This window comes from Heterodontus francisci, chromosome 28, assembly GCF_036365525.1.
Source record: "Heterodontus francisci isolate sHetFra1 chromosome 28, sHetFra1.hap1, whole genome shotgun sequence".
NCBI classification, from domain to species: Eukaryota; Metazoa; Chordata; class Chondrichthyes; order Heterodontiformes; family Heterodontidae; genus Heterodontus; species Heterodontus francisci.
The window spans coordinates 63,296,595-63,368,683 of record NC_090398.1 but is presented as its reverse complement, the minus strand read 5'-3'; the positions used below and the strand labels follow the sequence as shown (position 1 = coordinate 63,368,683).

The following is a 72,089-nucleotide window of genomic DNA, read 5'->3' as shown; positions in this document are numbered from 1 at the left end:
AGCTGCATCATGGCAGAGAGATCAGTGACAACCTCCGTGGAGAGGTGCAGTCTGTGGAGACACTGTCACTCGGACATCTGTAGGTAGTTGAACCTTGTCTGACGTGTTCCTCTGCCTCCTTCTCCAGCCTCCTGTTCGAGGCTGGCCTTCCTGTGGGCACCCAAGCTGCTGTGGTGTCCCTGCTGGTGCCTGCCCTTCCCTCCCTCCCTCTCTACTCATCCTCAATGGGAGCCTCGAATCCAGGGTGAATGAGGCCCATGACAGGTTGCCCCTCCCTGAGTGCAAGGCCTTCACAGTAAACAACACCCAGCCACATTTACCTCACTCTTTACCCACTCACATTTACCCTCATTGAGGTGGCACTGCCTCAATGGCACCCTGGTGTAGCTCCCCCTGCAGAGCTGGCACATTGGCCCCCACTCCTGACAGTGATTCCGGATGCCCTTTCCCCCTCCACCCTTGCTGCCAAGTTACGCTACCTCACCCGACAGCTTCCCAGTGAAGCCAACACTCAGCTCCCACCTCCCAGTCACCTCCTTTAACCAGGCGAGGCTCTGAAGCCCCGTGGTTCCCGTGTGCTATTCGTTCAATTGGATCCAGTGAATAAAATTGCTGACAATTGGACTCATAAATACTTGAAATGCCTTCTTGCCGTGTGGATGTGCGAGGTCTGCCCTCCATGTCAGCCGCCGACAGAAAAATCCATTCCAATGTATTCCATTCCAATTGGCTGTTCTCAATAAAGTGTCAGGAATGAAGGTCAGAGGAACAGACCAGGCTGGAAACACAGAAAGAGCGAGGAGAAGCTGGTGTGAAAAACAAAGATTAAACAACAGGCTTGTTCAGTTGGTTTGGGTCTGGTGTTTAGAATACCCGGAATCTGGGTTCACTTCCCTTCCAACTCAGCGAATTGTATCAACATTATGTTCATAAAACCATAGACTGATACCCAAAGAAGGAGACCATTTGGTCCATTGTGTCAGTGCTGTCTCTTTGGTTGTGCTATCCAATTAGTCCTGCTGCTTAGCTTTTTCCTGTAATCCGTACATTTTTCCTTCCAGTATTTATCCCAATTGCTTTTCAAAGTTACTACTGAATCTGCTTTCAAGTCCTGATCAGACAGTGCATTCCAGATCACAACACATCACTCTATAAAAAATCATTCCTCATTTCGCCTCTGGTTCTTTTCTCAATCACCTGATAAATACATCCTCTGGTTACTGACCCTTTTGCCACTGGAAACAATTTCTCCTTATTTAACTTATTGAAAACCTTCTTGATGATGTCACATACTAGACTGCCAGTAAAACTGAAGCCCATGGAATAAAAGGGACAATGACAGCATGGGTATGAAGTTTACAGACTGATAGGAACATAGAAGCAGGAGTAGGCCATTCAGCCCATTGAGACCCCCCCGCCATTCAATATGATGATGATTGATCATCCACTTCAATGCCTTTTTCCCACATTATCTCCATATCCCCTATGTCATTTGTATTTAGAAATCTGTCAATCACTGCTTTAAACATACTCAATGACTGAGCTTCCACAGCTCTCTGGGGTAGAGAATTCCAAAGATTCACAACTCTCTGAGTAAAGAAATTTCTCCTGGTCTCTGTCCTACGTGGCTTTCCCCTTCTGTTGAAATTGTGTCCCCTGGTTCTAGACTCCTCAACCGGAGGAAAAACTTCATCTACCCTGTCTATCCCTTTAAATATTTTGTAAGTTTCAATGAGATCACCTCTCATTCTTTGAAACTCTAGAGAATACAGGCCCAGTTTCCCCAATCTCTCTTCATAGGACAGTCCTGCCATCCCGGGAACAAGTCTGGTGAACCTTCATTGCACTCCCTCTATGGCAATGATATCCTTCCTAAGGTAAGGGGACCAAAATTGCACACAGTATTCCAAACTGCAGACCAACCAAGGTTATATACAATTGAAGCAAGACTTCACTACTCCTGTACTCAAATCCTCTTGTGATAGAGGCTAACATATCATTAGCCTTCCTAATTGCTTGCTGCACCTGCATGTTAGCTTTCAGTCACTTATTGACAAGGACACCCAGGCCCCTTTGTACATCTACACTTTCTAATCTCTTACCATTTAAGAAATAATCTGCACATCTGTTCCTCCTACCAAAGTGGATAACCTCACATTTTTACACATTATATTACATGTGCCACTTTCTTGTACACTCACTAAGTCTGTCCAAATCCGCATGAAGCCGCTTTGCATCTTCCTCACAACACACATTCCCACCTAGTTATGTGTCATCTGCGAACTTGGAAATACTACATTTGGTCCCCACATCCAAATCATGTGAACAGCTGGGTCACAGTGTAGTGGTGAACAGTTGTATTTCTGTCTGGAGGAAGGTTTACAGTGGATTCCCCATGGTTCCTCATAACTTCAGACTGGAAAAGCTGGGGTTGTTCTCCTTGGAGCAGAGCAAGTTCAGAACAACTTTGACAGAGTTAGAATCAAGGAATCAAATGGTTACAGGACAGAAGGAGACCATTCAGTCCATCATGTCCATGACAGCTCTTTGCAAGAGCAAATCAGCTAATTCCACTCCTCTGCCCTTTCATTGTAACCCTGCAAATTTTCTCTATTCAGGTGTTTATCCAATTCCCTTTTGAAAACCACGATTGAATCTGCCTCCAGCACTCTCAGGCAGTGTAATCCAGATCCGAACCACTCACTCTGTCCCACACCCCTGGTACCATTGCAGAAAATCTCTTCTGTTCATTTCATCCCTCATAAATAATTGAAATGAAATGTTTATTAGGAAATGCACAATATAAAAAAGAGAGAGAAATAAATGCTGAGAAAAATAGAAGTCAATGTTTGGAAGGTAAAAAGAGCAAAAGATGTAACTTTTATTCTGGTTGAGTGAGAGGAATATATCACACTTTGGGGCTTTTTAAGAGGATTTACTGATAAACCTGCGATTTGAGAGGAAGCTGGTTCATGGTTTACAGAACAAATTCAGTCCCTGGGGTGGAGGCAACAGCTGCACCATCCAATAACAGACAGGACGGAGACACTGTCTCAGGCCTGGTGAGCTCAGTCGATGAAAGCATGAAACTCTGAATCTCAAGTTTTTGAGTTTGAGCCCCACGATGGGTGTTTTTTATTTCCTTTTTAGGCTGATTTTACAGGCATTCTCCAGCTCTGAATTCCTCGGCAGAGAGTTCAAGGAGTGTTTGAAATGAAATTCAACAGCAGTATGAGAAAGTCTCTCCTTGATTCAGGACTCTTACCTCTCTGCAGCAACTCGCTGCTGAAGATTGAACTTTATCTCATTTCATTTTCAGCTCATGGTCAGTGTGAATCAGTGAGACTTCTGGCTGTCTCCCACTTCACAATCCATCAGTGCTGAGAAATCAATGGGGAATATTACTCACATGTTACAATGTTTTATAAATACTTGAATGTATTTCACACTGTGTCTAACAGTGTGAATCTCCCCTGGTATATCAGCTCACCAATACTTCAACAGAACATTCACATAATGTGAGCTCTGACATCTGTTCAGATCACATTCCCAAGACCTGGAAAGTGGGATTGGGCTGGATCGCTCTTTTTCAGCTGGCACAGACACGATTGCTAAATGGTCTCATTCTGTGCCATAAATTTTCTCCATTTTCTATGTTCTATGAAGTGAGGTGTGATTGGGAGGGACAATTCCACCAGGGTTATATTTTCTACCAAAACAATCACACAAGGGATACTTCACGTTTTCATTCATTCATTCATGCGATGTGGGCATCGCTGGCTAGGCCAGCATTTATTGCCCATGAGAAAGTGGTGGTGAGCTGCCTTCTTGAACCATTACAGTCCATGTGGGGTAGGTACACCCACAGTGCTGTGAGAAAGGGAGTTCCAGGATTTTGACCCAGCGACAGTGAAGGAACGGCGATATAGTTCCAAGTCAGGATGGTGTGTGGCTTGGAGGGGAACGTGCATGTGGTGCTATCCCCTGCATTTGCTGCCCTTACCCTTCTAGGTGGTAAAGGTCACTGGTTTGGAAGGTGCTGTCTAAGGAGTCGTGGTGCATTGCTGCAGTGCATCTTGTAGACGGTACACACTCTGCAACTGTGCGTCGATGGTGGAGGGAGTGAATGTTTGCAGATGGGGTGCCAATCATGCGGGCTGCTTTGGCCTGGCGATGTTGAGATTCTTGAGTTGGAATTGCACCCATCCAGGCAAGTGGAGAGTATTCCATCACACTCTTGACTTGTGCCTTGTGGATGGTGGACAGGCTTTGGGGAGTCAAGAGTCATGGATGAGTGAGAGGAACATATCACACTTTGGGGCTTTTGTAAGAGGATTTATTGATAAACCTGGGATTTGAGAGGAAGCTGCTTCATGGTTTACAGAACAAATTCAGCCCCTGGGGTGGAGCCAAAAGCTGCACTGTAATTACTCACCTCAGGATTCCAAGCCTCTGACCTGCTCTTGTAGCTACGTTATTTGTATGGCTCCCCATGGTAACCCCTATAATGTTGATAGTGCTGGATTCAGTGATTGTAATGCTATTGAATGTCAAGGGGAGATAGTTAGATTCTCTCTTGTTGGAGATATTCATTGCCTGGCACTTGTGTGGTGCGAATGTTACTTGCCACTTATCATCCCAAGTCTGTGTGACTGAAATAGCTCAGTTGGGAGAGTGTTAGACTGAAGATCCCTGGTTCAATCTGGGGTTTTGGCAGTTCTCCTTTATTCTGCATCGCCATTTGGTTTTGACTCTTGAGCTGCACAATTTACACTGAAATTATTTACCCAACTCTGAAGGTTGGATTGGAATAGAGAGATATCAAGGATGGGAAATATTTACATTGTCTGCTGTAGCTTATTCTCTATCTCCCTGTGTCCTTTTCCCCAGTTTTTCACTCTCTCGGGGCAGGGTGAACATTTGATTTGCTGCATATGTTGCAAACTGAAGCCTTTTCCACATCTCTGTTCGGTCAGACTCACTCTGTCTGTTTTTGCTGCTCGTGACCATTAACGAGAACAGGCCACGAGTTCAATGTTTATCAGCAAATGGAAGATAATTGGAAAGAATTCTGTGTTACTCCAGACCAGTGACAAAGATACAATGGATGTTATTCAAAATAAGTTTCCTCTGACATTTTATGTAAACTTGTTTGTATCTAAAAGTTGGATTTTAACTGTAACAAAAATGTGTCAAATTATTGACTGACCATGTGACAGCGCACATGGGGATCAAATCCACAGCCTTGTTGTTATCAACACTGCGTCCTAACCAACAGAACTAAGTGGCCTATAGACAGAGCCAGGTATGGGTTTGAGCCGCACGCTGGGCGGTTTGTGTTTTATTTCTCACACTGGGTGACAGAGCAATTGTACAAACAATGGACACATCACATCCCTGAAACATTGTTCTGATATAAAACAGTGTGAAATAAGAACTGAGCATGGAAATGGAACGGAAACAGAAATCAGGACTTTAATCTATTAAAGTTGATCTTGAAATTCAACCATTCACTGAACATTCCAACAGATTGAACTCTTTTCTGATATAAAATCCAGGAACTTGAGCTGCTGTAAAACGTAACTGAGCCTAATGTGATTTGAACACGCAATCTTTTGAACTAGAGTCAGACGCGCTACCGTTGTGCCACAAGCTCACAATTAAAGCAAAGGGTTCCATTCCTGGCAGATGTACTTCTTGTTTAAATTCAGTGATTGAAATTAATTCAATCCTCATCTGACCTCCACTCTGTAAAGGCCTGCCACCCGACCTGAACCCGACGGGACCCGACGACCTGTGTCGTGTTCGGGTCATGTCGGGTCGCTCTTCCGGGTCTGGCTTTTGGACTTGGGTAGGGTCAGGCCAGGTTCAGGTCAGGCTGGGTCCAGGTTGGACTGAGTTCGGGTGTGACACACACAGTAAGTATTACATTTAACTCTGCTGGGAAGTTGAGTTTAATAAGTGTCAAAAGTTGAAAAGCCAACCAAAGCCGGGAGTCCGGGTCATTAAGGAGGGAAACTCTGAGTCTGCTCAGTGAGCAAGTGAGCATCTCTATGATGTCATTGCGCTCATGCTGCAGCTTCCTGCAGATTCGTAATTGGGAGGTAGATAAAGTGAACATTCCGGTGGTCGGGTAAGGCGCGGGTCGGTTCGGGCGCGGGAATAAATGGAGATACTCGGGCCGGGTCGGGCTTGGGTCCAATGTGGTTCTGTCGGGTTCGGGTTGGGTATTTTTTCCTGACCTGAGCCGGCCTTTACCGCTCTGTCAGTTCAGTGCCTTATTTAAACTATTACTTGGAGTTCTGTTTTACAGGGTCTCGGCTGTTTAAGTGTTTCCCAGGCCCACTATTCTGATTAATCAGACATTTTGCTGCTAACTGCTGCTGCTACAATTGAAATGTAAAAAGAATTTCAAGTGACCTGCAACCAATGGACAAATACATTTCAGAAAGATAAAGCTCATTCACCAATCCACAAATGTGTTTTTCAGCTTATATTTATAAACAACTCCTCTCCACTATGAGAACTATACAATCACTACAGTTATTTGAAAGTTAGTATAAGATGTTCCAGTTCATCAATTTTAAAACTGCAGCAGGTATTTTCCAGAAAACTTCTCTGTTGGAACCTCAGTCCCATTTAGATTGAAAGTGGACAATTAATGTATTCACTTGTTCATTGTGGACAGGTGTCTGACTTAGAATAAATCTCATTAACCTTCAATGAGGTGGCAGTATTTCTGTGCTCCCATTTTACACAGTCTGTCCTGTTCATGCACCATGTTTTTATTCTCCACTCCCATTCTCCACAGGATACAGATTGCAAGCATCATCAATCTAGCTGTTGAAAAGCATTGGAAGATTCTGGTCACACAGGTATTGAAACATTCATTATCTTCCATTTTACAATTTGGTTGCTTTAAACACAGTACGATGTGCAATCATCTGAAAAGAGATTCTCTTCAAAATCCAATACAAATTGAATTGCAAACCTGACAGACAAACACAGGAGAACAAATGACGAGTGAACACAAACCTCATGGTGCTCATTTTCAGATTTATTGCAGTCATCCGACAAAACAAGTGAAAGAATATTACAGTGAAATGATTTGGAAAGTAGGTGTGACTTTTGTTGGTGCCTTTCTTTGCTCTGTTGGTGAAACTTTCTTGCACCTGACTCCTGTTCATGTCTCTGTTTCCTCTATTGAATGAGGAAGGAGGTATTTGATCAGAAATCAACTGGATTGTGTACCTTTGAGAGGGGATTTCTGCACCATCAGGGCTGGAAACAGGAGTGAGTGAAAGACAATGTGTGGAGTTTGATTTTGTACAGAGGGAGAGCAAATCTAACAGGGCTGTGAGATATTGGCCTGGATTTTACAGCCCCAATAGCGGTGAATTCTGAGACTTTCACTGCTATTGAGGGTCTGAACAGCACTGCAACTGCTGGTACAGGCACACACTAACACCAGCATCTGGAAGTTGTGGTGGTGAGAAATGTGCTTAGAAGGAGCCTCTGATCATAATCGCACCAGCCAACTCTTTAAAGTGACAAGGACCTGTAGTTCAGCAATTTGGGCTCATTGCCCTCAATGTACCCTGATTTTTACCTGGGTTGGATTAAAGCCGGTACCAACAGGCTCAGGGCCGCTCGGGAAGGACTTTTCTGTTGACACAACAGCTCCACTATTCCAGGAAGACACCGGCAGCAGCAGGGGTCAACTTTCAGAGGGAGTTCAGACATTTTAAATGTTGTATTTTATTTCTTAATTGTATGTAAGTTTTTAGCATGGCCTGATCAGAGTTCTTAAATTTACATCTGACTTTTTATTAACAAGATTGAAGTGCTTTTAAAAGATCTCTAAATGTATATGACATTTTATCAAGATTTACTTGGCTTCTTTGTAAAGACTCGAGTAAGATTGAAGTGACTTTTAAAAACTACATCTTATCCTTTAAAATCCTGTTTGTGGTGGTGTCTGAAGCAAAGGCCAGAAATACAAAATTGTCATTAATAAAAGAAATGAGGAATTCATGAAAAATGTAGTAACGTAGTGAATGGTTAGAATGTGGATAGAATAGAAAGTGAGATTGGATGGACAGAAGCAGTCTGAAAGGATGGCTGAAACAAAAGGGGAGTGCCCTGAAACGTTAACTGTGTTTCTCTCAGCACAGATGCTGCCAGAGCTGCTGAACATTTCCAGCACTTTCTGTTTTTATTTCAGCATTTGCAGGATGTTGCTTTGATCTGAAAAAAAAAATGGATGATTGGCTGGGGGGTTCCAGTGAAATTCCACAGCAGCAAAAGAAACCTGACTGGTCAGTGGCTCGTTGGTCTAGGGGTATGATTCCCGCTTAGGGAATGTGGTTGATTGACATGTAAGAAATCCAAGGTTCTAATCCCAGATGAGCCCTGGCCTGCTGGCATTTTTAGATTAAGGTTATCTATTGGTTTCAGCCTTGCAGAAGGTGGAATTGACTTCCATCCGGAGCTGGCTTGAGGACCAGACAACTGGATTCAAAGAGCTTGTTGACAAAATTGGAATTAACTGGATGCACAGATAGCCAAGTGGGAATATAAAGTTGTTGCAGTAATTGAGACCTGACTCCAAAAACAACAGGACTGGGTTCTGGAATGGAATGGAATTCTTCAGTGTTTCTGTTGTTTGGCTTGCATTGACTCATCGATTTTCTTGTTTTTCACTTTGTCGATGCCTTTGAATAATTGTGGATCCTTCTTCAGGGTGTCTTCTTTCACCAGGTAGTTCTGACCTCTGATGATGTTGATTGTAATCAGCTTCAATTCGCTGATAGTTTTGGAAGTGAGCAGATTTCCTTTGCTTGAGTCGACAACATGGAACACAGTCTGACATGTGGACCCATGGGAGGATTTGAATGCCATCCCTGCGTTGGAGTTGCATCCATCCAATAAGAGACCGAGTAGAAGTGACAGTTCTGTGAGTCGAATATGAGACTTTTAATGGCAGGGTTGTGAGTTTGAGTGCCATTCTGTTTTTCCCTTTTTTAAGGCTTCATGAGCAGAGAGTACAGGGAGTGTTTGAAATGAGCAAGTCTCGCTTTGATTCAGGACTCTTACCTCTCAGCAGCATCTCACTATGAAAGATTGAATTTGATCTCGTTTCATTCTCAGCTCGGGGTCTGTGCGGCTCAGTGGCACTTCTGGCAGTCTCCCGCTTCACAATCCATCAGTACTGAGAAAGCAATGGGGAATATTACTCACATGTTGTGTTCTTTAATTTTTTGGAAAACTTGAATGTATGTATTTTCTTCCACAACAAGGACACCAAACTGTTGTTAATGTAGGGCTGAAATAGCTCAGTTGGAAGAGCATTAGACTGAAGATCTAAAAGTCCATGGTTCAATCCCAGGTTTCAACAATTTTACTTCCTTATGCGTCCCTTGCCTTGGTTCTGATTTTCCACTTGCACAATTTACTTTGAGATTATTTCCCAAGCACCAGTGGACTGAATTTGAGAAACAACACAGAGTCATTTGCAACTTGGAAGGTGGTCATTTGGCCTATCACGTCCATGCTAGCTCTCCCCGGAGCAATCTAGTCAGTTCCACTCACCAGCTCGATCCCTTTCCTCCTGCAAGTTTCTTTCCTTCAAGTATCCATCCAATTTCCTTTTCAAATCATTGATTGTCTCTGCTTCCACCACACTCGTGGGCCAAGACATTACCACACACAACATAAAAAATTCCACCTCATCAAGGATGGGAAATACTTACATCTTCTATATTTGCTTATTCTCTATTTCTATGAGAATAGACTGCCAGTCAACATGAAAGGAAACCCAAAAATCTTCGAGCAGCATGTAAATGATAAGTGGGTAGTAAGAGTTTGAGTCGGGCCTATTAGGGACAAAAAGGATAATATAAGCTTCGAGGTGCAGGGCAATGTTAATCTACTTAATGAGTACTTTGCATCAGTGATCACTAAGGAAGTGGAATTTGACAAAATATCAGTTGAAGTGAAGAAAGTAGAGGCAATGAAGAGAGTACAAATTAGGAGAGGGAGGTAGTAAAAAGGCTGGCTGTGCTTAGGGAAGATAAATCACCTGGTCCAGATGGCTCACATCCCAGGTTGCGAAAGAAAATGCGGATGCAGATAACGGAAGGGCTTGCTATAATCTTCCAATCTTCCCAGGATACGAGGGAGGTGCCAGAGGATTAAACAGTGGCAAATGTGACACCCTTATTCAAGAAAGGGTGTAAGGACAGTCCAGGTAACTACAGGCTAGTTAGATTAACAGCAGCGGTGGGTAAGGTTTTAGAAAGAATAATCAGGGTAAAAAATCAACAGTCACTTGGAGAGGTTCGAGTTAATTAAGGAGAGTGAGCATGGATTTATAAATGGGAGTTCATGCTTGACTGATCTAACTGCATTTTTTGATAAACTAACAGAGCAGTTTGATGAAGGGAATGCAGTGGATGTTGTTTATATGGATTTTAAGGAAGCGTTTGACAAGGTACCACATAAAAGGGCGGTTAACAAAATTGAGGTTCGTGGGATAGGAGGGTCAGTGTCCAATTGGATAGAAAATTGGTTTAAGGACAGAAAACAGCGAGTCTTATTAAATGGTTCTTTGTCAGACTGGAGGATAGTCGACAGTGGTGTTCCCCAAGGGTCAGTGCTAGAACCACTGCTTTTTTTGCTCAAGGTAAGTGACTTGGATCTTGGAATACAGAGTAGAATCTCAAAATATGCCGATGACACCAAACCTGGAGGAGCGGCAAACAGTGAAGATGATGTGAACTGCCTGCAACAGGACAGTGATAGGCTAGCAGAATGGGCAGACAGGTGGCAGATGGAATTTAATAGTGACAAGTGTGAGGTGATGTATTTTGGCATAAGGAATAGGGAGAGGCAATATATACTTAATGGCACAGTTCAAAAGAGTGTTCTGGAATAGAGGGACTTGGGGTTCATGTGCATCAATCTTTGAAGGAGGCAAGTCATATTGCGAGAGTGGTTCGCAAAGCATATGGGATCTTGGGCTTTATAAATAGAGGCATTGAGTACAAAAGCAGGGAAGTTATGCTGAACCATTATAAAACTCTGGTTAGGCCCCAATTGGAGTGTTGCTTCCATTTCTGCTCAGCAGACTTTAGAAAGAATGTGAGGGTCCTTGAGAGGACGCAGAGGCGATTTACCAGAATGGATCCAGGGATGGGGGATTTTAGTTACAAGGTTAGGTTGGAAAAGCTAGGATTATTCTGCCTTTCTCAAAGGAGATTGAGTGGAGAATTGATAGAGGTGTATAACACCTCTAGAGAACAGGCCATCCTGGACTGGGTATTGTGTAATGAGAAAGGATTAGTTAACAATCTTGTTGTGTGGGGTCCCTTGGGGAAGTACGCCCATAATATGATACAATTCTTCATTAAGATGGAGAGTGAGAGAGTTGATTCCGAGACTCGGGTCCTGAATCTAAACAAAGAAAACTATGAAGGTATGAGGCGGGAGTTGGCGATGATAGATTGGGGAACGTTACTTAAAGGGTTGACAGTGGATAGGCAATGGCTAGCATTTAAAGAGCGCATGGATGAATTACAACAATTGTTCATTCCTGTCTGTGCAAAAGTAAAACAGGAAGGGTGGCTCAACTGTGGCTTACAAAAGAAATTAAGGAAAGTATTAGATCCAAGGAGGAGAAATATAAAATGGTCAGAACAAGCAGCAAACCTGAAGATTGTGAGCAGTTTGGAATTTAGCAGAGGAGGACAAAAGGATTGATTAAGAAGGGGGAAATAGAGTATGAGAGTAAGCTAGCAGAGAACATAAAAACTGAATGTAAAAGCTTCTATAGATATGTGTAGAGAAAAAGATTAGTGAAGACAAATGTGGGTCCCTTACAGTCAGAAACGGGGGAATTTATAATGGGGAACAAAGAAATGGCAGACCAATTAAATACATACTTTGGTTCTGTCTTCACAATGGACGATACAAATTACCTGCCAGAAATGTTGGGGAACATAGGGTCAAATGAGAAGGAGGAACTGTATGAAATCTGTATTAGTAGGGAATGTTTGGGAAATTGATGGGATTGAAGGCCGATAAATCCCCAAGGCCAGATAATCTACATCCCAGAGTACTTAAGGAGGTCGCCCTTGAAATAGCAGATGCATTTCTGGTCTTTTTTCAAAATTCTGTAGACTCTGGAACAGTTCCAATGGATTGGACGGTAGTTAATGTAACTCCACTATTTAAAAAAAGAGGCAGAAAGAAAACAGCGAATTATATACCGGTTAGCCTGACATCAGTCGTGGGGAAAATGCTGGAGTCCAGTATAAAAGATGTAATAGCAGAGTGCAATAATAACTCGTCTCCACTCCTAGTATTTCTAAATCCCACACATTCACTATAATGTGAACAATTATTTCCTGTTGTGTCTCTCTCAGATTTGTAAACTTCACTGTATTGGAGTGAGGTGACATCTACTGGCGGGAAGCAAGAACTGCAATCAAGCAGCAGAAACTCCACAGTCTGTCAGGGTTAAAGAAACATTGCAATGTGAGGATACAGCGAAGTGGTTTGATTGGGTAGATGGAGACATGATTCCACTTGTGGTGGTGTCTGAAGCAAAGGCCAGAAATACAAAATTGTCATTAATAAAAGAAATGAGGAATTCATGAAAAATGTAGTGACATAGTGAATGGTTAGAATGTGGATAGAATAGAAAGTGAGATTGGATGGACAGAAGCAGTCTGAAAGGATGGCTGAAACAAAAGGTGAGTGCCCTGAAACGTTAACTGTGTTTCTCTCAGCACAGATGCTGCCAGAGCTGCTGAACATTTCCAGCACTTTCTGTTTTTATTTCAGCATTTGCAGGATGTTGATTTGATCTGAAAAAAAATGGATGATTGGCTGGGAGGTTCCAGTGAAATTCCACAGCAGCTAATAAAGCCTGACCTGTCCGTGGCTCGTTGGTCTAGGGGTATGATTCTCGCTTTGGGAGTATGGTTAATTAACATGAGAGAGATCCCGGGTTCAAGTCCCAGACGAGCCCTGGTCCACTGGCATTTTTAGATTAAGGTTATCTATTGGTTTCAGCCTTGCAGAAGGCGGAATTGACTTCCATGGGGAACTGCCTTGAGGACAAGACAACTGGATTAAAAGAGCTTGTTGACAAAATTGTAATTAACTAAATGGACAGATAGCCAAGTGGGAATATAAAGTTGTTGCTGGAATTGTGACCTGACTCCAAAAACAACAGGACTGGGTTCTGGACTGGAATGGAATGGAATTCTTCAGTGTTTCTGTTGTTTGGCTTGCATTGACTCATCGATTTTCTTGTTTTTCACTTTGTCGATGCCTTTGAATAATTGTGGATCCTTCTTCAGGGTGTCTTCTTTCACTAGGTAGTTCTGACCTCCGATGATGTTGATTGTTATCAGCTTCAATTCGCTGATAGTTTTGGAAGTGAGCAGATTTCCTTTGCTTGAGTCTACAACATGGAACTCAGTCTGACATGTGGACCCATGGGAGGATTTGAATGCCACCCCTGCATTGGAGTTGCATCCATCCAATAAGATACCGAGTAGAAGTGACAGTTCTGTCAGTCGAATATGAGACTTTTAATGGCAGGGTTGTGAGTTTGAGTGCCATTCTGTTTTTCCCTTTTGTAAGGCTTCATGAGCAGAGAGTACAGGGAGTGTTTGAAATGAGCAAGTCTCGCTTTGATTCAGGACTCTTACCTCTCAGCAGCATCTCACTATGAAAGATTGAATTTGATCTCATTTCATTCTCAGCTCGGGGTCTGTGCGGATCAGTGGCACTTCTGGCTGTCTCCCGCTTCACAATCCATCAGTACTGAGAAAGCAATGGGGAATATTACTCACATGTTGTGTTCTTTAATTTTTTGGAAAACTTGAATGAATGTATTTTCTTCCAAAACAAGGACACCAAGCTGCTGTTAATGTAGGGCTGAAATAGCTCAGTTGGGAGAGCGTTAGACTAAAGGTCCCTGGTTCAATCCCGGGTTTCAGCAATTTTGCTTCCTTATGCGTCCCTTGCCTTGGTTCTGATTTTCCGGTTGCGCAATTTACTGTGAAATTATTTACCAAGCACAAGTGGATTGAATTTGAGAAACAACACAGAGTCATTTACAGCACAGAAGGTGGTCGTTTGGCCTATCACGTCCATGCTGGCTCTCCCCGGAGCAATCTAGTCAGTTCCACTCACCAGCTCGATCCCTTTCCTCCTGCAAGTTTCTTTTCTTCAAGTATCCATCCAATTTCCTTTTCAAATCATTGATTGTCTCTGCTTCCACCACACTGGTGGGCCAAGACATTACCACCCACCGCATAAAAAATTCCACCTCATCAAGGATGGGAAATACTTATATCTTCTATATTTGCTTATTCTCTCTTTCTATGAGAATAGACTGACAGTCAACATGAAAGGAAACCCAAAACTCTTCGAGCAGCATGTAAATGATAAGTGGGTAGTAAGAGGTTGAGTCGGGACTATGAGGGACAAAAAGGATAATATAAGCTTAGAGGTGCAGGGCAATGTTAATCTACTTAATGAGTACTTTGTATCAGTGATCACTGAGGAAGTGGAATTTGACAAAATATCAGTTGAAGTGAAGAAAGTAGAGGCAATGGAGAGAGTACAAATTAGGAGAGGGAGGTACTAAAAAGGCTGGCTGTGCTTAGGGAAGATAAATCACCTGGTCCGGATGGCTCACATCCCAGGTTGCGAAAGGAAATGCGGATGCAGATAACGGAAGGGCTTGCTATAATCTTCCAATCTTCCCTGGATACGGGGGAGGTGCCAGAGGATTAAACAGTGGCAAATGCGACACCCTTATTCAAGAAAGGGTGTAAGGACAGTCCGGGTAACTACAGGCTAGTTAGATTAACAGCAGCGGTGGGTAAGGTTTTAGAAAGAATAATCAGGGTAAAAAATCAACAGTCACTTGGAGAGGTTCGAGTTAATTAAGGAGAGTGAGCATGGATTTATAAATGGGAGTTCATGCTTGACTAATCTAACTGCATTTTTTGATAAACTAACAGAGCAGGTTGATGAAGGGAATGCAGTGGATGTTGTTTATATGGATTTTAAGGAAGCGTTTGACAAGGTACCACATAAAAGGGCGGTTAACAAAATTGAGGTTCGTGGAAGCGGAGGGTCAGTGTCCAATTGGATAGAAAATTGGTTTAAGGACAGAAAACAGCGAGTCTTATGAAATGGTTCTTTGTCAGACTGGAGGATAGTCGACAGTGGTGTTCCCCAAGGGTCAGTGCTAGAACCACTGCTTTTTTTGCTCAAGGTAAGTGACTTGGATCTTGGAATACAGAGTAGAATCTCAAAATATGCCGATGACACCAAACCTGGAGGAGCGGCAAACAGTGAAGATGATATGAACTGCCTGCAACAGGACAGTGATAGGCTAGCAGAATGGGCAGACAGGTGGCAGATGGAATTTAATAGTGACAAGTGTGAGGTGATGTAAAGGAATAGGGAGAGGCAATATATACTTAATGGCACAGTTCAAAAGAGTGTTCTGGAATAGAGGGACTTGGGGTTCATGTGCATCAATCTTTGAAGGAGGCAAGTCATATTGCGAGAGTGGTTCGCAAAGCATATGGGATCTTGGGCTTTATAAATAGAGGCATTGAGTACAAAAGCAGGGAAGTTATGCTGAACCATTATAAAACTCTGGTTAGGCCCCAATTGGAGTGTTGCTTCCATTTCTGCTCAGCAGACTTTAGAAAGAATGTGAGGGTCCTTGAGAGGACGCAGAGGCGATTTACCAGAACGGATCCAGGGATGGGGGATTTTAGTTACAAGGTTAGGTTGGAAAAGCTAGGACTATTCTGCCTTTCTCAAAGGAGATTGAGTGGAGAATTGATAGAGGTGTATAACACCTCTAGAGAACAGGCCATCCTGGACTGGGTATTGTGTAATGAGAAAGGATTAGTTAACAATCTTGTTGTGTGGGGTCCCTTGGGGAAGTACGCCCATAATATGATACAATTCTTCATTAAGATGGAGAGTGAGAGAGTTGATTCCGAGACTCGGGTCCTGAATCTAAACAAAGAAAACTATGAAGGTATGAGGCGGGAGTTGGCTATGATAGATTGGGGAACGTTACTTAAAGGGTTGACAGTGGATAGGCAATGGCCTAAAGAGCGCATGGATGAATTACAACAATTGTTCATTCCTGTCTGTGCAAAAGTAAAACAGGAAGGGTGGCTCAACTGTGGCTTACAAAAGAAATTAAGGAAAGTATTAGATCCAAGGAGGAGAAATATAAAATGGCCAGAACAAGCAGCAAACCTGAAGATTGTGAGCAGTTTGGAATTTAGCAGAGGAGGACAAAAGGATTGATTAAGAAGGGGGAAACAGAGTATGAGAGTAAGCTAGCAGAGAACATAAAAACTGAATGTAAAAGCTTCTATAGGTATGTGTAGAGAAAAAGATTAGTGAAGACAAATGTGGGCCCCTTACAGTCAGAAACGGGGGAATTTATAATGGGGAACAAAGAAATGGCAGACCAATTAAATACATACTTTGGATCTGTCTTCACAAAGGAGGATACAAATTATCTCCCAGAAATGTTGGGGAACATAGGGTCTAGTGAGAAGGAGGAACTGTATGAAATCAGTATTAGTAGGGAATGTTTGGGAAATTGATGGGATTGAAGGCCGATAAATCCCCAGGGCCTGATAATCTACATCCCAGAGTACTTAAGGAGGTGGCCCTTGAAATAGCAGATGCATTTCTGGTCTTTTTTCAAAATTCTGTAGACTCTGGAACAGTTCAAATGGATTGGACGGTAGTTAATGTAACTCCACTATTTCAAAAAAGAGGCAGAAAGAAAACAGCGAATTATATACCGGTTAGCCTGACATCAGTCGTGGGGAAAATGCTGGAGTCCATTATAAAAGATGTAATAGCAGAGTGCAATAATAACTCGTCTCCACTCCGAGTATTTCTAAATCCCACACATTCACGATAATGTGACCAATTATTTCCTGTTGAGTCTCGCTCAGATTTGGAAACTTCACTGTATTGGAGTGAGGTGACATCTACTGGCGGGAAGCAAGAACTGCAATCAAGCAGCAGAAACTCCACAGTCTGTCAGGGTTAAAGAAACATTGCAATGTGAGGAAACAGCGAAGTGGTTTGATTGGGTAGATGGAGACATGATTCCACTTGTGGTGGTGTCTGAAGCAAAGGCCAGAAATACAAAATTGTCATTAATAAAAGAAATGAGGAATTCATGAAAAATGTAGTAACGTAGTGAATGGTTAGAATGTGGATAGAATAGAAAGTGAGATTGGATGGACAGAAGCAGTCTGAAAGGATGGCTGAAACAAAAGGTGAGTGCCCTGAAACGTTAACTGTGTTTCTCTCAGCACAGATGCTGCCAGAGCTGCTGAACATTTCCAGCACTTTCTGTTTTTATTTCAGCATTTGCAGGATGTTGATTTGATCTGAAATAAAATGGATGATTGGCTGGGAGGTTCCAGTGAAATTCCACAGCAGCTAATAAAGCGTAACCGGTCAGTGGCTCGTTGGTCTAGGGGTATGATTCTCGCTTTGGGAGTATGGTTAATTAACATGAGAAAGATCCCGGGTTCAAGTCCCAGACGAGCTCTGGTCCACTGGCATTTTTAGATTAAGGTTATCTATTGGTTTCAGCCTTGCAGAAGGCGGAATTGACTTCCATGGGGAGCTGCCTTGAGGCCAAAACAACTGGATTCAAGGAGATTGTTGACAAAATTGTAATTAACTAAATGGACAGATAGCCAAGTGGGAACATAAAGTTGTTGCTGGAATTGTGACCTGACTCCAAAAACAACTGGACTGGAATGGAATGGAATTCTTCAGTGTTTCTGTTGTTTGGCTTGCATTGAGTCATCGATTTTCTTGTTTTTCACTTTGTCGATGCCTTTGAATAATTGTGGATCCTTCTTCAGGGTGTCTTCTTTCACCAGGTAGTTCTGACCTCCGATGATGTTGATTGTAATCAGCTTCAATTCGCTGATAGTTTTGGAAGTGAGCAGATTTCCTTTGCTTGAGTCTACAACATGGAACTCAGTCTGACATGTGGACCCATGGGAGGATTTGAATGCCACCCCTGCATTGGAGTTGCATCCATCCAATAAGATACCGAGTAGAAGTGACAGTTCTGTCAGTCGAATATGAGACTTTTAATGGCAGGGTTGTGAGTTTGAGTGCCATTCTGTTTTTCCCTTTTGTAAGGCTTCATGAGCAGAGAGTACAGGGAGTGTTTGAAATGAGCAAGTCTCGCTTTGATTCAGGACTCTTACCTCTCAGCAGCATCTCACTATGAAAGATTGAATTTGATCTCATTTCATTCTCAGCACGGGGTCTGTGCGGATCAGTGGCACTTCTGGCTGTCTCCCGCTTCACAATCCATCAGTACTGAGAAAGCAATGGGGAATATTACTCACATGTTGTGTTCTTTAATTTTTTGGAAAACTTGAATGTATGTATTTTCTTCCAAAACAAGGACACCAAGCTGCTGTTAATGTAGGGCTGAAATAGCTCAGTTGGAAGAGCATTAGACTGAAGATCTAAAAGTCCATGGTTCAATCCCAGGTTTCAACAATTTTACTTCCTTATGCGTCCCTTGCCTTGGTTCTGATTTTCCACTTGCACAATTTACTTTGAGATTATTTCCCAAGCACCAGTGGACTGAATTTGAGAAACAACACAGAGTCATTTGCAACTTGGAAGGTGGTCATTTGGCCTATCACGTCCATGCTAGCTCTCCCCGGAGCAATCTAGTCAGTTCCACTCACCAGCTCGATCCCTTTCCTCCTGCAAGTTTCTTTCCTTCAAGTATCCATCCAATTTCCTTTTCAAATCATTGATTGTCTCTGCTTCCACCACACTCGTGGGCCAAGACATTACCACACACAACATAAAAAATTCCACCTCATCAAGGATGGGAAATACTTACATCTTCTATATTTGCTTATTCTCTATTTCTATGAGAATAGACTGCCAGTCAACATGAAAGGAAACCCAAAAATCTTCGAGCAGCATGTAAATGATAAGTGGGTAGTAAGAGTTTGAGTCGGGCCTATTAGGGACAAAAAGGATAATATAAGCTTCGAGGTGCAGGGCAATGTTAATCTACTTAATGAGTACTTTGCATCAGTGATCACTAAGGAAGTGGAATTTGACAAAATATCAGTTGAAGTGAAGAAAGTAGAGGCAATGAAGAGAGTACAAATTAGGAGAGGGAGGTAGTAAAAAGGCTGGCTGTGCTTAGGGAAGATAAATCACCTGGTCCAGATGGCTCACATCCCAGGTTGCGAAAGAAAATGCGGATGCAGATAACGGAAGGGCTTGCTATAATCTTCCAATCTTCCCAGGATACGGGGGAGGTGCCAGAGGATTAAACAGTGGCAAATGTGACACCCTTATTCAAGAAAGGGTGTAAGGACAGTCCGGGTAACTACAGGCTAGTTAGATTAACAGCAGCGGTGGGTAAGGTTTTAGAAAGAATAATCAGGGTAAAAAATCAACAGTCACTTGGAGAGGTTCGAGTTAATTAAGGAGAGTGAGCATGGATTTATAAATGGGAGTTCATGCTTGACTGATCTAACTGCATTTTTTGATAAACTAACAGAGCAGTTTGATGAAGGGAATGCAGTGGATGTTGTTTATATGGATTTTAAGGAAGCGTTTGACAAGGTACCACATAAAAGGGCGGTTAACAAAATTGAGGTTCGTGGGATAGGAGGGTCAGTGTCCAATTGGATAGAAAATTGGTTTAAGGACAGAAAACAGCGAGTCTTATTAAATGGTTCTTTGTCAGACTGGAGGATAGTCGACAGTGGTGTTCCCCAAGGGTCAGTGCTAGAACCACTGCTTTTTTTGCTCAAGGTAAGTGACTTGGATCTTGGAATACAGAGTAGAATCTCAAAATATGCCGATGACACCAAACCTGGAGGAGCGGCAAACAGTGAAGATGATGTGAACTGCCTGCAACAGGACAGTGATAGGCTAGCAGAATGGGCAGACAGGTGGCAGATGGAATTTAATAGTGACAAGTGTGAGGTGATGTATTTTGGCATAAGGAATAGGGAGAGGCAATATATACTTAATGGCACAGTTCAAAAGAGTGTTCTGGAATAGAGGGACTTGGGGTTCATGTGCATCAATCTTTGAAGGAGGCAAGTCATATTGCGAGAGTGGTTCGCAAAGCATATGGGATCTTGGGCTTTATAAATAGAGGCATTGAGTACAAAAGCAGGGAAGTTATGCTGAACCATTATAAAACTCTGGTTAGGCCCCAATTGGAGTGTTGCTTCCATTTCTGCTCAGCAGACTTTAGAAAGAATGTGAGGGTCCTTGAGAGGACGCAGAGGCGATTTACCAGAATGGATCCAGGGATGGGGGATTTTAGTTACAAGGTTAGGTTGGAAAAGCTAGGATTATTCTGCCTTTCTCAAAGGAGATTGAGTGGAGAATTGATAGAGGTGTATAACACCTCTAGAGAACAGGCCATCCTGGACTGGGTATTGTGTAATGAGAAAGGATTAGTTAACAATCTTGTTGTGTGGGGTCCCTTGGGGAAGTACGCCCATAATATGATACAATTCTTCATTAAGATGGAGAGTGAGAGAGTTGATTCCGAGACTCGGGTCCTGAATCTAAACAAAGAAAACTATGAAGGTATGAGGCGGGAGTTGGCGATGATAGATTGGGGAACGTTACTTAAAGGGTTGACAGTGGATAGGCAATGGCTAGCATTTAAAGAGCGCATGGATGAATTACAACAATTGTTCATTCCTGTCTGTGCAAAAGTAAAACAGGAAGGGTGGCTCAACTGTGGCTTACAAAAGAAATTAAGGAAAGTATTAGATCCAAGGAGGAGAAATATAAAATGGCCAGAACAAGCAGCAAACCTGAAGATTGTGAGCAGTTTGGAATTTAGCAGAGGAGGACAAAAGGATTGATTAAGAAGGGGGAAATAGAGTATGAGAGTAAGCTAGCAGAGAACATAAAAACTGAATGTAAAAGCTTCTATAGATATGTGTAGAGAAAAAGATTAGTGAAGACAAATGTGGGTCCCTTACAGTCAGAAACGGGGGAATTTATAATGGGGAACAAAGAAATGGCAGACCAATTAAATACATACTTTGGTTCTGTCTTCACAATGGACGATACAAATTACCTGCCAGAAATGTTGGGGAACATAGGGTCAAATGAGAAGGAGGAACTGTATGAAATCTGTATTAGTAGGGAATGTTTGGGAAATTGATGGGATTGAAGGCCGATAAATCCCCAAGGCCAGATAATCTACATCCCAGAGTACTTAAGGAGGTCGCCCTTGAAATAGCAGATGCATTTCTGGTCTTTTTTCAAAATTCTGTAGACTCTGGAACAGTTCCAATGGATTGGACGGTAGTTAATGTAACTCCACTATTTAAAAAAAGAGGCAGAAAGAAAACAGCGAATTATATACCGGTTAGCCTGACATCAGTCGTGGGGAAAATGCTGGAGTCCAGTATAAAAGATGTAATAGCAGAGTGCAATAATAACTCGTCTCCACTCCTAGTATTTCTAAATCCCACACATTCACTATAATGTGAACAATTATTTCCTGTTGTGTCTCTCTCAGATTTGTAAACTTCACTGTATTGGAGTGAGGTGACATCTACTGGCGGGAAGCAAGAACTGCAATCAAGCAGCAGAAACTCCACAGTCTGTCAGGGTTAAAGAAACATTGCAATGTGAGGATACAGCGAAGTGGTTTGATTGGGTAGATGGAGACATGATTCCACTTGTGGTGGTGTCTGAAGCAAAGGCCAGAAATACAAAATTGTCATTAATAAAAGAAATGAGGAATTCATGAAAAATGTAGTGACATAGTGAATGGTTAGAATGTGGATAGAATAGAAAGTGAGATTGGATGGACAGAAGCAGTCTGAAAGGATGGCTGAAACAAAAGGTGAGTGCCCTGAAACGTTAACTGTGTTTCTCTCAGCACAGATGCTGCCAGAGCTGCTGAACATTTCCAGCACTTTCTGTTTTTATTTCAGCATTTGCAGGATGTTGATTTGATCTGAAAAAAAATGGATGATTGGCTGGGAGGTTCCAGTGAAATTCCACAGCAGCTAATAAAGCCTGACCTGTCCGTGGCTCGTTGGTCTAGGGGTATGATTCTCGCTTTGGGAGTATGGTTAATTAACATGAGAGAGATCCCGGGTTCAAGTCCCAGACGAGCCCTGGTCCACTGGCATTTTTAGATTAAGGTTATCTATTGGTTTCAGCCTTGCAGAAGGCGGAATTGACTTCCATGGGGAACTGCCTTGAGGACAAGACAACTGGATTAAAAGAGCTTGTTGACAAAATTGTAATTAACTAAATGGACAGATAGCCAAGTGGGAATATAAAGTTGTTGCTGGAATTGTGACCTGACTCCAAAAACAACAGGACTGGGTTCTGGACTGGAATGGAATGGAATTCTTCAGTGTTTCTGTTGTTTGGCTTGCATTGAGTCATCGATTTTCTTGTTTTTCACTTTGTCGATGCCTTTGAATAATTGTGGATCCTTCTTCAGAGTGTCTTCTTTCACTAGGTAGTTCTGACCTCCGATGATGTTGATTGTTATCAGCTTCAATTCGCTGATAGTTTTGGAAGTGAGCAGATTTCCTTTGCTTGAGTCTACAACATGGAACTCAGTCTGACATGTGGACCCATGGGAGGATTTGAATGCCACCCCTGCATTGGAGTTGCATCCATCCAATAAGATACCGAGTAGAAGTGACAGTTCTGTCAGTCGAATATGAGACTTTTAATGGCAGGGTTGTGAGTTTGAGTGCCATTCTGTTTTTCCCTTTTGTAAGGCTTCATGAGCAGAGAGTACAGGGAGTGTTTGAAATGAGCAAGTCTCGCTTTGATTCAGGACTCTTACCTCTCAGCAGCATCTCACTATGAAAGATTGAATTTGATCTCATTTAATTCTCAGCTCGGGGTCTGTGCGGATCAGTGGCACTTCTGGCTGTCTCCCGCTTCACAATCCATCAGTACTGAGAAAGCAATGGGGAATATTACTCACATGTTGTGTTCTTTAATTTTTTGGAAAACTTGAATTGTATTTTCTTCCAAAACAAGGACACCAAGCTGCTGTTAATGTAGGGCTGAAATAGCTCAGTTGGGAGAGCGTTAGACTAAAGGTCCCTGGTTCAATCCCGGGTTTCAGCAATTTTGCTTCCTTATGCGTCCCTTGCCTTGGTTCTGATTTTCCGGTTGCGCAATTTACTGTGAAATTATTTACCAAGCACAAGTGGATTGAATTTGAGAAACAACACAGAGTCATTTACAGCACAGAAGGTGGTCGTTTGGCCTATCACGTCCATGCTGGCTCTCCCCGGAGCAATCTAGTCAGTTCCACTCACCAGCTCGATCCCTTTCCTCCTGCAAGTTTCTTTTCTTCAAGTATCCATCCAATTTCCTTTTCAAATCATTGATTGTCTCTGCTTCCACCACACTCGTGGGCCAAGACATTACCACCCACCGCATAAAAAATTCCACCTCATCAAGGATGGGAAATACTTATATCTTCTATATTTGCTTATTCTCTCTTTCTATGAGAATAGACTGACAGTCAACATGAAAGGAAACCCAAAACTCTTCGAGCAGCATGTAAATGATAAGTGGGTAGTAAGAGGTTGAGTCGGGACTATGAGGGACAAAAAGGATAATATAAGCTTAGAGGTGCAGGGCAATGTTAATCTACTTAATGAGTACTTTGTATCAGTGATCACTAAGGAAGTGGAATTTGACAAAATATCAGTTGAAGTGAAGAAAGTAGAGGCAATGGAGAGAGTACAAATTAGGAGAGGGAGGTACTAAAAAGGCTGGCTGTGCTTAGGGAAGATAAATCACCTGGTCCGGATGGCTCACATCCCAGGTTGCGAAAGGAAATGCGGATGCAGATAACGGAAGGGCTTGCTATAATCTTCCAATCTTCCCTGGATACGGGGGAGGTGCCAGAGGATTAAACAGTGGCAAATGCGACACCCTTATTCAAGAAAGGGTGTAAGGACAGTCCGGGTAACTACAGGCTAGTTAGATTAACAGCAGCGGTGGGTAAGGTTTTAGAAAGAATAATCAGGGTAAAAAATCAACAGTCACTTGGAGAGGTTAGAGTTAATTAAGGAGAGTGAGCATGGATTTATAAATGGGAGTTCATGCTTGACTAATCTAACTGCATTTTTTGATAAACTAACAGAGCAGGTTGATGAAGGGAATGCAGTGGATGTTGTTTATATGGATTTTAAGGAAGCGTTTGACAAGGTACCACATAAAAGGGCGGTTAACAAAATTGAGGTTCGTGGAAGAGGAGGGTCAGTGTCCAATTGGATAGAAAATTGGTTTAAGGACAGAAAACAGCGAGTCTTATGAAATGGTTCTTTGTCAGACTGGAGGATAGTCGACAGTGGTGTTCCCCAAGGGTCAGTGCTAGAACCACTGCTTTTTTTGCTCAAGGTAAGTGACTTGGATCTTGGAATACAGAGTAGAATCTCAAAATATGCCGATGACACCAAACCTGGAGGAGCGGCAAACAGTGAAGATGATATGAACTGCCTGCAACAGGACAGTGATAGGCTAGCAGAATGGGCAGACAGGTGGCAGATGGAATTTAATAGTGACAAGTGTGAGGTGATGTAAAGGAATAGGGAGAGGCAATATATACTTAATGGCACAGTTCAAAAGAGTGTTCTGGAATAGAGGGACTTGGGGTTCATGTGCATCAATCTTTGAAGGAGGCAAGTCATATTGCGAGAGTGGTTCGCAAAGCATATGGGATCTTGGGCTTTATAAATAGAGGCATTGAGTACAAAAGCAGGAAAGTTATGCTGAACCATTATAAAACTCTGGTTAGGCCCCAATTGGAGTGTTGCTTCCATTTCTGCTCAGCAGACTTTAGAAAGAATGTGAGGGTCCTTGAGAGGACGCAGAGGCGATTTACCAGAACGGATCCAGGGATGGGGGATTTTAGTTACAAGGTTAGGTTGGAAAAGCTAGGATTATTCTGCCTTTCTCAAAGGAGATTGAGTGGAGAATTGATAGAGGTGTATAACACCTCTAGAGAACAGGCCATCCTGGACTGGGTATTGTGTAATGAGAAAGGATTAGTTAACAATCTTGTTGTGTGGGGTCCCTTGGGGAAGTACGCCCATAATATGATACAATTCTTCATTAAGATGGAGAGTGAGAGAGTTGATTCCGAGACTCGGGTCCTGAATCTAAACAAAGAAAACTATGAAGGTATGAGGCGGGAGTTGGCTATGATAGATTGGGGAACGTTACTTAAAGGGTTGACAGTGGATAGGCAATGGCCTAAAGAGCGCATGGATGAATTACAACAATTGTTCATTCCTGTCTGTGCAAAAGTAAAACAGGAAGGGTGGCTCAACTGTGGCTTACAAAAGAAATTAAGGAAAGTATTAGATCCAAGGAGGAGAAATATAAAATGGCCAGAACAAGCAGCAAACCTGAAGATTGTGAGCAGTTTGGAATTTAGCAGAGGAGGACAAAAGGATTGATTAAGAAGGGGGAAATAGAGTATGAGAGTAAGCTAGCAGAGAACATAAAAACTGACTGTAAAAGCTTCTATAGATATGTGTAGAGAAAAAGATTAGTGAAGACAAATGTGGGCCCCTTACAGTCAGAAACGGGGGAATTTATAATGGGGAACAAAGAAATGGCAGACCAATTAAATACATACTTTGGATCTGTCTTCACAAAGGAGGATACAAATTATCTCCCAGAAATGTTGGGGAACATAGGGTCTAGTGAGAAGGAGGAACTGTATGAAATCAGTATTAGTAGGGAATGTTTGGGAAATTGATGGGATTGAAGGCCGATAAATCCCCAGGGCCTGATAATCTACATCCCAGAGTACTTAAGGAGGTGGCCCTTGAAATCGCAGATGCATTTCTGGTCTTTTTTCAAAATTCTGTAGACTCTGGAACAGTTCAAATGGATTGGACGGTAGTTAATGTAACTCCACTATTTCAAAAAAGAGGCAGAAAGAAAACAGCGAATTATATACCGGTTAGCCTGACATCAGTCGTGGGGAAAATGCTGGAGTCCATTATAAAAGATGTAATAGCAGAGTGCAATAATAACTCGTCTCCACTCCGAGTATTTCTAAATCCCACACATTCACGATAATGTGAACAATTATTTCCTGTTGAGTCTCGCTCAGATTTGGAAACTTCACTGTATTGGAGTGAGGTGACATCTACTGGCGGGAAGCAAGAACTGCAATCAAGCAGCAGAAACTCCACAGTCTGTCAGGGTTAAAGAAACATTGCAATGTGAGGAAACAGCGAAGTGGTTTGATTGGGTAGATGGAGACATGATTCCACTTGTGGTGGTGTCTGAAGCAAAGGCCAGAAATACAAAATTGTCATTAATAAAAGAAATGAGGAATTCATGAAAAATGTAGTAACGTAGTGAATGGTTAGAATGTGGATAGAATAGAAAGTGAGATTGGATGGACAGAAGCAGTCTGAAAGGATGGCTGAAACAAAAGGTGAGTGCCCTGAAACGTTAACTGTGTTTCTCTCAGCACAGATGCTGCCAGAGCTGCTGAACATTTCCAGCACTTTCTGTTTTTATTTCAGCATTTGCAGGATGTTGATTTGATCTGAAATAAAATGGATGATTGGCTGGGAGGTTCCAGTGAAATTCCACAGCAGCTAATAAAGCGTAACCGGTCAGTGGCTCGTTGGTCTAGGGGTATGATTCTCGCTTTGGGAGTATGGTTAATTAACATGAGAAAGATCCCGGGTTCAAGTCCCAGACGAGCCCTGGTCCACTGGCATTTTTAGATTAAGGTTATCTATTGGTTTCAGCCTTGCAGAAGGCGGAATTGACTTCCATGGGGAGCTGCCTTGAGGACAAAACAACTGGATTCAAGGAGATTGTTGACAAAATTGTAATTAACTAAATGGACAGATAGCCAAGTGGGAACATAAAGTTGTTGCTGGAATTGTGACCTGACTCCAAAAACAACTGGACTGGAATGGAATGGAATTCTTCAGTGTTTCTGTTGTTTGACTTGCATTGAGTCATCGATTTTCTTGTTTTTCACTTTGTCGATGCCTTTGAATAATTGTGGATCCTTCTTCAGGGTGTCTTCTTTCACCAGGTAGTTCTGACCTCCGATGATGTTGATTGTAATCAGCTTCAATTCGCTGATAGTTTTGGAAGTGAGCAGATTTCCTTTGCTTGAGTCTACAACATGGAACTCAGTCTGACATGTGGACCCATGGGAGGATTTGAATGCCACCCCTGCATTGGAGTTGCATCCATCCAATAAGATACCGAGTAGAAGTGACAGTTCTGTCAGTCGAATATGAGACTTTTAATGGCAGGGTTGTGAGTTTGAGTGCCATTCTGTTTTTCCCTTTTGTAAGGCTTCATGAGCAGAGAGTACAGGGAGTGTTTGAAATGAGCAAGTCTCGCTTTGATTCAGGACTCTTACCTCTCAGCAGCATCTCACTATGAAAGATTGAATTTGATCTCATTTCATTCTCAGCACGGGGTCTGTGCGGATCAGTGGCACTTCTGGCTGTCTCCCGCTTCACAATCCATCAGTACTGAGAAAGCAATGGGGAATATTACTCACATGTTGTGTTCTTTAATTTTTTGGAAAACTTGAATGTATGTATTTTCTTCCAAAACAAGGACACCAAGCTGCTGTTAATGTAGGGCTGAAATAGCTCAGTTGGGAGAGCGTTAGACTAAAGGCCCCTGGTTCAATCCCGGGTTTCAGCAATTTTGCTTCCTTATGCGTCCCTTGCCTTGGTTCTGATTTTCCGGTTGCGCAATTTACTGTGAAATTATTTACCAAGCACAAGTGGATTGAATTTGAGAAACAACACAGAGTTATTTACAGCACAGAAGGTGGTCGTTTGGCCTATCACGTCCATGCTGGCTCTCCCCGGAGCAATCTAGTCAGTTCCACTCACCAGCTCGATCCCTTTCCTCCTGCAAGTTTCTTTTCTTCAAGTATCCATCCAATTTCCTTTTCAAATCATTGATTGTCTCTGCTTCCACCACACTCGTGGGCCAAGACATTACCACACACCGCATAAAAAATTCCACCCCATCAAGGATGGGAAATACTTATATCTTCTATATTTGCTTATTCTCTCTTTCTATGAGAATAGACTGACAGTCAACATGAAAGGAAACCCAAAACTCTTCGAGCAGCATGTAAATGATAAGTGGGTAGTAAGAGGTTGAGTCGGGACTATGAGGGACAAAAAGGATAATATAAGCTTAGAGGTGCAGGGCAATGTTAATCTACTTAATGAGTACTTTGTATCAGTGATCACTAAGGAAGTGGAATTTGACAAAATATCAGTTGAAGTGAAGAAAGTAGAGGCAATGGAGAGAGTACAAATTAGGAGAGGGAGGTACTAAAAAGGCTGGCTGTGCTTAGGGAAGATAAATCACCTGGTCCGGATGGCTCACATCCCAGGTTACGAAAGGAAATGCGGATGCAGATAACGGAAGGGCTTGCTATAATCTTCCAATCTTCCCTGGATACGGGGGAGGTGCCAGAGGATTAAACAGTGGCAAATGCGACACCCTTATTCAAGAAAGGGTGTAAGGACAGTCCGGGTAACTACAGGCTAGTTAGATTAACAGCAGCGGTGGGTAAGGTTTTAGAAAGAATAATCAGGGTAAAAAATCAACAGTCACTTGGAGAGGTTCGAGTTAATTAAGGAGATTGAGCATGGATTTATAAATGGGGGTTCATGCTTGACTAATCTAACTGCATTTTTTGATAAACTAACAGAGCAGGTTGATGAAGGGAATGCAGTGGATGTTGTTTATATGGATTTTAAGGAAGCGTTTGACAAGGTACCACATAAAAGGGCGGTTAACAAAATTGAGGTTCGTGGAAGCGGAGGGTCAGTGTCCAATTGGATAGAAAATTGGTTTCAGGACAGAAAACAGCGAGTCTTATGAAATGGTTCTTTGTCAGACTGGCGGATAGTCGACAGTGGTGTTCCCCAAGGGTCAGTGCTAGAACCACTGCTTTTTTTGCTCAAGTTAAGTGACTTGGATCTTGGAATACAGAGTAGAATCTCAAAATATGCCGATGACACCAAACCTGGAGGAGCGGCAAACAGTGAAGATGATATGAACTGCCTGCAACAGGACAGTGATAGGCTAGCAGAATGGGCAGACAGGTGGCAGATGGAATTTAATAGTGACAAGTGTGAGGTGATGTATTTTGGCATAAGGAATAGGGAGAGGCAATATATACTTCATGGCACAGTTCTAAAGAGTGTTCTGGAATAGAGGGACTTGGGGTTCATGTGCATCAATCTTTGAAGGAGGCAAGTCATATTGCGAGAGTGGTTCGCAAAGCATATGGGATCTTGGGCTTTATAAATAGAGGCATTGAGTACAAAAGCAGGGAAGTTATGCTGAACCATTATAAAACTCTGGTTAGGCCCCAATTGGAGTGTTGCTTCCAGTTCTGCTCAGCAGACTTTAGAAAGAATGTGAGGGTCCTTGAGAGGACGCAGAGGCGATTTACCAGAATGGATCCAGGGATGGGGGATTTTAGTTAAAAGGTTAGGTTGGAAAAGCTAGGATTATTCTGCCTTTCTCAAAGGAGATTGAGTGGAGAATTGATAGAGGTGTATAACACCTCTAGAGAACAACCCATTCCTGGACTGGGTATTGTGTAATGAGAAAGGATTAGTTAACAATCTTGTTGTGTGGGGTCCCTTGGGGAAGTGCGCCCATAATATGATAAAATTCTTCATTATGATGGAGAGTGAGAGAGTTGATTCCGAGACTCGGGTCCTGAATCTAAACAAAGAAAACTATGAAGGTATGAGGCGGGAGTTGGCTATGATAGATTGGGGAACGTTACTTAAAGGGTTGACAGTGGATAGGCAATGGCTAGCATTTAAAGAGCGCATGGATGAATTACAACAATTGTTCATTCCTGTCTGTGCAAAAGTAAAACAGGAAGGGTGGCTCAACTGTGGCTTACAAAAGAAATTAAGGAAAGTATTAGATCCAAGGAGGAGAAATATAAAATGGCCAGAACAAGCAGCAAACCTGAAGATTGTGAGCAGTTTGGAATTTAGCAGAGGAGGACAAAAGGATTGATTAAGAAGGGGGAAATAGAGTATGAGAGTAAGCTAGCAGAGAACATAAAAACTGACTGTAAAAGCTTCTATAGATATGTGTAGAGAAAAAGATTAGTGAAGACAAATGTGGGCCCCTTACAGTCAGAAACGGGGGAATTTATAATGGGGAACGAAGAAATGGCAGACCAATTAAATACATACTTTGGATCTGTCTTCACAAAGGAGGATACAAATTATCTCCCAGAAATGTTGGGGAACATAGGGTCTAGTGAGAAGGAGGAACTGTATGAAATCAGTATTAGTAGGGAATGTTTGGGAAATTAATGGGATTGAAGGCCGATAAATCCCCAGGGCCTGATAATCTACATCCCAGAGTACTTAAGGAGGTGGCCCTTGAAATAGCAGATGCATTTCTGGTCTTTTTTCAAAATTCTGTAGACTCTGGAACAGTTCAAATGGATTGGACGGTAGTTAATGTAACTCCACTATTTAAAAAAAGAGGCAGAAAGAAAACAGCGAATTATATACCGGTTAGCCTGACATCAGTCGTGGGGAAAATGCTGGAGTCCATTATAAAAGATGTAATAGCAGAGTGCAATAATAACTCGTCTCCACTCCTAGTATTTCTAAATCCCACACATTCACTATAATCTGAACAATTATTTCCTGTTGAGTCTCACTCAGATTTGTAAACTTCACTGTATTGGAGTGAGGTGACATCTACTGGCGGGAAGCAAGAACTGCAATCAAGCAGCAGAAACTCCACAGTCTGTCAGGGTTAAAGAAACATTGCAATGTGAGGAAACAGCGAAGTGGTTTGATTGGGTAGATGGAGACATGATTCCACTTGTGGTGGTGTCTGAAGCAAAGGCCAGAAATACAAAATTGTCATTAATAAAATAAATGAGGAATTCATGAAAAATGTAGTAACGGAGTGAATGGTTAGAATGTGGACAGAATAGAAAGTGAGATTGGATGGACAGAAGCAGTCTGAAAGGATGGCTGAAACAAAAGGTGAGTGCCCTGAAACGTTAACTGTGTTTCCCGCAGCACAGATGCTGCCAGAGCTGCTGAACATTTCCAGCACTTTCTGTTTTTATTTCAGCATTTGCAGGATGTTGCTTTGATCTGAAAAAAAATGGATGATTGGTTGTGGGGTTCCAGTGAAATTCCACAGCAGCTAATAAAGCGTGACCTGTCACTGACTCGTTGGTCTAGGGGTATGATTCTCGCTTTGGGAGTATGGTTAATTAACATACGAGAGATCCTGGGTACAAGTCCCGGACGAGCCCTGGTCTACTGGCATTTTTAGATTAAGGTTATCTATTGGTTTCAGCTTTGCAGAAGGTGGAATTGACTTCCATGCGGAGCTGGCTTGAGGACAAGACAACTGGATTCAAAGAGCTTGTTGACAAAATTGTAATTAACTAAATGCACAGATAGCCAAGTGGGAATATAAAGTTGTTGCTGCATTTGTGACCTGACTCCAAAAACAACAGGACTGGAATGGAATGGAATTCTTCAGTGTTTCTGTTGTTTGGCTTGCATTGACTCATCGATTTTCTTGTTTTTCACTTTGTCGATGCCTTTGAATAATTGTGAATCCTTCTTCAGGGTGTCTTCTTTCACCAGGTAGTTCTGACCTCCGATGATGTTGATTGTAATCAGCTTCAATTCGCTGATAGTTTTGGAAGTGAGCAGATTTCCTTTGCTTGAGTCTACAACATGGAACTCAGTCTGACATGTGGACCCATGGGAGGATTTGAATGCCACCCCTGCGTTGGAGTTGCATCCATCCAATAAGAGACCGAGTAGAAGTGACAGTTCTGTCAGTCGAACATGAGACTTTTAATGGCAGGGTTGTGAGTTTGAGTGCCATTCTGTTTTTCCCTTTTTTAAGGCTTCATGAGCAGAGAGTACAGGGAGTGTTTGAAATGAGCAAGTCTCGCTTTGATTCAGGACTCTTACCTCTCAGCAGCATCTCACTATGAAAGATTGAATTTGATCTCATTTCATTCTCAGCTCGGGGTCTGTGCGGCTCAGTGGCACTTCTGGCTGTCTCCCGCTTCACAATCCATCAGTACTGAGAAAGCAATGGGGAATATTACTCACATGTTGTGTTCTTTAATTTTTTGGAAAACTTGAATGTATGTATTTTCTTCCAAAACAAGGACACCAAGCTACTGTAAACTAGGGCTGAAATAGCTCAGTTGGGAGAGCGTTGGACTGAAAATCTAAAGGTCCCTGGTTCAATGCTGGGTTTCAGCAATTTTGCTTCCTTATGCGTCCCTTGCCTTGGTTCTGATTTTCCGGCTGCACAATTTACTGTGAAATTATTTACCAAGCACCGGTGGATTGAATTTGAGAAACAACACTGAGTCATTTGCAGCACAGAAGGTGGTCGTTTGGCCTATCACGTCCATGCTGGCTCTCCCCGGAGCAATCTAGTCAGTTCCACTCACCAGCTCGATCCCTTTCCTCCTGCAAGTTTCTTTCCTTCAAGTATCCATCCAATTTCCTTTTCAAATCATTGATTGTCTCTGCTTCCACCACACTCGTGGGCCAAGACATTACTACCCACAGCATAAAAAATTCCACCTCATCAAGGATGGGAAATACTTATATCTTCTATATTTGCTTATTCTCTTTTTCTATGAGAATAGACTGACAGTCAACATGAAAGGAAACCCAAAAATCTTCGAGCAGCATGTAAATGATAAGTGGGTAGTAAGAGGTTGAGTCGGGCCTATTAGGGACAAAAAGGTGCAGGGCAATGTTAATCTACTTAATGAGTACTTTGTATCAGTGATCACTAAGGAAGTGGAATTTGACAAAATATCAGTTGAAGTGAAGAAAGTAGAGGCAATGGAGAGAGTACAAATTAGGAGAGGGAGGTACTAAAAAGGCTGGCTGTGCTTAGGGAAGATAAATCACCTGGTCCGGATGGCTCACATCCCAGGTTGCGAAAGGAAATGCGGATGCAGATAACGGAATGGCTTGCTATAATCTTCCAATCTTCCCTGGATACGGGGGAGGTGCCAGAGGATTAAACAGCGGCAAATGCGACACCCTTATTCAAGAAAGGGTGTAAGGACAGTCCGGGTAACTACAGGCTAGTTAGATTAACAGCAGCGGTGGGTAAGGTTTTAGAAAGAATAATCAGGGTAAAAAATCAACAGTCACTTGGAGAGGTTCGAGTTAATTAAGGAGAGTGAGCATGGATTTATAAATGGGAGTTCATGCTTGACTGATCTAACTGCATTTTTTGATGAACTAACAGAGCAGGTTGATGAAGGGAATGCAGTGGATGTTGTTTATATGGATTTTAAGGAAGCGTTTGACAAGGTACCACATAAAAGGGCGGTTAACAAAATTGAGGTTCGTGGAATGGAAGGGTCAGTGTCCAATTGGATAGAAAATTGGTTTAAGGACAGAAAACAGCGAGTCTTATTAAATGGTTCTTTGTCAGACTGGAGGATAGTCGACAGTGGTGTTCCCCAAGGGTCAGTGCTAGAACCACTGCTTTTTTTGCTCAAGGTAAGTGACTTGGATCTTGGAATACAGAGTAGAATCTCAAAATATGCCGATGACACCAAACCTGGAGGAGCGGCAAACAGTGAAGATGATATGAACTGCCTGCAACAGGACAGTGAAAGGCTAGCAGAATGGGCAGACAGGTGGCAGATGGAATTTAATAGTGACAAGTGTGAGGTGATGTATTTTGGCATAAGGAATAGGGAGAGGCAATATATACTTAATGGCACAGTTCTAAAGAGTGTGTTGGAATAGAGGGACTTGGGGTTCATGTGCATCAATCTTTGAAGGAGGCAAGTCATATTGCGAGAGTGGTTCGCAAAGCATATGGGATCTTGGGCTTTATAAATAGAGGCATTGAGTACAAAAGCAGGGAAGTTATGCTGAACCATTATAAAACTCTGGTTAGGCCCCAATTGGAGTGTTGCTTCCAGTTCTGCTCAGCAGACTTTAGAAAGTATGTGAGGGTCCTTGAGAGGACGCAGAGGCGCTTTACCAGAATGGATCCAGGGATGGGGGATTTTAGTTAAAAGGTTAGGTTGGAAAAGCTAGGATTATTCTGCCTTTCTCAAAGGAGATTGAGTGGAGAATTGATAGAGGTGTATAACACCTCTAGAGAACAGGCCATCCTGGACTGGGTATTGTGTAATGAGAAAGGATTAGTTAACAATCTTGTTGTGTGGGGTCCCTTGGGGAAGTGCGCCCATAATATGATAAAATTCTTCATTAAGATGGAGAGTGAGAGATTTGATTCCGAGACTCGGGTCCTGAATCCAAACAAAGAAAACTATGAAGGTATGAGGCGGGAGTTGGCTATGATAGATTGGGGAACGTTACTTAGAGGGTTGACAGTGGATAGGCAATGGCTAGCATTTAAAGAGCGCATGGATGAATTACAACAATTGTTCATTCCTGTCTGTGCAAAAGTAAAACAGGAAGGGTGGCTCAACTGTGGCTTACAAAAGAAATTAAGGAAAGTATTAGATCCAAGGAGGAGAAATATAAAATGGCCAGAACAAGCAGCAAACCTGAAGATTGTGAGCAGTTTGGAATTTAGCAGAGGAGGACAAAAGGATTGATTAAGAAGGGGGAAATAGAGTATGAGAGTAAGCTAGCAGAGAACATAAAAACTGACTGTAAAAGCTTCTATAGATATGTGTAGAGAAAAAGATTAGTGAAGACAAATGTGGGCCCCTTACAGTCAGAAACGGGGGAATTTATAATGGGGAACAAAGAAATGGCAGACCAATTGAATACATACTTTGGATCTGTCTTCACAAAGGAGGATACAAATTATCTCCCAGAAATGTTGGGGAACATAGGGTCTAGTGAGAAGGAGGAACTGTATGAAATCAGTATTAGTAGGGAATGTTTGGGAAATTGATGGGATTGAAGGCCAATAAATCCCCAGGGCCTGATAATCTACATCCCAGAGTACTTAAGGAAGTGGCCCTTGAAATAGCAGATGCATTTCTGGTCTTTTTTCAAAATTCTATCGACTCTGGAACAGTTCCAATGGATTGGACGGTAGTTAATGTAACTCCACTATTTAAAAAAAGAGGCAGAAAGAAAACAGCAAATTATATACCAGTTAGCGAGGCCTGGACAACGTATGCCAGCCAAGAGCGACGTCTCAATTCATTCCATCTTCGCTGCCTTCGGAGAATACTTGGCATCAGGTGGCATGACTATATCTCCAACACAGAAGTCCTTGAAGTGGCCAACACCCCCAGCTTATACACACTACTGAGTCAGCGGCGCTTGAGATGGCTTGGCCAAGTGAGCCGCATGGAAGATGGCAGGATCCCCAAAGACACATTGTACAGCGAGCTCGCCACTGGTATCAGACCCACCGGCCGTCCATGTCTCCGCTATAAAGACGTCTGCAAACGCGACATGGAATCGTGTGACATTGATCACAAGTCGTGGGAGTCAGTTGCCAGCATTCGCCAGAGCTGGCGGGCAGCCATAAAGACAAGGCTAAATTGTGGCGAGTCGAAGAGACTTAGTAGTTGGCAGGAAAAAAGACAGAGGCGCAAGGGGAGAGCCAACTGTGCAACAGCCCCGACAAACAAATTTCTCTGCAGCACCTGTGGAAGAGCCAGTCATTCCAGAATTGGCCTTTATAGCCACTCCAGGCGCTGCTTCACAAACCACTGACCACCTCCAGGCGCGTATCCATTGTCTCTCGAGATAAGGGGGCCCAGAAGAAGCCTGACATCAGTCGTGGGGAAAATGCTGGAGTCCATTATAAAAGATGTTATAGCAGAGTGCAATAATAACTCGTCTCCACTCCTAGTATTTCTAAATCCCACACATTCACCATAATGTGAACAATTATTTCCTGTTGTGTCTCTCTCAGATTTGTAAACTTCACTGTATTGGAGTGAGGTGACATCCACTGGCGGGAAGCAAGAACTGCAATCAAGCAGCAGAAACTCCACAGTCTGTCAGGGTGAAAGAAACATTGCAATGTGAGGATACAGCGAAGTGGTTTGATTGGGTAGATGGAGACATGATTCCACTTGTGGTGGTGTCTGAAGCAAAGGTCAGAAATACAAAATTGTCATTAATAAAAGAAATGAGGAATTCATGAAAAATGTAGTAACGTAGTGAATGGTTAGAATGTGGATAGAATAGAAAGTGAGATTGGATGGACAGAAGCAGTCTGAAAGGATGGCTGAAACAAAAGGTGAGTGCCCTGAAACATTAACTGTGTTTCTCTCAGCACAGATGCTGCCAGAGCTGCTGAACATATCCAGCACTTTCTGTTTTTATATCAGCATTTGCAGGATGTTGCTTTGATCTGAAAAAAAATGGATGATTGGCTGGGGGGTTCCAGTGAAATTCCACAGCAGCTAATAAAGCCTGACCTGTCAGTGGCTCGTTGGTCTAGGGGTATGATTCTCGCTTCGGGAGTATGGTTAATTAACATGCAAGAGATCCTGGGTTCAAGGCCATGACGAGCTCTGGTCTGCTGGCATTTTTAGATTAAGGTTATCTATTGGTTTCAGCCTTGCAGAAGGTGGAATTGACTTCCAAACGGAGCTGGCTTGAGGACCAGACAACTGGATTCAAAGAGCTTGTCGACAAAATTGTAATTAACTAAATGTACAGATAGCCAAGTGGGCATATAAAGTTGTTGCTGGAATTGTGACCTGACTCCAAAAACAACAGGACTGGGTTCTGGACTGGAATGGAATGGAATTCTTCAGTGTTTCTGTTGTTTGGCTTGCATTGACTCATCGATTTTCTTGTTTTTCACTTTGTCGATGCCTTTGAATAATTGTGGATCCTTCTTCAGGGTGTCTTCTTTCACCAGGTAGTTCTGACCTCTGATGATGTTGATTGTAATCAGCTTCAATTCGCTGATAGCTTTGGAAGTGAGCAGATTTCCTTTGCTTGAGTCTACAACATGGAACTCAGTCTGACATGTGGACCCATGGGAGGATTTGAATGCCATCCCTGCGTTGGAGTTGCATCCATCCAATAAGAGACCGAGTAGAAGTGACAGTTCTGTCAGTCGAATATGAGACTTTTAATGGCAGGGTTGTGAGTTTGAGTGCCATTCTGTTTTTCCCTTTTTTAATGCATCATGAGCAGAGAGTACAGGGACTGTTTGAAATGAGCAAGTCTCGCTTTGATTCAGGACTCTTACCTCTCAGCAGCATCTCACTATGAAAGATTGAATTTGATCTCATTTCATTCTCAGCTCGGGGTCTGTGCGGCTCAGTGGCACTTCTGGATGTCTCCCGCTTCACAATCCATCAGTACTGAGAAAGCAATGGGGAATATTACTCACATGTTGTGTTCTTTAATTTTTTGGTAAACTTGAATGTATGTATTTTCTTCCAAAACAAGGACAACAAGCCACTGTTAATGTAGGGCTGAAATAGCTCAGTTGGGAGAGCATTAAACTAAAGATCTGAAGGTTCCTCGTTCAATCCCGGGTTTCAGCAATTTTGCTTCCTTATGCGTTCCTTGCCTTGGTTCTGATTTTCCAGTTGCACAATTTACTTCGAAATTATTTCCCAAGCACCAGTGGATTGAATTTGAGAAACAACACAGAGTCATTTACAGTATAGAAGGTGGTCGTTTGGCCTATCACGTCCATGCTGGCTCTCCCCGGAGCAATCTGGTCAGTTCCACTCACCAGCTCGATCCCTTTCCTCCTGCAAGTTTCTTTCCTTCAAGTATCCATCTAATTTCCTTTTCAAATCATCGATTGTCTCTGCTTCCACCACACTCCCAAGTCGTTACCACCCACAACATAAGAAAGTTCCACCTCATCAAGGATGGGAAAAACATACATCTTCTATATTTGCTTATTCTCTATTTCTATGAGAATAGACTGGCAGTCAACATGAAAGGAAACCCAAAAATCTTCGAGCAGCATGTAAATGATAAGTGGGTAGTAAGAGTTTGAGTCGGGCCTATTAGGGACAAAAAGGATAATATAAGCTTAGAGGTGCAGGGCAATGTTAATCTACTTAATGAGTACTTTGTATCAGTGATCACTAAGGAAGTGGAATTTGACAAAATATCAGTCGAAGTGAAGAAAGTAGAGGCAATGGAGAGGGTACAAATTGAGAGAGGGAGGTTCTAAAAAGGCTGGCTGTGCTTAGGGTAGATAAATCACCTGGTCTGGATGGCTGGCATCCCAGGTTGCGAAAGGAAATGCGGATGCAGATAATGGAAGAGTTTGCCATAATCTTCCAATCTTCCCTGGATACCGGGGAGGTGCCAGGAGTAAACAGTGGCAAATGCGACGCCCTTATTCAAGAAAGGGTGTAAGGACAGTCCGGCTAACTACAGGCTAGTTAGATTAACAGCAGCGGTGGGTAAGGTTTTAGAAAGAATAATCAGGGTAAAAAATCAACAGTCACTTGGAGAGGTTTGAGTTAATTAAGTAGAGTGAGCATGGATTTATAAATGGGAGTTCATGCTTGACTAATCTAACTGCATTTTTTGATGAACTAACAGAGCAGCTTGATGAAGGGAATGCAGTGGATGTTGTTTATATGGATTTTAAGGAAGCGTTTGACAAGGTACCACATAAAAGTGGGGTTTACAAAATTGAGGTTCGTGGTATAGGAGGGTCAGTGTCCAATTGGATAGAAAATTGGTTTAAGGACAGAAAACAGGGAGTCTTATGAAATGATTCTTTGTCAGACTGGAGGATAGTCGACAGAGGTGTTCCCCAAGGGTCAGTGCTAGAACCACTGCTTTTTTTGCTAAAGATAAATGACTTGGATCTTGGAATATTGAGTAGAATCTCAAAATATCCCGATGACAACAAACTTGGAGGAGTGGCAAACAGTGAGGATGATATGAACTGCATGCAACAGGACAATGATAGGCTAGCAGAATGGGCAGACAGGTGGCAGATGGAATTTAATAGTGACAAGTGTGAGGTGATGTATTTTGGCATAAGGAATAGGGAGACGCAATATTTACTTAATGGCACAGTTCTAAATTGTGTGTTGGAATAGAGGGACTTGGGGTTCATGTGCATCAATCTTTGAAGGTGGCAAGACATATTGCGAGAGTGGTTAGCAAAGCATATGGGATCTTGGGCTTGAAAAAAAGAGGCATTGAGTACAAAGCAGGGAAGTTATACTGAACCATTGTCAAGCTCTGGTTAGGCCCCAGTTGGCGTGCTGCTTCCAGTTTTGCTTCCCACACTTAAGAAAGAATGTGAGCGTCCTTGAGAGGATGCAGAGGAAATTCACCAGAATGGATCCAGGGATGGAGGATTTTAGTTACAAGGTTAGGTTGGAAAAGCTAGGGTTGTTCTACCTGCATCAAAGGAGAGTGAGGGGAGAATTGATAGATGTGTTTTCGGCTATGACAGTTTAAAATAAATTGGCAAGGAAACATTGTTCCCGTTAACTATTGGTACAAGGACTAGGGGACACAGATTGAAGGTTTTGGACAGGAGATACAGGGGGAATGTGCGCAAGAACTTTTTTACACTGATTGGTGATGATCTGTAACTCGCTGCCCACGAGGGCGGTGGAAATGGAGACAATCGAGGATTACAAAAGGAATTTGAATGGGCACTTGAAGGAAATAATTTTACAGGGCTATGGGGACCGAGCAGACAAGTAATAACTCATCTCCACTCCTAGTATTTCTAAATCCCACACATTCACTATAATGTGAACAATTCTTTCCTGTTGTGTCTTTCTCAGATTTGCAAACTTCACTGTATTGGAGTGAAGTGACATCTACTGGCAAGAAACAAGAACTGCCGTGATGAGATCAGCCATGATTGTATTGAATGGCAGAGCAGGCTCGTGGGGCTTACTTGCCGACTCCGGCTCCTCGTTCTTATGTTCATAGAATCATACAGCACAGAAGGAGGCCATTCGGCCCCATTGTGCCTCTGCTGACTCTCTGACAAAAAGATGCAATTAGTCCAACCCCCTGCCTATTTCCCCATAATCCTGGAGAGTTTCACTTTGAAATATTTGTCCAATTCCTTTATGAAAGTTATAATTGAATCTGTTTCCACCACCCTGTCAGACAATTCATTCCAAATCCGAATCAGTTACTGGGTAAAAAGATCTCTCCTCACCTCCCCTTGACATTTTTGGCCAATTATTTTAAATCTGTGTCCTCTGGTTACTGACCCCCAGGACAGTGGAAACAGTTTCTCCCTCTCTACCCTATGAAAATCCTTCATGATTCTGAACACCTCTATTAAATCTTCCCTTAACCTTCTCTACTCTGAGGAGAACAATCCCAGCTTCACCAGCCTGTCCAGAGAACTGACACCCCTCATCTCTAGTATCATTCTAGTAAATCTCCTCTGAACTGTCTCAGAAGCTTTGATGTCCTTTCTAAAGCCTGGTGCCCAGAACTGGACACATTACTCGAGCTGAGATCGAGCCAGCGACGCCCACATCCCACGAACGAATAAAAAAGGCTCCCGAACCAGTCCCCAATTCTTAAGCATTTATCGATGCTCCCTGCCCAGTCCCCACATCTTATTCATTTAGAAACGCTCCCTGCCCAGTCTCCAACTCTTATTCAATTATAGACACTCCCTGCCCAGTCCCCAATTCTTATCCATTTACAGACGCTTCCTGACCAGTACCCAAATCTTATTCATTTAGAGACGCTCCCTGCCCAGTCCCCCAATTCTTATCCATTTGCAGACGCTCCCTGCTCAGTCCCCAATTCTTATCCATTTGCAGACGCTCCCTGACCAGTACCCAAATTTTATTCATTTAGAGACGCAACCTGCCCAGTCCCCAATTCTTAAGCATTTATCGACGCTCCCTGCCCAGTCCCCAAATCTTATTCATTTAGAAACGCTCCCTGCCCAGTCTCCAACTCTTATTCAATTATAGACACTCCCTGCCCAGTCCCCAATTCTTATCCATTTACAGACGCTTCCTGACCAGTACCCAATTCTTATCCATTTGCAGACGCTCCCTGCTCAGTCCCCAATTCTTATCCATTTGCAGACGCTCCCTGACCAGTTCCCAAATTTTATTCATTTAGAGACGCTCCCTGCCCAGTCCCCAATTCTTATCCATTTATAGACGCCGTTTCGGGAAGCCTCACCGGGAAAAGCTTCACCACCGCCATCTGCAGGGATACAGATGGGATTGTTCCATCTTATTGTGGCCCTGAGGCCCTGCTCCAGCTGTGTGAGCCCGCAAAGTCTTCTCGCACTTTGTGAATATCCCGCTCCAACTCCGAACCCGCAGCTCTTGCTGCTGATAAAGCTCTCTACCGCGCCTGCGCGCCCCGCTCCTGTCACAGATAGGGCGGATTCTAGGCCGCTGAGCATTCTGGGTATCACACCTGTCATTAATGCTCTTCTTTCAGCTGAAAGGTTTTATTACGTACATTTCATGACCTGGAATCGTCGTGACTGTTTTCTTTTGCACCTGTCAGTGCCTGGGAGGATCGAGTCAGCTTCACTTTGTCGCCATGAGTTTCTGGTGTGAGAAAGTGGTGTTTAACTCAGTATATTTCAGTTTTTGGTCTGTGACTGTGGGTATTATTCAGTACTTGTTTGTTTCTGCTATTGCTCTGTGAGTTTCACCACATATCTTTCAACAACTTGCATGTGAGCATCAGCTTTTGTCTATATCTATCAGTTTCTGAGAAGTGAGAAAGGGTTTGATTCTATCCCTATCAGTTTCTGTTACATGCATGTGTCTTTAATCTGCACCTCCTCTGAGTGTGTCTTCGTCTCTGTACTTGTAGGTGAATATGTGTTTTGCTTTGTATCTCTCAGTCTTTGAAGTGTGAGCCTGGGTTTGTACCTAATTTCCTTTGTACCTTGCAGTTGGGATATGAAAGAAAGATTTTTACACGTTACCTGCCAACTGCTGCTACGTGACTGTGGGTTTCACACTGTATCTGTCAATTTCTTGTCTGGTAATGCGACGTTTACAGTGTACCTGTCAGTTTCTTGTATGTGAGTGTTGATTTCACTCTGAAAAGAATCATAGATCATAGAATAGTTACAGAACAAAAGGAAGCCATTCAGCTCATTGTGCTTGTGCTGCTTCTATGCACGAGCAACTCAGCTCATGCCACAGACTCATGTATTCCATGAAAACATGCAATTTTTCCACTTCAGATAATTATCTTATACCATTTTGAAAGCCATGGTTGAATCAGCCTCCATCACACTCTCAAGCAGTGCATATCAGATCTTAACCACTCGCTGTGCAAAAGAAGTTTTTCCTCATGTTGCCTTTGGTTCTTTTGCCATTCACCTTAAATCGGTGTCCTCAGGTTACAGAGCCGTGAATAATATTCCCCATTGCTTTCTCAGCACTGATGGATTGTGAAGCAGGAGACAGCCAGAAGTCCCACTGAGCCGCACTGACCCCGAGCTGGGAATGAAATGAGATGAAGTTCAATCTTTCACAGCGAGATGCTGCAGAGAGATGAGTCCCGAATCAAAGTGAGACTTTGCACATACTTTTGCTGAATTTCATTTCAAACACTCCTTGTACTCTCTGCTAATGAAGCCTTAAAAAAGGGAAAAACAAAATGGCACTCAAACTCACCACCCTGAAATTAAAAGTTTAATGTTTGACTGACTGAACTGTCACTTCTACTCGGTCTCTTCTTGGATGGATGCAACTGTATTCTCCAACGCAGGGGTGGCATTCAAATCCTCCCATGGGTCCACATGTCAGACTGAGTTCCATGTTGTAGACTCAAGCAAAGGAAATCTGTTCAGTTCCAAAACTATCAGTGAGTTGAAGCTCATTACGATCATCATCATCAGAGGTCAGAACTACCTGGTGAAAGAAGACAATCTGAAGAAGGATCCACAATTATTCAAAGGCATCGACAAAGTGAAAAACAAGAAAATCGATGAGTCAATGCAAGCCAAACAACAGAAACACTGACGAATTCCATTCCATTCCAGTCCAGAACCCAGTCCTGTTGTTTTTGGAGTCAGGTCACAATTACTGCAACAACTTTATATTCCCACTTGGCTATCTGTACATTTAGCTAATCAAGCTCTTTGAATCCAGCTCTCTGGTCCTCAAGCAGGCTCCATATGGAAATCAATTCCGCCTTCTGCAAGGCTGAAACCAATCAATGACCTTAAACTAAAAATGACAAAGAAGAAGGACTTGTCCAGGATTTGAACCCAGGATCTCTCACACATTAATTAATCACTCACCCTAAGCAAGGATCATACCCCTAGATCAACATGCCACTGATATCAGAGCTTCATTTTAGCTCATGTGGAATTTCACTGGCAGCCAAAGCCGACCATCCATTTTTTTTTCAGAGCAAAGCAACATCTTGCAAATTCTGAAATAAAAACAGAAAGTGTTGGAAATGTTCAGAAACTCTGGCAGCATTTGTGGAGAGAGAAACAGAGTTCACCTTTCAGGGCCTTTACCTTTTGTTTGAGCCATCCTTTCACACTGCTTCTGTCCACCCAATCTCACTTTCTATTTTATCTAGATTCCACCCACTCACTACCGAAATACATTTATCATGAATTCCTCATATCTTTTAATAATGACAATTTTATATTTCTGGCCTTTGCTTTGGACTCCACCACAAGTGGAATCATGTCTCCACCAACCCAATCAAACCCATTCACTATTTCCTCACATTGCAATGTTTCTTTCACCCTGACAGACGATGGAATTTCTGCTGCTTGATTGCAGTTCTTGCTTCCTGCCAGTATATGTCACCTCACTCCAGTACAGTGAAGGTGACAAATCTGAGAGCACACAACAAGAAGTAATTGTTCACGTTGTTCATTGTTCAGTGAACAGGTCCCTCTATTCCTGCACACTCTTTAGAACTGTGCCATTAAGTATATATTGCCTCTCCCTATTCCTTCTGCTAAAATGCATCACCTCACACTAGTCACTATTAAAATCCATCTGCACCTGTCTGCCCATTCTGCTAGCCTATCACTGTCTTGTTGCAGGTGGTTCATTTCATCCTCACTGTTTGCCACTTCTCCAAGTTTGGTGTTATCGGCATATTTTGAGATTCTACTCTATATTCCAAGATCCAAGTCATTTATCTGTCGCAAGTAAAAAGCAGTGGTTCCAGCAGTGACCCTTGGGGAACAGCACTGTCGACAACCTTCCAGTCTGAGAATGAATCATTTATTACGACTTGCTGCTTTCTGTCCTTAAGCCAATTTTCTATCCAATTGGACACTGACCCTCCTATTCCATGAACCTCAATGTTGTTAATCACCCTTTTATGGGTCGTTTCTTAAAATCCATATAAACAACATCCACTGCATGCCCTTCATAAACCTTCACTGTTAGTTCATCAAAAAATGCAGTTAGATTAGTCAAGCATGAACTCCCATGTATAAATCCATGCTCACTCTCCTTAATTAACTCAAACCTCTACAAGTGACTGTTGATTTTTTCCCTGATTGTTCTTTCTGAAATATTACCCACCACTGCTGTTACTCTAACTCGCCTGTAGTTAGCCGGACTGTCCTTCCACCCTTTCTTGAATAAGGGTGTCACATTTGCAACTGTTTAATCCTCTGACACCTCCCCCGTATCCAGGGAAGATTGGAAGATTATAGCAAGCCTTTCTGTTATCTGCATCCACATTTCCTTTCGCAATCTGGGATGAAAGCCATCCGGACCAGGTAATTTATCTTCCTGAAGCATAACCAGCCTTTTCAGTATCTCCCTCTCTCAATTTGTTCCCTCTCCATTGCCTCTACACTCTCCACTTCTTCTGATATTTTGTCGAATTCCACTTCCTTAGTGATCATTGATACAAGGTACTCATTAACTCGATAAACATTGCCCTGCAGCTCTAAGTATATATTACCCTCTTTGTCCCTAATGGGGCCCACTTCACCGCTGACTACCTGCTTATATTTATATACTGCTCGAAGATTTTTGGGTTCCCTTTCATGTTGACTGCCATTCTATTCTCGTAGAGATAGAGAATAAGCTAAATATAGAAGATATAAATATTTCCCATCCTTGGGTGAGGTGGAATTTTTTTATGCTGTGAGTGGTAATGTCCTGACCCACGAGTGTGGTAGAAGTAGAGACAATCAATGATTTGAAAAAGAAATTGGATGGATACTTGAAGCAAAGGAACTTGCAGGAGGAAAGGGATCGAGCAGGTGAGTGGAACTGAGTAGCTGGCTCCGATAATTGCTGCAGTCACTGCGATCCCCCTTAATTTTGTACAAGGTGACAATGTTTGCATCACGCATGTTTTGAGCCCTTGTTGAGCTCGACTATGGAGGGCTCACTGTCCAGTTCCTCCATGACAGGGAAGTCTGGAATGGCACTGAGAGCTACTTCAATGACAATGTTCTCCGTTATGTAGAGTTCAAGATAATGCTCCACTCACCTTTCCATCTGCTTGTTAGGTTCAGTGATGATCACCCCTCTCTTTGTCTTCAAAAGGTGCTGATTTAGTTACTACTGGGCCCATTGCTTTCTTAATTCCTTCATACATCCCTCTAGCATACCCGGATTCATCAGCAGAGTTTTAAACAGTATTGATTGGTGCAGTGCCGAGCAGTCTGCAGAGACTTGTTTCTGGCAGCTCTGAGAGCATTTAGATGTTGTTTGCTGGGGACTTGTTTGTAGTTCATGAGGGCTCTCCTCTTAGTTACAGTAACTGACTCCATTTCAGTCCAATAAGCCTCAAACCAGTCAGCATTCCTCCCATCTCTTTTCCAATACACAGTGAGTGCAGAGTTACAGATGGTGGTGTGCAGATGATTCCACTTTGACACTGCACTGAAGCCTTGGGTGTTTTCTGAAAGAGCCTGATCTAGGATGTTGAGGAACTCCTGGGTCCTTTCTGGATCAGTGGTTCGGTGAGTGTTGATCCGAGAACGACCTTTCTTCATGGATGGATGAAGCTTCCTTGGCTGAAGCCTGACCTTGCTACACACCAGGGAGTGGTCAGTGTCACAGTCAGCGCTGTGATAGCTGCGAGTGATGAGGACACTGCTGAGGGTGGTATGTCTGGTGAAGGTAATGTCCAGCTGGTGCCAATGGCATGATCTCGGATGTCTCCAGGACACCTTGTAGCACAGCTTGACCTGGAAGTAGCTGTTCATCACACAGAATCCATGGTGACAGCATAGCTCCAGCAACCTCTGTCCATTTTCGTTCATCTTGCCAATCCCCTGGTGCCCTATGCACTTTGGCAAAGCTGTGTAGTCAGTACCCAAGCTTGTGTTGAAGTCTCCTAGAAGGTACAGTCCCTCAGTGCTGGGAATTCTACTGATGGCAGTGTCAAGTGTCACATAGAATTGATCCTTGACATCTGGGGTGGAGGTGAGTGTCGGGACATAGATGCACATGAGATTAACCGGGCCCACACTTGTTGACAAGTGAAGAGTAAGAAGTCTCTCTGAGCCTACTGTGGCTGGTTCACTCATCTCAAGTGGCGTGTATTTTACTGTGAAACCCACTCCATGCTCACGAGTTGCCTCTTGGGCTTTCCCCTGCCAGAAGAAGGTGTAGTGTTTCTCTTTGAGGGATCCACTTTGAACGAGTCTAGTTTCTTGCAGCACAGCAATGTCCACATTGAGCATTGTGAGTTCCTTGTCGATCACAGCTGTCTTGTGTGTGTCATCAACCTGCAGAAGGTTGTCGGTAAGGCCAGGACACATGGTCCTTACATTCCAGCTTGTGATGCGAAGTACTGGTGTCTTCTTTGTTGAGTTTGTTTTTCTTGGTGCATAGATTATCAATCCACCTGTTGAGCGATGACTCTCTAAGCTCCAAGCACCCATTGAAGCAAGCAGGTCGTGGCAGGACAGCACCTAACTGACTGGGGGCTGCCCAGCTTGGAGTGAATGGTAGCTATCCAATGAGACACTGAGAGCTCTCCCACTGTCCGAAGTAACCCCTGGCGCTCATACTCTACACCAATTGAATGAGAGCTTATAATCAGTAACTGTTTATTCCCGGGTTGTGCTCATGTTTAACCACGAAGCTGGAGTGTCCTCTCTGGGGCACAGGCCTGTGCAAACAGTATGGAGACCCTGAGCATCAGGACCCCCTCTCAGCATTGCTCGTATTGTCCAAAGGAAAGGGAAAACCAGTACTGTTTGTTACCAGTTCTGTTGTAGGAGTTGCTGGAAAACTGCCTGATAAGTCACAGGTAACCGCCTCCAGGACTCCACTCCGGATTTACTGTCCAGGTTTACTGCCTCAGCCTTCTTATTTATTTATTTAGAGATACAGTACTGAAACAGGTCCTTAAAGCCCACCGAGTCTGTACCAACCATCAACCACCCTTTTATACTCATCCTACATTAATCCCATATTCCTACCACATCCCCTCAATTCCCCTACCACCTACCTACACTAGGGGCAATTTACAATGGCCAATTTACCTATCAACCTGCAAGTCTTTGGCTGTGGAAGGAAACCAGAGCACCCGGCAGAAACCCACGCAGTCACAGGGAGAACTTGTAAACTCTGCACAGGCAGTACCCAGAATCGAACGCGGGTCACTAGAGGTGTGAGGCTGCGTTGCTAACCACTGCGCCACTGTGTCTTCTCCAGACACCCCTTGAGAAGTGAGACTTTTTGCCCAGAGATGGGGCTCTCTTTCTTGGCATCAGGATGGAACCACACACCAGTGGGCCTGTATGACATGCACAAGGATATCACACACTGCCCCATCTCTGGTACAGATCAGAGTCAGACACTGAACAGATTGCAACCCACAAGGACATCACAACCTTCCCGCTCTCTGGGACAGGTCAGTGTGATACACCAAACAAACAGCACCCCACAGGGACCTCATAAATGCCACGTCCCTGTGACAGATCAAGGTCAGACACTGCAAATATTGCAACCACAGGAACATCACAAATTGCCCCATCCCTCGGACAGCTCGGGGTCTGACATTAAACATATTGCAACAACAAGGACATTACTGTATTACTCCCTCCATTCTGAAAAACAAGCATTCACCCTACTTTTTACCCTGCAGCCAATTTTGGATCCACATTGCCACTGCCCCTTTAATCCCATCTGCTTGAATTTTGTAAGCAAGTCATAGAGAGATGCAAAACTGAAACAGGCCCTACGGCCCACTGAGTCTGTGTTTACCAACCACCATCCATTTATAGTAATCCTACACCATAATCCCATATTCCCTACCACATCCCCACCATTCTCTTACCTACACTAGGAGCAATTTACAACAGCCAATTTACCTATCAACCTGCAGTCTTTGCTTGTGGGAGGAAACCGGAGCACCCAGCAGAAACACACACAGTCACAGGGAGAACTTGCAAACTCTGCACAGGCAGTACCCAGAACTGAACCTGGGTTGCGAGAGCTGTGAGGTTGCAGTGCCAATCACTGTGCCATTGTGCTGCCCCAAGTCTAGTTTATTGTACCTTTTCAAACACAATTTTGACGTCCAGACACGTACCGTTAACCTCACCACCCTCGTCAACTCTCTCTGAAACTTCATCAAAGAAATTAATTCATTAATTATTTCAGACACAATCTTCTGTTAACAAATCTGTAATGGTTGTCATTTATTAGCCCATGTTCTACCAAGTGACAGTTAATTTCCTCCTGGATAATTGTCTCTAAAAAGTTTCCCCACCACTGACATTAGACTAATTGGTCTGTAGTTCCTGGGTTTATCTCTCTTTTTAAACAGGGCTGTAATATTCACAACCCTTGCAGACTTATCTTTTAATTCTGGAAAGTCTATTGCAGACAATCACTTTGGGCATGACTTTAACCAATTAAAGCAACAGGATACTTGATTAATAAGTCCAGAACTTTTATTGAGAGTAAAATAGTACTTAATAATTGAAAGTAAAATTATACTTAACAAACTTGGGGAATATAACTTTACAGCTCTGGGGACTGGTCGAGCTTGGTCTCAGAGTGTCACGGTCCTCTTTGTCCAGTCTAGATCCCTCGTCAGATGGAGAACTTGGTTGATGATCTGAGTCTTTACCCCTGAGATCTTCTAGTGTTCCTGCACACTGAAACCTTACAAGATCCCTACTTTTAACCCCTGGATGGCCATCACACCACCATGTAAAATAATAATTGGTCCTAGCTGTTGCTAGGTACATTTAATTAGTTCTTAATAATGTCTTCCACTAACAGTCACCTGTCCTCAGAATCTCAGACATGAGTACAATGGAGTGGTTTCACACTGTCTCCCAACTGATCTGAAACAAGTTTCCTGTTCATTACATCGAGACTCTTGAAGGTCACGATGTACCACACCATGGGTTTTATCAGGGGTCCGAGAAAGGTCCATTGTTTGAATACATTTAGCTGAAACTGTCCTTTCCCACACAGACACAGAAACTCACAGTAATTAGATTGAACTAACTTTAAATGAAAACCCATTCTCTCTAAAATGTTTATTGATTCATTAATTATAACTCAATCAAGGTTCATTACTTTTACAATCATCTGTTTCAGGATGGGTAGCTACTCATTAATTATACAGGATATAAACGTTAGTACTGAACACAAAATGGTTCCTTTGGTCATGTGTTCATTTTAAAATGGCTTTCTTAACGTTGTTAGTTCTGACAATGGATACATGATAAAAATAGTCAAGTTAAACTGAGATCGAACTACCCAAGCTTACCTCCATCCTCCAGTCCTCTGGCATCATTCCCATATTCAAGGAGGATTGAAAGATTGTGGTTCGAGTCTCTGCTATTTCCACCCTGACTTCCCTCAGCAACCCAGGATGCAGCCCATCCAGACCGGGTGACCTGTAGACAGGTGTGAGCACTGCTAACCTTGTAATTGTCTCCTCGTTATCTATTTTCCTCCCCTCCAAATTCTCCACTTCCTCCTCCTTTACTGTGACATTTGCAACACCCGTTTGTTTTGTGATGACAGATGAAATGTACTTAATTAGTACCTCAGCCACACCCTCTGCCTCCACAGGATCTCCTAATTGACCCACCCTTTCATTGACTGTCCATATGTTGGTAAAAGACTTCAGTGTTCCCAGTTATGTGACCTGCTAATCTTTTCTCATACATTCTCTTGCTGATCTCATTTCCTTTTTCAGCTCTCCTCTGTACTTTCTGTATTCTGCTTGTTTCTCTACTGCATATGAATCCTCACATGATTTTTCAGTGTATGGTTTTTCAACTATTTTGTAAAAGGATTCAGTTTTGTAAATTTCTCCCTAGCTCCCCTCATGGTCAGGCAGAAAGTTTAACTCTGTGTTTTCAAACAGCAACAGCTTTATTTGAAAAGCCATTGGGACAGGATTCCGGGTTTTAATCCAGTCACAAATCTGGTTCTGATGTCTTGTGGCTCCAGCTATCACATGACCTGTCAGAGGATGACCTCATAATTGACCCAGTCATGGAGCTGTGGGTTGATGTTTAAATTGCTTCAAAATAATTTTCCAGAAGGACAATCAAAATGAATCGATATATAAAAGGTAGATTTGTGAATTTGTGCTCCCAGTGGAAATTCCTGCAGAGTCTGCTGGTTTTCATATCCCCAATTCCCCACAGGAAGCTCTGTGCTCGGAGTCAGTATTCATTACATTAACATTATACAGAATCATTTCATGGGAGACCCCAGTGTGAATTGTAGACAGGTGGGTCAGTTTTAACTTTCAAAGTAACACAGAAGCAAAATACTGCTGATACTGGAAATCTGAAATAAAAACAGAAAATGCTGGAAATACTCAGCAGGTCTGGCAGCATCTGTGGAGAGAGAGACAGAGTTAACGTTTCAGATCTGTGACCTTTCATCAGAACTGAGCTGAAATTGTCTGAGGGACTGCGATTGTGGAATCAATTTCAGGGTCAAAGACATTGTACTCTGTACGGATAGGAAGATGGAGATTATTAAGTATAGTGCAAGAATATCGATGCTTGTACATTATTTTAATCAAAATTGATTTAAACTTTGTGCTCATGAATCCTATCTTTTGATCACAATGACACTGATAACAATGGAAAAAGCAAGACTTGCATTTCACGACCACAGGACATTGCAAACCCTTTTACAGCCAATGAAGGAAGGACTTTTAAAGTGTAGTCACTCAACAGTACAACAGAGTACCCTACAATAAAGATGTATAAGATTCTCACCACACAACTGCCAGACAATGACCATCCCAAACAAGAGAGAATCTAACCATCTCCCTTTGATATTCAATGGCATTACCATCGCTGAATCCCCCACTCTCAACAACCTGGGGGTTACCATTGAGCAGAAACTGAACTGCAGTAGCCATATAAATATTATGGCTACAAGAGCAGGTCAGAGACTAGGAATCCTGCGGCAAGTAACTCACCTCCTGACTCCCCAAAGCCTGTACATTAGTCAGGGGTATGATGGAATACTCTCCACTTGTCTGGCTGGGTGCAGCTCCAACAATACTCAAGAAACTCAACAGGACAAAGCAGCCCGCTTGATTGGCACCCCATTTACAACATTCATGCCCTCCATCACTGGCACACAGTGGCAGCAGTGTGTACCATCCACAAGATGCACTGCAGCAATGTGCCAAGGCTCCTGAGACAGCACCTTCCAAACCTGCGACCTTTATCACCTAGAAGGACAAGGGCAACAGATGCATGGGAACACCACAACCTGCAAGTTCCCCTCCAAGCCACACACCATCCTGAATTGTAACTGTATCACCGTTCCTTCACTGTTGCTGGGTCAAAATCCTGGAACTCTCTTCATAACAGCAGCACATGGACAGCAGTGGTTCAAGAAGGCAGCTCAGCACCACCTTCTCAAGGCAATTAGGGATGGATAATAAATGCTGGCCCAGCCAGCGACACCCACCTCCCATGAATGAATAAAAAATGATAATATCCTGTAATCCTCCAAAGTAGAAAATACAGATGGAAATGAAACATAATAAAACACAGTCAGCACGGATTTCACAAAGAAAGACTTGATTAACCTTATCTTTGAAAAATCAACAGCAAGAGTAATATAGCAGATGTAGAAGAGTTTAAGTTAATAAAGCCTCATCCATTTATGTGCTTGAACCATCAAATTGTGGGTTAACAAACAAACACACTAACTGACAGAGCTGCATGTTGTTCTTTCTAAATTACCCTAAAGTAGGGTGTTAATGAGTTAAATCTTCAGGTTGTTGCAACCAGAATAGCCATTGTCCACTATCAGTTTTACTGTTATAAATAAAGATGGAACATTCATCGTGAATCTATAGAAACAGTCTGGTCCTGCACACTGCAGACACATCCACGTCATCACCAACCAGCTCTCCTATAATTGATGCAGTTATTTGACTTTGCCCCATTCGCTCCATGGAATTACTTTTAAAAGATTTTAAATTACAAGCAGTTTTGTTAATGTTCAGCCTTTGAGAAGAAATCATTCCCTGGCCACAGTGGAGACAGCATTGAATATAAAACAGTAGACGACCAGGTAACACAGTGAAAGCTGATCAGCAAATCTATAATTACTTACATTTCTTAATTTTGCTCTTGCTATTCGGTTTTTCATCATTTTCAGCTCCTGACTGTGGATATTATTGTGATTAAATGTGAAAAGATGCACTGTGTCTCAGCCCCGGTATATTGGCTCTTTCTCTGTACAGTGCTGTATACACTCAGATACTGACAGTGTCTCTCCCTCCCTCAACTTTCCAGCCCTGACGGTGCAGAAAGCGCTGCTCAAAGTTACACATTCTGACTGTTTGCAGTTGATTAGTGAGAGATTATTAACGTATCCTTCTGCAGCGCTGCCTCGGTTAATAACAGCAGATCGAAGTCACATTTCAGATGCAGAAACAGACGCATCAATTATTCACTCTTTCCCAGAGTGAGTGAGGCCGGGACAAGCAGCAACATTCCGGCCCCACGCTCTGCAATTACCCAGCACCAGTGGAAAGCAGTGAATACAGATTCAATCAGTGGGTTAATGTCCATTACAGGGATGCAAGATTCCACAGCCCAGGATAAACATCCCCATACACCGAGAACAAGCTCAGGAAAACCCGGGGGAGTTAATATCCCAGTCACTGAGCATTCCAGCAACATTGAACAAGTTCCTGAACTGAGTGAACCTTTCAAAGTACAGAAGTGAGGACGAGGTCAAAAAGGTCTGAACAGTTGAGGTGACTGAGCGGTTTCAGCTTCTCTGTTCAGGTTGCAGCTTTCACTGGAGGCATGTGTTTAAATCCCACTTCTGACAACTTGATTTTCAGTTACTTTGCAGAGCGTCCTTGAAGGTTTGAGGTCGAGTAAATACTGAGGAACTGTTTCTAACTGCTGAAAGGTCAATAACCGAAGGTTACAGATTTAAGGTGACTCACAAAACCAGAAGGAACTTGAGGAAAAATCGATTTCTGCAACATGTGGTTTGGCTTTCAGTTATGTGGATAGATTGGAGAAGCTGGGGTTGTTCTCTTTAGAGAGGAGATTTGATAGATGTGTTCACAATCATGAGGGGTCGTGACAGACCCGATAGAAATTGTTGGTAGAAGGATTGAGACTCAGGTAAAAGCTGTGGCTCAGTTGGTCACACTCACCTCGAAATCACAAGCTTCTGGGTTCAGATTTCACAGCTGACACTCCAGTACAGCACTGAGGGTGTTGAAGGTGCTGCCTTTCAGGTGTGATGTTAAACCAAGACCTGGTCTGCATGTTTGGGTGAATGTAAAAGATCCCATGCTGCAATTTCAAACAAGTGAAGAGCAATTCTCCCTGGTGTTGTGATCAATATTTGCCCCTCAATCAGATCAGTTGGTCATTATCACATTGCTGTTTGTGGGTATCAGCTGCTGCATTTCTGACATTACAACAGTGATTACACTTCAAAAGTATTTAATTGTCTACAAAGTGATTTGATATGTCCAGTGGTCTTGAAAGGTGCTATATAAATGCAAGTCTTTTCTTTCTTTATCACAACACATTGCTGTGTAAACAATGGTTCTTCATGTCACCTCTGGTTCTTCTGCCAATCACCTGATATCTGTGTCCTCTGCTTACTGACCCTTTTTCCACTGGAAACAGTTTCTCCTTATTTAAAATATTGAAAACCTTCATGATTTTGAACAAATGTGTCAAATCTCTTCTGAATTTTCTCTGCTGCAAGGAGAACAACCCCAGCTTCTCCAATCTCTCCACATAACTGAAATCCCTCACCCTGCTACCATTGTGGTAAATCTCTTTTTTATTCTTTCCTGGGTTGTGGGCACTGCTGACACAATGTGATTCCTGTCAATGGAGCGGCCCGCTGACATCATCGGGCTGTGCCAAGCTGTGCATAGGCACAGCTACATCTTGCCAGGATTAAGTGGCACATGTGGAGGATGATGTCATTGCGCAGCGCCAACATCATCGCATATCCGCGCTTGGTCCATCTTCGCACATGTGCGCTAAAGCGTCATCAGGTATCCAGCCCCTCACTCAGCTGGAGGAAGCGGCTAAATAGGAGACTTTGAGGCTGGAGCTCTCGCTCCAGGCCTCGACGCTTCCTCCCCTCAGCCGCTCGCTGGACACCTCGATGCTCCCCTGGACAATTGTTCCCCACTCGCGTCATCCAGCTCTATGGCCGCTTGCTCTCTGCCCCCCAACCCCCGCTCCAGTCGCTAGCTCTAGGCCATGCCACTTCCCTCCTCTAGGCCACTCACTACTCACTCCTACGTCACACTTTGCAGCCCACCTTGCTTCTTCGGGCGGCGCGTGGAGACTGGACAAACGTGGGAGCAAGTGGCCGAGAGAAGGGAAGCAGCGCAGCCTAGAGCTAGTGGCTGGAGGGGAGGGGGGGTGGGGAGTGAGCGAACGACTGGAGAATGGGGTGACATGATCGGGAGACAATCGGCCAGGGAAGTAGGGGGGGGGAGCAGCGAGGTCTGGAGCGAGCGACTATGGAGGGTGGAAGCGGCCGGTGCAAAGCAGGGGGAGAAAGCGAGATGTGCCACCTAGTGGTTGCGTTGTCAGCAAACGCAGCCTTTATTGTCCATCCTTAATTGCCCTTGAGAAGGTGGTGGTGAGCTGCCTTTTTGGAGCTGCTGCAGTCCATGTGTTGTACGTAAACCCACAGTGCTGTTAGGAAGGGAGTTCCAAGATTTTGATCCAGTGACAGTGAAGGAATGGTGATATAGTTCCCAGTCAGGACAGTGTGTAACTTGGAGGGGAGCTTGCAGATGGTGGTGTTCCCATTCATCCAATCTCCTTCTAGGTGGTCGAGATTGGGGGTTTGGAAGGTGCTGTCGAAGGAGGCTTGGTGAGTTGCTGCAGTGCATCTTGTAGATGGTACACACTGCTGCCACTGTTCACTGGTGGTGCAGGAAGTGAATATTTAAAGTAGTAGATGGAGTGCTGATCAAGTGATCTGCTTTGTCCTGGATGGTGTTGAGTTTCTTTGGTGTTGTTGGAGCTCCACTCATCCAGGCAAGTGGGGAGTATTACATCACACTCCTGACTTGTGCCTTGTAGATGGTGGACAGGAGGTGAGTTACTTGCAGCAGAATTCCCAGCTTCTGACCTGCTCTTGTAGCTACGGTATTTTTATGACGGATCCAATTCAGTTTCTGCTCATTGGTAACCCCCCGGATGTTGATTGTGAAGGATTCAGCAATGGTAATGTCATTGACTGTCAAGGGGAGATGGTTAGATTCACTCTTGTTGGAAATGGTCATTGCCTGGCATTTTTGTGGCGTGCATGTTACTTGCCACTTATCAGTCCAAGCCCAATCTTGCCCAGGTCTCTCTACTTGTGGACACGGACTGCTTCAGTATCTGAGGAGTTACTAATGCAACTGAACATTTTGCAATCATCAGTGAACATTTCGACTTCTGACCTTATGATGGAAGGAAGTTTATTGATTCTAGACAGATACATGAATGGACAGGAAGAAAAGAGATACAGACCCTTAGAAAATAGGCGACATGTTTAGATAGAGGATCTGGATCGGCGCAGGCTTGGAGGGCCGAAGGGCCTGTTCCTGTGCTGTAATTTTCTTTGTTCTTTGTTTGTTCTTTGATGAAGCAACTGAAGACGGTTGGGGCCGAGGACACTACCCTGAGGAACTCCTGAGCGATGTCTGGTACTGAGATGATTGGCCACCAACAACCAGCACCATATTCCTTTGCGCAAGGTATGACTCCAACCAGTGGAGATTTTTATCCTTGATTGCCATTGACTTCAATTTTGCAAGGGCTCCTTGATGCCCTTGGCAAGAGCAGTCACTGTCACCTCACCTCACCTCCTGAATTCAGCTCGTCTGTCCATATTTGGGCCAAGGCCATAATGAGGTCAGGAACTAAGTGGCCCTGGCGGAACCCAAAATGAGCATTGGTGAGTAGGTTATGGCTGTGTAAGTGTTGCTTGATAGCACTGTCAACGACACCTTCCATCACTTTACTGATGATCAAGAGGAGGCTGATCGGGCAGGAATTGACCGGGTTGGATTTGTCCTGCCTTTTGTATACAGAACATACCTGGGCAATTTTCCACATTGCTGGGTAGATGCCAGTGTTGTAGCTTGGCGGGCGGCGTGGCTAGTTCTGGAGCACAAGTCTTCAGCACTGCAGCCAGGATGTTGTCAGTATCCAGAGCCTTCAGCCATTTCTTGATATCATGTGGAGTGAAGTGGATTTAGCTGAAGATTGGCACCTGTGATGCTGGGGACCTCAGGAGGAGGCCGAGATTGATCATCTACTTGGCACTTCTGGCTGAAGATGGTTGCAAATGATTCAACCTTGTATTTTGCAATGATATACTGGTCTCCCTTATCATTAAGGATGGGGATATTTGTGGAGCCTCGTCAACTCAGGACTGGATGTGGCAGGACTGCAGAGCTTTGATCTGATCTGTTGGTTGTGAGATCACTCAGCTCTGTCTATTGCATGCTGCTTCCGCTATATGACATGCAAGTAATCCTGTGTTGTAGCTTCACCAGGTTGACACCTCATTTTTAGGTCTGCTTGGTGCTGCTCCTGACATGCCTTCCTGCACACTTCATTGAACCACTATTGCTCCCTTGGCTTGATGGTAATGGTAGAGTGAGGGATATGCCAGGCCATGAGGTAACATATTGTGTTTAATTACAATTCTGCTGCTGCTGATGGTCCACAGTGCCTCATGGATGCCCAGTTTTGAGCTGCCAGATCTGTTCATTTCTTCCCTCAGATATAATTGAAAAAAAAATTCTGAACAAATACATGAACTAAATAAAAAGGAGAGAGAAATAAATACTGACAAAATAGATGGCAGAATTTGGAAGGTAAAAAGATTTCAGTTTTATTAGTGATGAGTGAGAGGAATATATCACACTTTGGGGCTTCTGGAAGTGGATTTACTGATAATCTGGGGAATTGATAGGAAACTGCTTCATAGTTGGTGGAACAAATTCCCGCCCTTGGGGTGGAGCCAACAGCTGCATCCGTCCAATAACAGACAGAGTAGAAGTACTGTATCAGGCCTTGTTAGCTCAGTTGGTAGAGCATGAGACTTTTAATCTCAGGGCCTTGGATTTGAGACCCTTGCTGTGTGGTTCTTCTTCCCTTTTTCAGTCTTCATCAGCAGAGAGTTCAAGGAGTGTTTGAAATTAGATTCAACAACATCACCAGATTTCAACTATTCCCACCCCGCCCCCTCCCAGTGTAGTTGACAGGACTCTCAACCTCTGCCTTCCCCCTTCCCCTCCCTCCCAGATCTTGACAGGGTTCCCCTTGTCCTCACTTTCCACCCCACCTGCCTCCACATCTAAAGGATCATCCTCCACCATTTCCGCCACCTCCAGCGTGATGCCACCACCAAACGCATCCTCCCCTCCCCTGTCAGCATTCCGAAGGGATTGTTCCCTCCGCGACACCCTGGTCCACTCCTCCATTACCCCCACTACCTCGTCACCTTCCCATGCAATCGCAGGAGATATAATACCTGCCCTTTTCCCTCCTCTCTGCTCATTAACTAAAGCCCCAAACACTCCTTTCAGGTGAAGCAGCGATTTACTTGTACTTCTTTCAATTATGTATACTGTATTCACTGCTCACAATGCGGGCTCCTCTAAACTGGGGAGACCAAACGCAGATTAGATGGAACACCTCTGCTCAGGCCGAAAGCATGATCCTGAGCTTCGGGTTGCTTGCCATTTCAACACTCTCCCCTGCTCTCATGTCAACATTTTTGTCTTTGGCCTGTTCCAGTGTTCCAGTGAAAATCAACCCAAGCTCGAGGAGCAGCACCTGACCTTTTGATTCGGCACTCTACAGCCTTGTGAATTGAACATTGTGTTCAATAACATCAGAGCATGACTGGTGTCAGGCAACCACAAGCATTAACACACTCTTTTCCTTTGACCCAGGACAGCTTTGTTATTTAATCTCTCCTTCCCTCTGCACTATCAAACACCTTCCCCTTTGTTCTCTCCCACATGCCCCTCCCCGTCACTTGTTTAAAACCTAATTCTTTTCTAACCTGTGTCAGTTCTGATGAAAGGTCACAGACCAGAAACGTTAACTCTGTTTCTCTCACCACAGATGCTGCCAGAGCTATTGAGTATTTCCAGCACTTTTTGTTTTTATTTCAGATTTCCAGCATCTGCAGTATTTTGCTTTTATTGTGTCAGGAAGTCTTTCCTTGATTCAGGACTCTTACCTCTCTCCAGAATCTCTCTGCTAAAGATTTAACTTTATCTCATTTCACTCACAGCTCAGGGTCAGTGTGGCACAGTGGGACTTCTGGCTGTGTCCCACTTCACAATCCCTCAGCATTGAGAAAACAATGGGGAATATTACTCACATGTTGTGTTCTGTAACTTTTTACAAACACTTTAATGTATATATTGTCTTCCAAAGCAGTGACGGAATGGTGGCTTTAGTGTGTTGTTGAAATAGCTTTGTTGAGTTCGTGCTGTACTAACAGTTAAATAGTTCTTGGTTCAATCCCAGGTTTTGGCACTTTCAACCTCTCCTGTGTCTTTTTCTTTGGCTCCAATTGTCAAGCTGCATGATTTACTCTGAAATTAGCACCAGAGAACCAAGGCACCAGCGAGCATGAGGAGCTGAAATTAGCACAGATCAAATCCACTTAATATTTCTGACTGAAGGTGGTTGCAAATGCTTCAGCTTCATCTTTTGCACTGACGTGCTCAGCACCACCATCATTGAGGATGTGAATGTTTTTGGAGCCTCCTCATCTTGTTAGTTATTTAATTATCCACCACCATTCACGACTGGATGTGGCAGGACTGTGGAGCTGTGATCTGATCCTGAGGGAGATATCCGTGTGTGGAGTGGCGGGATGTATGGAGAGTGATCCTGAAGAGGGTGTCCGAGCCTGGAGTGGAAGCTTTCCGTGGAGGTACAGGAGTCGGTCATTCAGCCCCAGTGTTTTATAAAGGTTTAGCATAACTTATTTGCTTTTACTCTATGCCTCTATTAATAAAGCCAAGTGTCCTGTTTGCTCTTAGAAACCTTTTCAAACCTTGATCAAAAAAGATTGGTGTACATTGTCTCATTCTTCCTCCCGAACTGTATCACTTCACAAGTCTCTGTGTAAAATGTTATCTGTTGTGTGAAAGCCCATTTTACCAGTGTGTTTAAGTTCCTCTGAAGTGTGTTACTGTCACTGGCATAGGATGAAATTCACGAGCATTCTTTGATGCTATCTCCGTGGAAAGAGCAATCTTACACACTAGCTCAAATTGGGATTTTGTGTGTTTAGTATCTTTCCTCATCCACCAATATAAGCACAAATCTGTCTCATAATGTACGGTCTAAGAATGTGCCAATGTTGCAATGTGGTGATAAATTCCTCAGTGTCACAATGTACTCACCAACTGTTTCACTACTTTTCTGTTTTCTGGATCCAAGTTTGTAGCTTTCCTCGATCTCTAGTGGCTTAGGGTTGAGTCTCACTTCAACGAAGAAACGGAAAATTATGATTTAAAGATTACACTGTCAATCATTCACATCTCTGTCTTCTCCTGAACTTCGAGTTCAAATTTGTTTGTGAAGTTGAGTCACACGTTAAGACAGCACAGTCTTTGTCTTTGTGAAGGAAGTGATTTGGGAATGACTGTTTGAAACTGTCCCTTCTTGCACAGAAATTCAGTGCAAATACTTGATCACTCACAATTTCCTTGAGAGAAATTTGTTCACAATCGCATTCGACACGGAAACTGCCTCAGCATTCATCTCACTGAAGCAGAATGTGACCTTGTTGGATGTTTCAGAATGTTGTTGCCGTTAGTTGTCGCTTTTAACCAAGACTGGGAGACAGGGCAAGGTTGATCCGAGGTTGGAATATATTATCATTCAGGAGCAAGAAAAATCAAAAGGAACAAAATAAGAAAACCCAGTCTCCAGATTTGAGAATCTGTAGATCCGCTTTGGGAAAGTGAATCAGAGCAGAATGAAGGGTGAACTGTCCAGAAGAGATGAAGACACAGCTCAGTCAACACGTTCCCCTGGTTTATGATGCTGGAACATTCCTCACACAGAAATGATTCAACCCAATGACAAACATTCTTACAGCTGATAATTTATGCTACTGATTTAAGGACTGTCTCATGTGGTTACCGAGTGACGACGAGAAGATATTAAACTTTGTTCTATTCAATCTAGCTGTGATAAAGTTTGAATTTTTCTCCCTTTTATAAACAGTATTTGAAGGGTCTCGGTAACAATGTTCAGTGTTGATGAGAGTGGGGTCTGGGTGAGAAGATGCTGAGTGTGACAGGGACAGGACTGGATGCAGGAAGTTCTCTGACAGTCTCCCTCTATCTCTCTGATGGGTTTGAGTTGATTTACGACTGGTAGCTTTTATTTTACTTTTCTTATTTAGAGATATAGCCCCTTCCGCCCACCGAGTCTGTGCCAACCAGCAACCACCCATTTATACTAATCCTACATTAATCCCATATTCTCTACTACATCCCCACCATTCTCCTACCACGTACCTACACTAGGGACAATTTACAATGGCCAATTTACCTATCAACCTGCAAGTCTTTTGGAGGTGGGAGGAAACCAGAGCACCTGGCGGAAACCCACACAGACATTGGGAGAACTTGCAAACTCCACACAGGCAGTACCCAGAACTGAATCCTGGTCGCTGGAGCTGTGAGGCTGCGGTGCTAACCATTGCACCACTGTGCTGCTGTTGGTGTTTTGATAAATGAAGGAAGTTCCCTCCACCCATTTTTTTGGACAGACAGTGTGGTATAAGGATGTAAAGGGTTAATGCTGAAGATAGTGGGATCAACCCCTCCCACTGTCAGAGTGATGATGGAACAGTCACATGAGATGAAGTTTGGGAGAAGAGAGAGCAGCACCAAGGATGCTAGCTGAGCAGGCTTGATGAGTGTGTATAGAGTATTGTGCAAATTAGAAAAGAGTTCTTAGTTCTTTCAGCAGGAACTGTGTCCAGAAAATATCGAGAAACTCACAATTTTATTATTCAGGAGTCGGAACACAGATATTAATTCCAAGTGACAGTTCTGGGACCAATTAACAAAAAAAGTAGAGAATAATATTGCTCACTGATTGAAATCCCCTAGTGAGGAGACAGTTAAACAGGTGATCTGTTGGGGCATCCTTCGATCCAAGGTTTCAGCAACATTTAATCTCCCTTTTTGGTGAAATTCTCTGTTATTTGCAACTTTTTTTTATCAGCTTTGATGGGCGAGTTAAAAAACTGAAAAGATTGAACAGTTCCATCCTTTCTTTTCTTCCTTCTCTTCTTTCCATCAGTTTCTCTTTTCTGTCCCAGATCAATATAATGATGAGAATCCCAATTTAATCTGCTGTTTCTGGTGTTTTATCCATTCCAATCAAAATTTCAACATTCCAATCAAATCTATTTGTTATTCCACAGTGTCTCTCCATGTGTTTTATTCTGTTGTATTCTCTCACAGTCTGTTTGATGATCAATGTTACATCTCACTCTCTGTTCTGGTGAAGATCAGAAGCAGCGATATCTGTTTACACCACCCGACAAGTCGGCCTGATGCTGTGCCTCGCTGATCATGTGGGGTTAAAGCAATTCTTCCAGTCAGTTAGTTCAGTTTTCATTTCATGAGAAATTTGGTCATCATGACTTCATCAGTGACCGAATGGTTCATGTGTCTGAGTGATGTTAATCATGATGTGATGAAATGATTGTATGTTCCAGTCTTTCCGTGGTGGGTTTTCACACTGAGTAGAAACGTGTTGGACATGGTCTGGAAATGTTTCACACCGCTCCATTCCCAACTTCATTTACTTACAGAAGATATATTTCCATCATTCCACAGCTGGCTGCACAGCCAGAAGCTGTGCTGAAGGTGACAGCTATGCATCTGCAACTGGCAAGGTGACTGAGAGGTTAAGGCGATGGATTGCTGATCCATTGTGCTTTGCACACGTGGGTTCGAAGCCCATCCTTGTCGCTAGTTTATGAGCTGTTTCGTGTGTTATTTATGTTGGGTGAGCTTATTTGTCAAGTCAGCCTCGAAACCTGTTCTTGTCAATGTCCAGACAGTGATTCCAGAATTGTTTATACTTTATTAAAATTGAGACAGACAATTGGAATTCTTCACCCAAACTGCACTGGAATGAAGATCAAATAGGGATCACGAAACGGAGCAGGATTTTTCCTCCCCTCCTTCCTTCCATCATTACTTTCTCTGGATTTGCACCAAGTGAAAGACAAATGGGAAAAGCAAATGGCGAGGGAGCAGATGCAGAAAATTATCCTTTGGCAAGAAATTTATTTTCAAATCTTCTTGATAGATTAAGTGAGTGAGCAATGCTTTGGCAGATGGAGTTTAAAATGAGGGGTCATCGACTACCGAAGATAGATCAGAGTGTTTTTTTGTAAGAGGTGAGATGTTAGAAACGGCGGAGGAGCAGAGACCCGAATACTGAATTAATAAAAGCCAGTGGACTGGTAGAAAATAATGTGAAAAGTGAACAGAATATGAAGATTGGAACTCATGTTGCAGTGATATAAAGCTCTGTGCTCCTGAAGTAAATGTCCAAGCCCAGATTGTGGGGAATCTGTGGAGAGTGATTTGGTTTTTATTCATTCTTGGGTGTGAGTATCGCTGATAAGTCGAGCATTTATTACCCATTCCTATTGCTGTTGAGAAGGTGGTGGAGAGCTGCCTTCTTGAACTGATGCAGTCCATATGGTGCAGGAACACCCACACTGCCGTTGGGGAGGGAGTTCCAGGATTGTGACCCAACAACAGTGAATAAATGGCGATATCATTCCAAGTCAGGATGGTGAGTGACTTGGAGGGGAACCTGCAGGTAGTGAGTTCCCATGCATCTGCTGCCCTTGTCCTTCGAGGTGGTAGTGGTCACGAGTTTGGAAGGTGCTGTTGAAGGATACTTGGCGAGTTGCTGCAGTGCATATGGAGATGGTACACACTGCAGCCACTGTTTACTGGTTGTGGAGGGATTGAATGTTTAAGGTGGCGGGTTAGGTGCCGATCAAGTGCGCTGCTTTGTCCTGGATGGTGTTGAGCTTCTTGAGTGTTGTTGAGTGGGATGTATTCCATCACACTCCTGACTTGTGCCTTGTAGATGGTGGACAGGATTTGGGGTGTCAGGAGGTGAGATACTTGCTGCAGAATTCGTAATCTCTGACCTGCGCTTATAGCCACAGCATAGATGTGACTGGTCCAGTTACGTTTCTGGTCAAGATATTGATGGTGGGCGATTTAACGATGATAATGCTTCTGAATATCCAAAGGTAGATTTTTTTTCTCTCTCATTGGAGATGTTCACTGCTTGGCACTTGTGTGGCCAGAAGGTTGCTTGCCACTTATCAGCTCAAGCCTGAATGTTGTTCAGGTCTTGCTGCTTGCAGGCACAGACTGCTTCAGTATCTGAAGAGTTGTGAGTCATCATCTAACATTCCCACTTCTGACTTATGTTGAAGAGAAAGTCGTCAATGAAACAGCTGGGATGTTTGGGTCTAGGACACTACCCTGAGAAACTCCTGAAGCAATGTCCTGGGCTGAGATGATTGGCCTCCACGAACCACAACCATCTTGTTTTGTGCGACGTACGACTCCAGCAAGTGGAGAGTTTTCCCCCTGATTCCCAGTGACTTCAATTTTGCTAGGGATCCTTGATTCCACACTCACTCAAGGGTGGTTCAAGAAGGCAGCCCACCCCACCACCTTCTCAAGGGCAATTAAGGATGGGCAGTAAATGCTGGCCTGGCCAGCAACGCCCACATCGCATGAATGAATGAATAAAAAAGTGAAGTAGCCCTTGTGTCATTGTTCTGGGAGAAAATATAACCCTGGTGGAATTGCCCCTCCCAATCGCACCTCACTTCATAGAACATAGAAAATGGAGAAAATTTATGGCTCAGAATGAGACCATTTAGCAATCGTGTCTGTGCCAGCTGAAAAAGAGCGATCCAGCCCAATCCCACTTTCCAGGTCTTGGGAATGGGATCTGAACAGATGTCAGAGCTCACATTATGTGAATGTTCTGTTGAAGTATTGGTGAGCTGATATACCAGGGGAGATTCACACTGTTAGACACAGTGTGAAATACATTCAAGTATTTATAAAACATTGTAACATGTGAGTAATATTCCCCATTGATTTCTCAGCACTGATGGATTGTGAAGTGGGAGACAGCCAGAAGTCCCAGTGATCCACACTGACCCTGAGCTGAGAATGAAATGAGATAAAGTTCAATCTTCAGCAGCGAGTTGCTGCAGAGAGGTAAGAGTCCTGAATCAAGGAGAGACTTTCTCATACTGCTGTTGAATCTCATTTCAAACACTCCTTGAACTCTCTGCCGAGGAATTCAGAGCTGGAGAATGCCTGTAAAATCAGCCTAAAAAGGAAATAAAAAACACCCACCGTGGGGCTCAAACTCAAAAATTTGAGAGTCAGAGTTTCATGCTTTCATCGACTGAGCTCACTAGGCCTGAGACAGTGTCCCCGTCCTGTCTGTTATTGGACAGTGCAGCTGTTGGCTCCATCCCAGGGGCTGAATTTGTTCTGTAAACCATGAACCAGCTTCCTCTCAAATCCCAGGTTTATCAATAAATCCTCTTACAAAATCCCCAAAGTGTGATATATTCCTCTCACTCATCCAGAATAAAAGTTACATCTTTTGCTCTTTTTACCTTCCAAACATTGACTTCTATTTTGCTCAGCATTTATTTCTCTCTCCTTTTTATGTTGTGCATTTCCTAATAAACATTTCATTTCAATTATTTATGAGGGATGAAATGAACAGAAGAGATTTTCTGCAATGGTACCAGGGGTGTGGGACAGAGCGAGTGGTTTGGATCTGGAATACACTGCCTGAGAGTGTGCTGGAGGCAGATTCAATCGTGGCTTTCAAAAGGGAATTGGATAAACACCTGAATAGAGAAAATTTGCAGGGTTACAATGAAAGGGCAGAGGAGTGGAATTAGCTGATTTGCTCTTGCAAAGAGCTGTCATGGACATGATGGACTGAATGGTCTCCTTCTGTACTGTAACCATTTGATTCCTTGATTCTAACTCTGTCAAAGTTGTTCTGAACTTGCTCTGCTCCAAGGAGAACAACCCCAGCTTTTCCAGTCTCTGCACATAACTGAAGTTATGAGGAACCATGGGGAACCCACTGTAAACCTTCCTCCAGACAGAAATACAACTGTTCACCACCACACTGTGACCCAGCTGTTCACAATATATATCAATGATTCGGATGTGGGGACCAAATGTACTATTTCCAAGTTCGCAGATGACACAAAACTAGGTGGGAATGTGTGTTGTGAGGAAGATGCAAAGCGGCTTCAAGGGGATTTGGACAGACATAGTGAGTGGACAAGAAAGTGGCACATGGAATATAATGTGCAAAGATGTGAGGTTGTCCACTTTGGTAGGAGAAACAGATGTGCAGATCATTTCTTAAATGTTAAGAGATTAGAAAGTGTAGATGGACAAAGGGGCCTGGGTGTCCTTGTCAATAAGTGACTGAAAGCTAACATGCAGGTGCAGCAAGCAATTAGGAAGGCGAATGACATGTTAGACTCTATCACAAGAGGATTTGAGTACAGGAGTAGTGAAGTCTTGCTTCAATTGTATATAACCTTGGTTGGACTGCACTTTGGAATACTGTGTGCAGTTTTGGTCCCCTTACCTTAGGAAGGATATCATTGCCATAGAGGGAGTACAACGAAGGTTCACCAGACTTGTTCCTGGGGTGGCGGGACTGTCCTATGAAGAGATTTTGGGGAAACTGGGACTGTATTCTCTAGAGTTTCGAAGAATGAGAGGTGATCTCATTGAAACTTACCATATATTTAAAGGGATAGACAGGTAGATGAAGCTATTTCCTCCGGTTGAGGAATCTAGAACCAGGGGACACAATTTCAACATAAGGGGAAAGCCACTTAGGACAGAGACGAAGAGAAATTTCTTTACTCAGAGGGTTGTGAATCTTTGGAATTCTCTACCCCAGAGGGCTGTGGAAGCTCAGTCATTGAGTATGTTTAAAGCAGAGATTGACAGATTTCTAAATGCAAATGACATAAGGGATATGGACATAGGGTGGGAAAAAGGCATTGAAGTGGATGATCAGTCATCATCATATTTAATGGCGGGGTTGGCTCGACGGGCTGAATGGCCTACTCCTGCTCCTATGTTCCTATCAGTCTGCTAATTTCATATCCATGCTGTCATTGTCCCTTTTATTACATGGGCTTCAGTTTTACTGGCAGTCTAGTATGTGACATCATCAAGAAGGTTTTCAATAAGTTAAATAAGGAGAAATTGTTTCCAGTGGCAAAAGGGTCAGTAACCAGAGGATGTATTTATCAGGTGATTGAGAAAAGAACCAGAGGCGAAATGAGGTCGGGATTTATACGGTGATGTGTTGTGATTTGGAATGCACTGTCTGATCAGGACTTGAAAGCAGATTCAGTAGTAACTTTGAAAAGCAATTGGGATAAATACTGGAAGGAAAATGTACAGATTACAGGAAAAAGCTGAGCATCAGAACTAATTGGATAGCACAACCAAAGAGACAGCATTGACACAATGGACCAAATGGTCTCCTTCTTTGGGTATCATTCTATGGTTTTATGAACATAATGTTGGTACAATTGCTGAGTTGGAAGTGAAGTGAACCCAGATTCCGGGTATTCTAAACACCAGACCCAAACCAACTGAACAAGCCTGTTGTTTAATCTCTGTTTTTCACACCAGCTTCTCCTCGCTCTTTCTGTGTTTCCTGCCTGGTCTGTTCCTCTGACCTTCATTCCTGACACTCTATTGAGAATGGCCAACTCACTGCGCCTCTCACTCCCACCGTCACTCCACCCCTTCACCCACTTCCAAACCTCTCTGTTGAACAGCACCTCACATCTGCTCCTCTGCTCCATTAATATAACAGGAAAACATTTTCAAACAGACATTTCCAGACAGTGAACGTTCCAGTAAGACAAGGTAAAGAGCAGATTCATTCACTTTCAACACAGAGAGAGCAGCTCTCCCTGTTCAGTCTAAGGAGCAGCTGTAGTTTCACTCCCATTAGTCTTAGAGACATGGGCCAGAATTTTAAGGGACCGTTGGAGACGGGAATGGAGGCTGGGGAGGGGGAGGGGGGGTGTATAAAATAGGGATGGAAGACGTCGGACCGGATATTTCTGTCGGCGGCTGACATGGAGGGCAGACTTCGCACATCCACATGGCAAGAAGGCATTTAAAGTATTTATGAGTCCAATTGTCAGCAATTTTATTCACTGGGTCCAATTGAATTAATAGCACACGGGAACCCTGGGGCTTCAGAGCCTCGCCTGGTTAAAGGAGGTGACTGGGAGGTGGGAGCTGAGTGTTGGCTTCACTGGGAAGCTGTCGGGTGAGGCAGCGTAACTTGGCAGCATGGGTGGAGGGGGAAAGGGCATCGGGAAACACTGTCAGGAGTGGGGGCCAATGTGCCAGCTCTGCAGGGTGAGCCACACCAGGGTGTTATTGGGGCAGTGCCACCTCATTGAGGGTGACAAATGAGGTAAATGTGGCTGGGTGTTGTTTACTGTGAAGGCCTTGCACTCAGGGAGGGGCAACCTGTCATGGGCCTCATTCACCCTGGATACGAGGCTCCCATTGAAGAGGAGGAGGAGTAGAGAGGGAGGGAGGGAGGCGCAGGCACCAGCAGGGACACCACAGCAGCTTGGGGGCCCACAGGAGGGCCAGCCTCGAACAGGAGGCTGGAGAAGGAGGCAGAGGAACACGTCAGCCGAGGTTCAACTACCTGCAGATGTCCGAGTGACAGTGTCTCCGCAGACTGCGCCTCTCCACGGAGGTTGTCACTGATCTCTCTGCCATGATGCAGCTGTGCCCCATGGGACTTGGTGGGCACCTGATGCCAGTTTCACTGAAGGTCACCGTGCCACTGAACTTCTCCACCAGCAGATCATTGCGGGGATCCACTGGAGATATGTGTGGAATCTCACAGTCTGTGATGAATCAGTGCATCAAGGAGGTCACCAATGTCCTGTTCAGGAGGGCTGGTGACTATGTGCACATCGATCCAAACAGTCACGCTGAGAGGGCTATAGGATTCGGGGCCATCGCTGGATTCCCCCAGGTGTAGGGTGTAATCGACTGCACCCATGTGACCATCAAGGCTCCTGCAGACCAGCCAGCAGCCTTCAACAGGAAGGGCTTCCACTTGCTCAGTGTGTAACTGGTCTGTGACCATCACAAATGGATCCTACAGGTGTGTGCACAAATCCCGGGAAGCAGCCACAACGCCTGCATACCAAGGCACTCCCAGGTGCCAGAACCTTTCCGTGGCCCCATGCGCTTTCTGAGATGGATCCTTGGAGACAAGGGCAACCCAGTGAGAACATGAGTACTGACGTCTGTGAGGAACCCACACAACGATTCAGAGGAGAGGTACAACACCTGCTGCGGGTCAACCCGAGCGACCATCAAAGAGGCCATTGGTCTCCTGAAGATGAGATTCAGGCACTTAGATTGTTCCTGTGGAGCCCTTCAGTATGTCCCGGCGAGGGTCTCGCGTATCATGGTGGCTTGCTGTGCTCTGCACAATCTGGCATGACAGAGGGGTGAGGTGTTGACTCGTGTGGATATCATGGAGTGTGATGTCTCGTCTGATGATGAGGATGTGGAGGAGGATGCTGCCCAAGCAGTGCCAGATGAAGGACCTCAGGCACAGCAGGAAAGCCTCCATGAGATGCACACAAGGGAGACACGAGACACCCTTATACATTCACGTTTCCTTTGAGCCTTACCACTTTCTGGAACCACAGCAATAAAGTCTTAGCTTTAAACAGCCCTGTTGTCACCTCCTTCCTTCTACACTACAGCGCCCAGGTACACATCGCACAGTGACAAGGCCGAAGCTTTGTGAACTCAGGGCTTGGTCCCTCACTTCCAGCCCCTTGGGAGGAAGGGTTGAAATGAAGTCCCAAAGGGCATCAACAATAGGAAGGAGACATAGTGAGAGAGCATCATTTCTTTATTCTGTGTGACACCAAACACAACCCTATCCATCTGGAATGTACATTCACCCGTGAACCCCTCAGTGAATCTAGGTGCTCTTCTTAAATCTCTTCCGGATGTTCCTACCTGCTACTCCCCCTGCTCTGTCAGCTGAGGTGGAGACAGGCTGCTGACCTTGCTGCTCCATGGCTTGGGATGACATTGGCGGCCGTCCTCTGCTGCCTGAGGCCTGGAGGGCCCTGGCACACTGAGGGCCTCCTGCACAGGTACAGGGACCCCCTCTGTCATCGAGGATGATGGAGGTGCTGGCATCACTGGTGTCACTGGCAGAGGGACTTTGGAATTACCGTCCACACCAAGAGCACCCTGAGAGGGGCCCCCAGATGTAGCAGCCAGCTGCTCCTCCCCCTTATAAGACACACTTGTACCTCCCTGCTGACCTGAGAGGGAAGTGGACCAAGTGGAGAGTTCAGGTGCCTCGTCCCCCCTCTCACCTTGTCACCACTGGATGGAGCTCATGGACAAAGTGATGGAGTGCAAGTCTTTGCACATCTCCGGCAGCCACTGATTGATCGGCTGGATCTGGTTCTCCATGAGAGTCACCAATCTCTCAATGGAGGAAGCCAGACACACCCCCATCAGAGACAGTGCAGCACCCAAGGCCTGGATGGACTCCTCCATCGTCCGTGCTTGGGTACACATAGCCTCTGGCAACTCTGCCAGATGTTGCCTGACCTCTCACTGCAGCTGCAGCATTTCCCGTGTTGCTGGTGACACAAGAGGCACGTCATCAGCCTGGGGCACAGCATGGGCCTGGCCTCCCACAAACCACCAACTCCCAGTGGCCTCGGCTGTCACAGCCTCCGCCAGCTGCCCGGGCCTGTCTGTGATGTGCTCACCAGTTTGTATGCCAGAATCTAACCGCGAACGGATACCCACCAACGTGAGAGTTTCTGTGCTGGTGAAGGGTGCAGGGGAATGAGGTGATGGTGCACCCTCTGAGGCTCCCTCCTCCTCCTCAGACATGTCCGGCTGTCCCCCAGTCTCTCCAGCTCTTTGCTTTTGTCGTTCATCCGGGCCTTCACGAGAAAACAGGGACATTGAAGGGTTAGGGTCTTCCCATCATGACATTCCAACCACCCCTAACGTGCAGCTCCATTGATGCAGTGGTGAACAGATGAGCAGTGTGGCTCCTTTGCAGCAGATGCTCCCTTGTGCCCCAGGAGATGTTCACTCACTCTCTTGGGTAGGTGTCCCTGTCTCTCCATCAGCGATGGAGCAGCTGCTTTGCTGCCCTGCCTGTTCCATGGCCTCCTCCTCCATCGGGATGAGGACATGGAGATAAGGCATCCACCGCCGGTCTTGACACGCTCTTTCCAATTGTGGGATGTCTTCTCCTGCAGACACAATGATGAACAAAGTTAGTCTCCCAGCGGGGACAAGCCCAACATCTCTGATGGTGATAGTCCAGCAGTCCATGATGGGGACACACGTATTCCTCCTGCATGTGGCCCCTCTCGAGGGACTGTGTGAGTTGATACAATGACTGACGTGCACCTCTCACCGAGATGCAGCCAAGCCTCAGGCAGCATGTCCTGCTGCCCTTCCCCAATACACATGACTGGGTGGTCACTCCCTTTCCACCAAACACTCCCTCTCACTCTGCCACATGCAATGTCCAAAGGGTCCAAAGTGTTTTGAGTTTTCGCCTGAGCAGCCTGGATCCGGTCATTGACCCACTTCCTGTACTGGATCCATGTTGTGGGGGTGACCCCACGTCTGCTGACCTCACCGACTATCATCAGCCAGCTTTGCTTGGTCAGGTGGGCAGGTCTCCACCTCCCATCCCTGGGGAAGAGGATCTTCCACCTTTCTCTTGCCACCTGGAGGAGAACCTGCAGGGAGGCATCGCTAAACCGTGGGACCATGGTCACTGCAGGCTCGCATTCAGCTCCTTACTCAGCAGGCAGCAGAGGCAGCAGAACGGGTCCCGCGGCATCAGAGGCAGCAGAACGGGTCCTGGGGCATCAGAGGCAGCAGAACGTGTCCTGGGACAGCAGAGGCAGCAGAACGAGTTCTGGGGAAGCAGTGACAGCAGAACGGGTCCTGGGGCAGCAGAGACAGCAGAACGGATCCTGGGGCAGCAGAGGCAGCAGAACGGGTCCTGGGGCAGCAGAGGCAGCAGAACGAGTTCTGGGGCAGCAGTGACAGCAGAACGGGTCCTGGGGCAGCAGAGACAGCAGAACGGATTCTGGGGCAGCAGAGGCAGCAGAACGGGTCCTGGGGCAGCAGAGGCAGCAGAACGGGTCCTGGGGCATCAGAGGGCTCTCAGGAAGACACTCCTTTAAACCAGGCAGCAGTGAATGCAGGGTTGGCAGCCCTTTAAATATGGTGTCAGCACCTGCCGTTGTGTCAGATTTCGGTGCCATCGGTGCCTTGTTCCCTGCCTCTGGTCCTTGTTTACATGGGCCCCACACCTCCCCTTCATTA

General features: G+C 44.0%; 2 non-coding genes across 2 annotated transcripts; both read left to right on the top strand.

Annotated features, from left to right (window-relative positions):
• Positions 1-37,581: 37,581 nt before the first annotated feature.
• trnaf-aaa (transfer RNA phenylalanine (anticodon AAA)) lies at positions 37,582-37,654 on the top strand. The gene has a single exon. It is a non-coding gene; the product is annotated as a tRNA-Phe (tRNA).
• A 24,819-nt stretch (positions 37,655-62,473) lies between these two features.
• trnas-gcu (transfer RNA serine (anticodon GCU)) lies at positions 62,474-62,555 on the top strand. The gene has a single exon. It is a non-coding gene; the product is annotated as a tRNA-Ser (tRNA).
• The last annotated feature ends 9,534 nt before the right edge of the window (positions 62,556-72,089 follow it).